We start from the raw sequence: 72,089 nt of genomic DNA on the forward strand, positions 1-72,089 counted from the left end.
TATTTTTGCAAAACTTTATGCTAAGGATGTTCAAAAGGTAAAATACTTTCTAGATATTTTCCTTGAGGAGTTGTCATGTATACCTCCGGATAGGGAGGTTGAGTTTAGCATTGAACTATTACCAGGTACCGCTCCGGTGTACATTGCTCATTATCACATGGCACTGAAGGAACTTATAGAGTTAAAAGCTCAGCTTCAGGAACTTCTCGACCGAGTATGTCCCCGTGGGAAGCACCAGTCCTATTTGTTAAGAAAAAGGACGAAATAATGAGAAAGTGTAAGGATTGTCGTCAGCTGAATACATTAACGGTAAAGAACAAGTATCCGCTTTCGAGGATCGATGACCTATTCGACCAGTTCCACGGGGCATCTGTATTTTCCAAAATCGATCTCCATTCTGGGTACCATCAGCTCAAAGTTAAAGAGACTGATGTTTATAAGACTTCTTCCATGACTCGTTATGCACAGTACGGTTTCCTGGTCATGCCTTTCAGTTTTACAAATGCTTTGGCTGCGTTTACGAATTTGATGAATATAGTATTTCAGCCGTACTTGGATTAGTTTACCGTAGTCTTTATCGACGTTGTTCTGATTTATTCTAAGACTGACAGTGTGCATGACGAGCTCCTTCGGATATTTCTGCAGATACTCCATACGAAACAGTTGTATGCTAATTTTAGCAAGTGTGAGTTCTAGTTGCAGGAGGTCACATTTCTAGGTCATGTTATGTTTGCAGAAAGAATCCGAGTTGATCCTAAGAAAATTGAAGCTGTGATCGAGTGAAAATAGCAAAGAAATGTCTAAAATTTAGAGTTTCTTGGGTTTGGCAGGCTACTAGCGGAGGTGTGTCGAGGGGTTCTCTCTTATTGCAGCTCCCCTGACTAAATTGTTGTGAAAAAACGCACCTTTTATACAGTCTGACGAGCAGCAAGTGAGCTTTGAAAAGCTCAAGTCTGTTCTGACTCAAGTATTTGTTTCTGACTTAGGCATCTAGTCTGGTGTAGCCTGGATCTAGTAGAGAATTTGTTGTCTATAGCAATGCCTCACATGGTTTAGGATGTGTTCTGACGCAGGATGGTAAGGTTGTGGCTTATGCATCTCAATAGCTTAACTCACATAAAGGCAACTATCCCACCCACGACCTTGAGTTGGCTAGAATTGTTTTTGCTCTGAAAATCTGGAGATATTATCTGTATGGTGAGAGGTGTATCATATACACCAACCATAAGAGCCTCAAGTATTTGCTAACACAGAAGGAGTTGAACCTTAGGCAACATAGATGGATTAAGATGCTTAAGGACTACGACTATATGATAGTGTATCATCTTGGTAAGGCCAATGCTGGGGCTGATGCTCTTAGCCGTAGAGCGATGACTGATCTGAGAGAAATGTTTGCTCGTTTAAGTTTGCTTGACGACGATAGTCTTCTAGCTGAGTTACAGGTTAAGCCGGCCTGGGTTGATCAGATTCAAGCTAAACAATTAAGTGATGAGTCTCTAGTTCCTCATTTTCGTCAGATTGAAGTAGGTGAAACTTCTGATTTCGGATTAAACGGTGACGGGTTTGTGTTTTTTAGGGGTCGGATCTGTATGCCCAATGATGTTGAGTTGAGGCAGTCAATTCTACTAGAAGTGCATAGTAACCCTTATGCTATAAACCCCGATAGGAATAAGATGTACAGAGATCTCCAAGAGTTTTGCTGGTGTCCTGGTTTGAAACGGGAGGTAACTATTTTTGTTTCACATTGTCTGACGTGTTAGAAGGTTATGGCTGAGCATCAACTGTCTTCAAGTCTATTACAACCGATTAAGATTCCCCTTTGGAAATGGGAGCGTGCGACCATAGACTTCATTAGTGGATTGCTTGTGACACCCACTAAAAAGGATTCAGTTTGGGTTATTGTTGATCGATTGACTAAATCTGCTCACTTTTTTCGGTCAGGATTGATTATTCGCTTCAAAAATTGGCTAAGTTGTATATCTCCAAAATCGTAGGGTTGCACGGAGTTCCATTTTCGATCATTTCTGATAGAGATCCACATTTTACTTTTTGATTCTAGAAAAAGCTTCACGAGGCTTTGGGTACGCAATTGGATTTCAGTATCACATATCATCCTCAAACCGATGGACAGTTTGAGTGGGTTATTCAGACTCTAGAGGATATGTTATTGAGTTGTGTAATGGACTTTCAAGGAAGTTGGGAGGATTACCTGTCGTCGACTGAGTTTGTGTAAAATAACAGCTTTTAAAGCTAATATTCAGATGGCACCTTACGAGGCTTTGTATAGTCGTAAGTGTTGCACCCCTTGTGCAGGACTGAGTTAGGTAAACGTCAGGTTTTGGGTCCAGAGTTAGTTTTCGAGATTGAGAATACTATTAAATTGATTTGAGAATGCTTCAAGATAGCTTTCGGTCGGCAGAAATCATATCTAGATTTAAAGAGGCAAGATATTGATTATTCTATGAGTGATTAGGTATTTTTGAAAGTTTCACCGTGGAAAAAGGAGGTTATTCTGTTTGGTTGTTATGGCAAGTTGAGCCTAAGGTTCATTGGACCTTACCGTATTTTGAAACGTATCGGACATGTTGCATACTAGCTAGAGTTACCTCGTGAGTTAGATTGGATTAACGATGTGTTCCACGTCTCGATGTTGAGACGGTATCGATCTGACCCTTCTCATATTGTCCCCATTGAGGAGATTCAAGTGAGACCAAATCTGACTTTTAAGGAGGACATGTTCAAAGTCTGGATCGAGATGTCAAGGTCCTAAAGAGAAAAATCATTCCTCTAGTTAAGGTTCTGTGACAGAACCATGGTATCGAGGAAGCAACGTAGGAACTTGAGGATTCGATTCGTCAGCAATATCGACATCTATTTGAGTCAGGTAAATTTTGAGGATCAAAATTCTTTTAGGGGGAGAGAGATGTAAAACCCTAAAATTTGAATGTTTGTCCGCTAACATCTGCCAATAATTAAGTCTCTATATCTATGGTTAAGTGTTCTACTTATATGTTCGGGGTTAAGGGTTTGAGTTTTACTGTTGAAAAGTTTCATTATTATGTTTTAAATTGACTTAATCTTTATCCTTGAACTAATGACTTAAGTTTAATTCTGTGTCAAGAATGAGCCTGCTAGTTCGATGGTTAAGTTTTGTATAGCCTTTGGTCTTGTGTTTGTGTCTCTGCGTAAGTAAAGAGAACATATTTTATGCTACTTAATAAATTTTGTATGTTTTTCTTTTAAAGTTAGTTAGTTTAGTCTTTTTAATCATCGATATTTTTTTTTTGGTTTTACTGCTATTCTTTTTCCCCTCTTTTCTTTTTTTTTCCTTTTTGCTTGCTTCCTTAAATTGTTACTGGTCGGATTAGGAGTTCTACGTTGTTCATTTTTTCGGTTGAAAGGTTATTGCGTAAGTTCTATCGTGTTCTCTTTTATTTTCGAGAAAATTCGTTGTTTTGCTTCTAGGCTAGAAATTACTTTTATTTGTTGAATTCCTATTAATTGTGTGATTGGGGTTTTGCTAAGCTATGGTATTATGGAAAACGTTCCTCCACCGTGCTAGTTCCGTAATTTTCTTTTTCGTGCGAGGTAAACGAGTGATCTTCGAGTCAGAGTTCTATATCAACTTTTTCGACTTGATTTTGAGTTTTTACGCTAATCCTAGTGTTCCGTTGCGAATAATTGCTTAGTTGGCTTTTTGATTGTCATGTTTAGGTTTTGGATTCATTGTGAGTTCTTCTACGTCGAAATCGTATAAGGTGTGTACCGAAAGCCCAATTTTTTGTAATTTTCAAACGCTGAAAAACAAGGCTGTCGTTGCCATACGACCGTATGGCAGACCGTGTAAATCACTGTTCGTTAATTAGAGGAACACAGGCTAGGGACACGGGCATGTATCTAGGCTATGTAACTCACTATTTGTGTTTTGGGTCACACGAGCTAATGACATGGGTGTGTGTCTAGGCCATGAACTCATTATTTTGGATATAGGGTCACACGAGTTAGGGATATAAGCTTGTGTCCAGGCCATGTAAGAGGCTGTGAGTTACATGGGCATGTGTTTAGTTGTGTGTCAGACCGTGTAACTCACTTTTTTGAGCCACACGGCTATGTGCTAGGCCATGTGAACCACACAAGCCAATCACCCATGCCGCGTAAACCCACACAAGCGTGTGGGACAAAATCCTGAAATTTTCTCTAGGGCCGTAAGCATTGTTTGAATAGAGTGTAGGCCTTTCGTAGGGTCCGTATGATCTAAATTATACTGTATAACTTGATTTACAATATTCTGAGGCTGAATAATCAATATTATGTGCGTATATTTGATATGATAATTGTTAAATTACTTGTATTATCTTATTATGAATTGTAATTGAATAATTGTTAAATTACTTGCAGTTTAATGATCTGTCGAATTGAGTGGCTAAGCCACAACTCGGTATTTGATTCTAGCAAATTATCGCATACTGATCTGGCTACTAGTCTGTAATCATTCTGAATTGTGTCATATTGACACTAATTGGTGTATAGGGTTGGATGGGTACTCGATACCCTATATGGTATGTTGGGATGGTTGGAGATGGTGTGTAGCGGATGGGGGTAGGAAACTGCATTTGTATTTGATTTGTTTTGCATCTGTATCTGATATGTTCTGCATCTTATATGAACTATTACGATATCATCTGTTTTTGGTTCTGTATCCGAATTTGGGCAATTACTGTTATATTTATATTATTGTTTGTCTATATATTGTTACACATGTTGAGTATTAAACTCATTTTGTCTGTGAACTACATTGCAGGTAACCCACAGACTTAGAAGGCTTAACGCCTCGGGAGCTCAGTCATCTCTCTTTGTTAGATATTTTATTGTTTGTGTAACACCCCTAACCCATATCCGTCACCAAAACAGGGTTACGGAGCATTACCAAAGTTTACAGATTTAAAAATAGTTTACACATATCATTTACTATTCAGAACCGAAATCAAACATATTCAATCATAATGTCCCTTGAATGGGACCTCAAGACCTAATATATGCTTTAGAAACAAGTCGGGACTAAATCAGGAACTTAGAGAATTTTTCGCAAAATCTCAAAATTTTTCTTAGGTGCAGGGAACACACGCCCGTGTCCCAGGCCATGTGGGCATTCGATGTGAGGCACACGACCGTGTACCAGCCCGTGTCCATGCCCATGTAACTCTCTAACTTGGGTCAAACGGCCAGCCACATGCCCGTGTGTTAGGCCGTGTGGACAATTTAATTTTCGAAAATTAGGTGCAGGGGTCACACGGTCAAGACACACGCCCATGTGCTAGGTCGTGTAACACACACAGCTGAGACACACATCCGTGTCTCTGCCCGTGTGAGCAATTCGAAGCATTCTGTTTCTCAAATTTTAAGATGCAGGTGACACAGGGTTAAACCACACGCTCGTGCGCATGGCCATGTGTTACACACGACTAAGACACACGCCTGTGTCTCTGCCCATATGGACAAAATAAGACCATTTCCTAGCCTTATTTCTCACCCAAATTGCCTTCCACTTACAAAAACACTTAAACATGTTCACCAATCAATTCAAATCATTCAAATTAAGCCAAATTAATGCATTTAGTATGACATAATATCACTTATATGCATATTGGACCTAATGTGCTAACTTAATTTAACCATCAATTTAACGATATGCTTTGCATCACTTAACTATTTCAAACACATACCAAGCCTGATAAAGCTACACACAAATATATATACTTTTACTTCAAAATAAAATGATTACAAGCCATTCCAATGGCTAGTTCCAACCAAAATATTTCTTCTTTATGCTTAACTTAGCTTATACATGCCATTATACCAAAAGTTAGTTTATTTTATATACCGGGAAGTCCAAGGGATAGTGTGATGTGTCTCCGACCAAGTTTCAACCTTTACGAGCTTCTGAGTACTATAAAATAGAGGAAGTAAAACAAAATAAGCATATTATGCTTAGTAAGTTCGTATAACAGAAAATTAACTTACCAATCATTTACATTTAAGATAAGCATACAAAATTCATCCAAAGAAATTTGGCAATTTGCCTAAACACATATAATCTCAAGAAACTTTTTAGTCATGTATTACATGTAAACATCAAGAATCAAGGCTGAGCTCATCATGTAATAACTTTCATATACATATGCTTTTTGTCGAAACCATTTTTTGAAAAACAAAAATTTTAGGTTGTCGACTTTAAAAAAAATGAAAATTGGGAGTCGCCACCAATCTTTTATTAAGGTGTGATTGGGTCACCTAAAGACGACTTTGGTCTACGAATTTAAAAAAAACGGGTTCGGAAGTCAGTTACGTATGAGGAAGGATCAGCACCCCCATTACGCCCAAAAATTGGTACCTAATTAATTAATTAATGTCTTAAGGTCGAAAATTTTAAAAATTTAATCTTTAAAAACTTAAAACATTGCAAATTAAGACCCTTTTTAATTCAGAGAAGCAAAAATGCCACACCCAATACGTTAGGGCACAACATTCTAATTTCCCCCAAAATGAATTTGGTCAGAATATAAAAATTTTAAAAGAGCATCCACTCATCCAAGATTTAAGAAACCACACCCAATACGTTAGAGCACGATCCCTTTAGAATCCCAAACTCGGAATATTTCATTTAATTTAAAAGAACATCCACTTATCCAAGATTTAAGAAATCACACCCAATACGTTAGGGCACAATTCCTTTAGAATCTCAAACTCGGAATATTTCCTTCATGATTTTTTTAAAAAAAATCTTCATTTCGAGAAATCAATGCGCCACATCCAATATGTTAGGACACAACGTGTTGAATTCCCAATAATGAGCTTTTATTTTAATTAAAAGAATATCCATTTTTGAAAAAGTTTGATTTAAAAAAAAATCGAGTGGAAAAATGTAATGTTATGCTACATTAAATATATAATGCAATAATACTACAATAGGATAAAAATAATACAAATATATGAACAAATAAATAAAATAATGGCTGCAGAATATTAAATAGATGGACAAGATAAAAATATGTAAACCTAAATTAATAAACCAATGATTGAAATAAAAACATAAGTTTAAAACAATTAAAATAACATCAAAATTAAATAAATTAAGCATGTGAATATAAAATATGTTTTTAGTAGAAATATATACATAAAACTATATATATAATAATAATTATTTATGGAAGTTAAAAAACATTATTAAAATATTGATTTTAAGGGAAATATATAAAAAGGACTAAATCGAATCGCTAGTAAAAATAAAGGGGGTAAATCCGCAAATAAATAAAGCCAGGAGGACTTAATTGAACGCGCGAATTACATAGAGGGGCTGGAAGGGTAATTTTTCCTTCTCCTCTAAAACGGTGTCGTTCAAGAAGGGTTAAATTGAAATTAAAATAAATTAAAGAGCGAATTTTAAAAAAAATAAAAAAACCTAATTATAAAGACATTTAAAGGCGGAGGGGCTAAAAGCGCAATTAGCCCCTCCATATAAAACACGCGGACCCTAAAATTGGGTCGGGTCAAATTCGGGTCGGACGCCTCAAAATGACGACGTTTTGCGTGTCTGGATGCTTTCCAAAATGGCACCGTTTAGGTACGGTATATAAGTCTCTTTCCTTCAAAAAATTTCATTTCAAAACCAGTTTCAAAAAAAAACAAAAGAACCTTTAAAACTCTCCTAACCGCTCTGCCCTCCGGCCATTGGCCGATCATCAGACGGTCATCGGACGGTCACCGGCGACCACGCCGGCCGCTGTTTCCCGGCGCCGGCGCCACCGTCCGCGGTGGCCGGAGAAGGAAAAAAACCTCATTCTAGCCTACTCAACCCTCTTTTGCCCAAATCTGGGCTTAAAACTTTCAAAAAATAAAGAAAAAACCTCCAAAACCCCAGAAAACTCTTCGGTTCCCGATCGTCTTTCCTCGGAGATGATTCCCTCGGCCTTTCACGGCGATTTGGGGCTCTAAACACAGGTGATTTCTCACCTTTTTCCTATTTATTTCAATCGTATAAAATAAAATCGAAAGACAATGATGAAAAATGTAAATAACAACCTTTAGTGCGTTTGATTCTTCTGCTTGTATTGTGAAAATAAGGTCTTTTATTGATTTCTAAAATCCGGCCCCCCCACTTTTACAGTATTTAACAATGGCTTTATATAGCCAAATAAAAATATAAGAAATAGAAACAAGAAATCTTCTTGATTTGATTTAGTTTGATTTGATTTTCTTTCCTTTCTTGTGTTTGCAGGTGAAGATCGGGGAGATTCGGTCTTGTTGCGGCGCTGGTGCTTCCTGGAAACCCTAGGGTTTCCTGGATCAATTTTGGGCCACTATTTGGTTTGGGCCACTGAATTTGGTTTTGGGCTTTGTGGCCCGTTTGTAATTTTGTTGTATTTGGGCCTTTTTACCCGGGCCAAAGTCGGGTATTACACTTTTCATATCATATTTCCATTTAACATGTGCATTTCCATGACAAATCATCTTAAGCTTAGTTTAACCATGTCAAAACTTTGCCCATTGAATTTATTTGAAATATAGATGGATACACATGTAGTACACTCGAAGTGTGCAAAACTGTAATCCGTCAACTCATATTTAGGGTTACCCATTAGGGCACATAATCAGGAAGCACTATCTCGAGCCATATTACAGAAAGCTCATATGAGCCATGTAACAGGAAGCTTATCCGGGCTGTATAACAGGAAACTCATAAGAGTTTGAAACAGAAAGCTCATGTGAGCTTAACAGGTAACTCCAAAGAGCTACTATCAGGAAGCTCCGGACAGCCATGTATCAGGATGTTCAAGTGAGCCATATCAGGAAGCTCATAAAGAGCCTATATCGGGATGCTCATAAAGAGTTGCGGTATGTCCGCATTATATGTAGGATTCATACCGATCATATAACAAAACGCTCACAAAGAGCTGCGGTATGATTGTAACACATACAGGATCAATACCGATCGGGATGCTTGCAGGAACCATGTAACGTGAAGCTTAAGAGGGCTTATAACAGGATGCTCGTAAGAGCTATGGTGTGTCTGCAACATATGCAAGACCACAACCAATACGAGAAATCCTGTATCCATCGAATTTTATTTATTCAAACGGGACTTAACGTTTATCGGGTATTATCAGATATGCGACTGATTTTCATACATAATACATTTATACAATTCACACATATACAACATTCAATTCAAACATATTAATATACATAATTTAGTTACACGAACTTACATCGATAATTGTTCGTGTTCGTAGGCTATTAATCGGATACTTTTTGTTTTCCTCGATCTAATTATGAACTAGGTCTATCTAGATCTATATAAGTAAATTTAACTCATTTTAATACAATTCACATTCAATTTCATCCAATTCACATCCTAGGAAAAATTACTATTTTACCCTTATACTTTTAATAAATGACGATTTCATTCCTAGGCTCGAAAAATGAAATTCATGCAATTTAATTCTTATTCCAAGTCTAATGGATTTTTCATATAACATGTATAGTCCATGTAATTCATAAAATTTAGAAATTTTCCATGAATTTTACATCTTTACACTTTTGTCCCTAAATCACAATTTCATCAAAATTCACTTTACAAAAGTTATTTATCTATCAACAACCTTTCATTTTCTACCATAAATTTCAAAATTTTAGAATACTCATCCATGGAAAACTTTTAATACTTTGATAACTTTACAAATTAATCCCCAAAATAGGTAGATTAGGCTTATGTATGAAATAATAGGTAGATTAGGTTACTAAAAACGGGACAAGAATGATTACCCAATTAAGCCAATTTAGCTTGCTTGAACTCCTTTCTCTTAGCTAGGGTTTCCATGAAAATAATTTGGGGAAAGATGATGAAAAAGATTATATTTTCTTATTTACTTTAATTATCATCTTTTATTTTTCCACTTTCCAATTTAGTCCTTTTCTTTTCTTAAATTTCTATGGATGAATCATCATAAATATCTACTAACTTCTCTTAATGGTCTATTTGTCTTATAAGGACCTCAAATTTTGAATTCCATAGCTATTTAATCCTTTTAGCTATTAGAATTCAACTTTTGCATTTTATGGAATTTGGTCCTTTCTATAATTAAACATGAAATCGGTAAATTTTTCTTATTGAAATTTTCATAAGTTTTTCCTATCATAATATAGACCATGAAATAATATTAAAATAAATTTTCTTTCTGACTCGGATTTATGGTCCCGAAACCACTATTCTGATTTCGCTGAAAACGGGTTGTTACAGTTTGTTTAAACTTGAATTAATGCATGTCTTATTTCAAACTAGGGTTTGTAAACTCAGATTTCCTCTTTGTTTTAACCAGTTAGGTGTTTTCTAAATGATGAATTTTAAATTACTTTAAGGTTGGTTTTCCTTAAACGTCTGATGTAGCTTCTAGGCTCGGGAATGGGGTGTTACACCAATTGTTGAAGCTTCAAAAATTGTTCCTCCTATGGTGTTCTAAGGTTTGGCCATGAGAGAAATGTGAAATGGAAAGATGATGGCTCCATTTTTCGTTTATTTGTTTTATTATTTTAATTTAATAATTAATAAAACAAAGTCAAAATTCATGTTCCCGCCGTCCACTAATATTAAAAACTGGTAAATTTCCATTTAAAACCTTAAAAAATTTCTAATTAACTATTTTAATTAATAAAATTGAATAGCGATTAAATTTTGTAATTTTTATGATTTAGTCTTTGTATCCTAATTAATCATCCAATCACTAAAATTTTTAAACCAAAATTTATTTCACTTGTATAACAAATATGTAAATATTTAAATTAAATATTTACAGGCTCAGTTTCAGGAAATGAGATCTTGAAACCTCATTTTCCAAAACCACTAACTTTAACGTCAAACCATTTGTACTTTAACTAACTGTCTAATAAGAAAATTTATCAGATCAAAATTGAATATAACTTTATGATAGACTCGTAAATATTATTAAATAATATTTACTAACTCAATCCCCGGGATACTGGATTTCGAAACCATTATTTTCGACATCACTGACTTTTGGGTCATTACATTATGAGTTTTTGGTAATATTGATTAGGCTTATCGATGCACCAATAGCCTTTATGGATTTGATGAATCGAATTTTCAGTCATGTTTCGATCATTTTGTGGTGGTGTTCATTGATGACATATTGGTCTACTTAAAAGGATGAAATAGAACATGATCAACACTTGAAAATTATTTTGCAAACATTGTGGGTACGTTAATTGTATGCCAAGTTTATCAAGTGAGAGTTTTGGCTTCGAGAAGTGTCCTTTTTGGGGCATGTAGTATTAACAAAAGGCATCCAACTAGATCCGAGTAAGATTACAACAATTCTAGAATAGAAACCACCAAAGAATGTCACCGAAGTAAGGGGATATTTTTATTTTGTATTAAAATATTATTATAATTTCTTATTAAACTATGACTCTTGTGATATTCTCTATATAAAGAGATCATTGGCTAAGTTAAAAACACACCACATGAAGCGTCGATTCTCTGCCTAAATCTAGTGAGATTTATTTCCCTAAATAAATTCTAAATTTTAAGAGAACTCATCTTTTAGTTTTTAGCCTTTGAGAGACATTGATATTCTCATTGAATATTAATAAAGTTTTTATAAGTGTCCATCAGTTTGTGATTAAAGCCCTACTCTAAGCAAGTTGTGGTTCGAGAATATCAAAGAATATTGTATTGGTCAAAAGTTGGAACCTTTCTTTACCATCTACTCCAAAACATATGTAAATGATTTATTGCTATAAACAATACAGTCGCTTGGTTTTAGAAATTTTTAATTTATTGTTGTGCAACAAAATTGATTTTTGAATCGAATTTTTTTAACTATTGGTATCAAAGTCAGGTTGTGCACGTTTTGGAATTTTTATGTGAATGTATGAATATATTTATTTTATTTTGCTATAAAATAAATTATATCAAAATTGTGGTTCTTAAAATTTTAGATCAATTGTAATTTAGGTTTGATATTTTTGAGTTTGTAATTAGATTGTGGGATATCATCTTCATATAATATTTTTTATTTTTATCTTTGTAAAATTAGAAAATCATGTGAGCCAAAAATAGACTATATTTTTGTAATCCCAAATTTTTAGGCATAATCTTGAAATTTGTGGTGGACTAACAACCCAAATCAGAATGAAAACGGAGAACGAACGAACAAACGACACAAGAGGCTCGGGCATCGCACCTCAAAAAACAAATCAATCAGGTATACACAATATCAAGTAAATAAACAAATAAAACTGAAGCATTTAAAGAATATAATAATGATAATAATGGTCACAACTTGTTATTTATATTATTATTATTATTATTATTATTATTATTCTTGATCATGCTAATTATATTTACATTATCACAATTGTTACTCCATTATATAATTTTTACCCAAATTCGTATAAAGAGAAAATTTTGAAAAATAAGGGCAATACTAGGTATTTGGAATTTTCGAGAGGATTGAGCCCTAACGTATTGGGTTCCAACTCTTTCGTTCAAACTAAATAATCGAGAATGCTCTTTAATCAAAACATAAATAAAAAGCTCATTATCAGAAATTCAATACGTTGTGTCCTAACGCATTGGATGTAACACGTTGATTTCTCGAGATGAAGATTTTTCTAAAAAATAATAAAGGCAATATTCAATGTTTAGAATATTGAGAAATTGTGCCCTAATGTATTGGGCTGCGATTTCTTCATCTGACTTAAACAATTGAATATCCTTTTAAATTTTATTGCACGAGTCTTTTAGACAAGCTCATTTTTGAGGAGGTGAAATATCATGCCCTAACTCATTGGGTGTGACATTTTCTCTCTCCGAAATGAGAGAGTCTTAATGGGTAACTTGTTTTATATAAGTTTTTACAAAGGATCGTATTTTAAATCTCTTCAAAATTTTCGATTCTCGACATTAAGACACTAATTAATCAACTAGGTACCAATTTTTGGGCGTTATGAGGGTGCTAATCCTTCCTCGTACGTAACCGACTCCCGAACCTTTTTTTTTTTGAATTTCGCAGACCGAAAGTATTGTTTTAATAAATCTAAACCGTTTATTAAAAACAATCATTTTACGAGGTGACCCGATCACACCTCATCAAAAAAGATTGGTGGCGACTCCCACATTCGTTTTCATTTTTCAAAACCCAAGTCGATCTCGTTTTATCAAAAAAATGGTTTCGACAGTCTTTATTGCCTATTTGAAAACATAGGCCCGAAATTAATAAATAGTTTATTAATGTAAATAATATAATGGCTCGATTTTTTAGAAAATTTTTATTTTACGCTATGCAAAAAAGTCGATTTGTAAATCAATTTTTTCCAGCAGTGTCCCATATCAAGTTTATTAAACTTGTGTCAATGTTTTACTAATATTCACTGTGTAGAAAAAAAAAAGCTTAGCTCATCCATGGCTACATTTATTTTTTTATCCTTATCCTAATAAATAGGTTCATTTGATTTTTTATTATATTTTTTAATATTTTGATAATTATTAATATTTTGATAATTTATAAATTTTTTATACTTTTGCATCTTACTATAATAAATTTAGACAACCATATGTTCGATTCAAATGAACTTAAACAAATAATTGTCTAGGTTCACCTAGATATGCCTTTTATTAATTTTATAAATTATTAATATTTTGTTTGAATTTTTTATATTTGAATTTTTATTATTTTTAAAAATTATAATAAATTGTATAATTTTTAAAAGTTCTATTGTTTTGTACTAATCTAGAATTATTTTGAACAAATGGTTATTTATATTCAAATGAATCTAGACAATCATTTGTCACGTCAATATTCTTCCACATGACATGCCATATGTCATCTTCTGGTGCCTACTGCCCGCCACATTAGTGCCATCAATGGTCAAACCGATTAATTGACGGTTTCCATTAATGAAAGGGCATTGCTGATTTTTTTTTTTGGCCATTTAAGGTTCAATAAGGTAATTTTTTTAAGAGTTTATTTAATTTTTTATTAAAGATTTTTTTTTTGCCCTTAAGCCTATAAATTATAACCAAATAACGATAACTCTTATATTAAAATTTTGGATTGACAAAAAAGGCTCAAATAAGAATTTGTAAAGCATAAATATCTTAATGGAAAATTGATATGTGAACTTTGTCATAACATCACTAATGATAGCAGCCTAAATTTTGGTTAAATGAAATTTAAACAATAAAATATTTTAAAAATTTGGATTGATATTATATCTAAATATAAATACCATAATATTACTTTATCATTGTTAATATTTTCATCTCTCCTAGAATTTTTGTCTTTCAAATATGATTCAATGTTTCCTATTTGCAAAACCAATACTTTAATGTTTGCTCTTTTGAGATATGTTAACTTATAAATAACAATCTCAATTCAATCTACATGTAACACCCTAAATTTTTTATTATTGAATATGTTTGTTTGCAAAAACAAATTAATATGGTGTGTTGGTTAATGCCTTGGATGTATGCTTTAGGTCCCAAGTTTGATTCCCTTGTTTTGGGATTTTGAGATAATTTTAGCTTTAAGTTAAACTTGAGCCTTAGGGCTTAAATTAATTATTTTGTTGGCTTATGATAATGATGAGTCTAGTGGTTCAATGGTTACGCATTTAGTTACTTTGTGGTCATGAGTTCAAATTTTATTATACGTAAGTTGTGGAATAAATTTTTGCTTGGACCTTTGCAGGATGTTAGAGTTTAAGTTAAATTCTATCAGATCTTTTATTATTTTGTTGTAGTTTAATTTCTATCCAAATCCCTAATTTTTCTCCTGGTTACAATCGTCCAACTTCTCCTCTCCTACACGTTTTTGGTTATTTGTGTTTCTACTTTCCCAAGTCTGTCAAATTATCCTTTTTTTTTTTTGCTATTGTGCTATTCTTGCTTGCTTCCAGGATTGCCTCTACTCCTTCCTTTTTGCTTTCTTTGATCTTTTCTTTATTTTCTTCTTTGTGGGGGTACTTTTGTTACGTTAATAAATTGCTGTTGAATTCGTGTGGTTTGTGCTAGGACGATTATTAGCTTAAGTTCGTTGTTATTCTACTGCAACTATTCATTTCAACTCGTTTCTGTCTAATGGAACTTTAAAGATTACTTTCACTCTATGTTTTTAATAAGTGTTCAATTGACTTCTTTATTTATAGACAAAACGGGTGGAAATCAAGATCCTTGGGAGGCGCAATCGTCATTTTTGTTTGTTGATTTCTAAAGAGTAAGTATTTGACATTAGTGTGGGGTCTAAAATTTTAGTTTATGAATGCGCTCTTAAATAGGTTTTATAATGATTAATGAGTATAATTTGGTGAACGATTGTAGGTTTCATGAGTTCCAAGAGTGTGGTTAATCGTATTCACGATCATGTATGTGAAAATGACCCAAAAACTCATTCAAAATTAAATAAAATTATGGAAATAAGGGTTATTTTGAAACTACCCAGTGACCACACGGCTGTGTGGAGCACACGGTCATGTGAATTCATGCAGCCCGTGTGGCTTGGCAGTGTAGAGAACATGACGGTGTGAAACTGTGTAGACCGTGTGGGCCACACGAGCTAGGTTATTGGGCCGTGTGGGCCACATGATTGTGTGAGCCTTTTTGCCCTATTATATCGATTAGGGGTTGTTTGAGGGACTTAGAACTTGGGTCTATAGGCATCGTATGGGGGCAGAGAGACCCAAATTTTGGTACGTAAAAGTATACGAACAAGCTTAGAAGGCATGTTTAGTCGGAAATGTTACCATTAAATCATGTGCTATGTTATGATCTGTATGAAAATATGTAAGTATGCATGCCACATGATTTGTGATATATGTAAGTATGATGTACGATTATGATTTCTTTGTGTATGGAGGTGGAGGTGTGTTATGATATGATGGAGGAAATGCTATATGGAAGTTTATACTGCAATTATGGCGGCTGGACCCCAAATTTATGTATGGCAGCTCAACTGCAAATATAAGAGTGGCACACCGCCACATATGGTGTGATTGGATGGATGGACTCTTGTAGTCTTATATGGTGTGGTTGGTTGGATGGAGATGGTGTATAGCGGATGGGGGTAGGATTTGTTATGTTATGCCATGATCTGATTTGATATTATATGCTATGGTCTAATCTGATATAATATACTACGATTCGACATAACATGAGATATTATGATATGATAATATATGATCCGTATAAATTTTGATACATTATGAAAAGTTTGGAAAGATATGCTATAAAATGTTCTATTACACGTTTATTTATGTATTAAAATTATGGGTCATATCGCACACTGGGCTTAAAGCCCACGATTTGAATGCTTTGTTTCAAGTAATCCTCCGACCAAGGAATGGACGGTGTCTCCGGAGCTTAGGTTTCACGATTTTAGATTATTTATTACGGACTTTTTATTTTCTTCATTATGGACATTTTGGATTGTTTTGGGTTTGATTTTTATTTTGGACATTTTTGTTTTTGGTTAGTTCGTTAGAATTACTTTAAGATTACTACGCAAAAGTTTTGGACATCTAAAAGTGTTTAACTCATAATAATTAAAAATGAAACATGGTTTTATATACAAAAGGTTATAAGGTTTTTCGCTAAAAGACTAAATGAGATTCTTCCAAAATGTTTTAGTACACAAATGTTTCAAGAAAATTGGTTTTGACTTCAAAAATCACTATGTTTTTCAAAAGACTTGTTCATTTAGGTTTCTGTCCGTTGAATTTAGTTTTCTTCAAAGCTAAACATTTGTTATTTTTTCTTGTACAATGGAATCTCCCTGATATGATCATATCGTCTAGGCCGAGTATAGGTTATTACATTTTGTGGTATTAAAGCTAGGTTACAAAACTCAGTTGTGTAGTTTTAGGTCCAAAATGTCTTAAGAAATAATTTTTTATTTTGAATTAGAATTTTATTAAAATGATTTGTGAATTTTTTGATAAGTGAAATCGAGACTCCAGTGCTGATCCAAGTTAGAATTCTAAAACTTTAGTTATGCTTTAGAGATGTTTTATATGTGATACTTTAGTGTAAGAAACGACCTTTAGAGACTGTAGTGTAAGAAAATACTCTCTATACACTAATAAGTATTTTGATAAAATATTAAGATTATAGTTTAAAACTTAAACTAATTTCATAAAATTTTAACATTTATAGATAAGACAATGAGCACTTGTGGTTCTCGTGGACATGGTACCTATAGGCACGGTGGTCGCAGTTGGGGGGCTCGAGTTGAGCCTCTTTGATGGTAATATCCCCCAATTAGATACGAGTGAGATTATCGAAACTCTGACTACTGAGATTGAGTCTACGGCTCAGACTGTCGGGGACGATGCATTGTTTTAGGCAATATTGAGGGATTTAGAGAGGGTCATTGGGACCCATATGGGATCTGGATCTAGGAGTCGAGGGTTGATAACTGAATGACTCCTGTCCAATAGAACTGAGTACTATTTAGAAACCACAGAAAGGATAATGAATGACTTAAATTGTACCCCCAAGTAGAAATTGAAGGGTACAGTATCCTTGCTTCGCGATGAAGCATACCAATGGTGGTTGGCAATGGAAGAAGGCACTCACCCTGAGCAGCTGACATGGGATTATTTTCGGGGTGCCTTCCAGGGTAAGTAAGTTGGAGCAAGTTATATTCAGGCCTACAAACGCTTGTTTGTGGGGCTAACTCAAGGGGACAAATCGGTGGCCAAGTATAAGGCTGAATTTTTATGATTGAGTAGGTATGCTAGAGGATTGGTTAGTTATGACTATGAAAAGAGAATAAATTTTGAGGAGGGCTTGAGGTGTGATCTTAAGGTATTGATAGCTCTTCAGAAGGAGCGGGTTTTTGCAGCCTTGGTGGGTAAGGCCAAAATGGTTGAAGAGGTTAAGCACGAGAGAAAAATTAGAATAAAAATAAATATGATTCGAGTCCTAGTTCATCTCAGCGGCCCATGAAACGAGCCAGATTTGATAGACTTTTGTAGATAGAGCCAGCTACTAGAGTTTAGCCACTGCTAGAGCTAAACAGGTTATGATATGTTGGTACTGTAACAGGCGCCATTCAGACAAGTGTTAGAGGAGGACTAGGCATGCTTTAGGTGTGAGACGGTGGGACAAAGGATTAGTGAGTGTCCCCTTATGGTTGAGTTTGGGCAAACTCTAATTTAGGGTCAGATTTTGCTTCAGAGGGTTGGTCAGCAACCTGATAGGGGCCGTGGTTAGATACGATGGGGTAATGGTAGTGGTCATAGTCACAAAACACCGGGCAGAGGTGCGGGTCAGGTTGAGGCTAGGCAGCCAGCTTTGGTTTATGCGGTGAGGTGCCGTGAGGACAGAGATGCGGCGGATGTGATTGCTAGTACGTTCGTTATCTATACTTTTCCTTATTTTGCTAATTGATTGTGGTTCTACGCATTCCTATGTATCTAGAACTGTAATGAGAATTTTTGGGATTGTGGCAGAGGACACTAGTTGTGAAATTTCTGTGATTAGTCCTCTGGGACAATCTGTTCAAGTTAGTAAAGTATATAAGAGGTGTTCACTTGAGTTTCAGGGGTATGTATTCCTTGCTAACTTGATGTAGTTACCATTTGGGGAGTTTGACTTGATTTTGGGTATGGATTGGTTGGTGAAGCATCGAGTAGGGTTAGACTATGAGACTAAAAGAATAGCCTTTAAGGTTGGTGATGATGAGGAGGTTGTGATGGTTGGGGAGCGTCAAGATTATTTATCCACTGTGATCTCTGCTTTAGTAGCTGAAAAGCTAATCCATAAAGGTTGTGAAGCATATTTGGCTTGTGTACATGACGTGAGTAGTGTGAGTTTGGTTGTAGGGGAAATTCACACTATGAAGGATTTTCTGGACATCTTCCTTGAGGAGTTACTAGGATTACCTCCGGATAAAGAGGTTGAGTTCGGGATTAAATTACTATCAGGTACAGCTCTAGTCTCTATCGCCCTATACCGAATAACACCTAAAGAGTTAAAGGAACTTAAGCTACACCTTCAGGAACTGTTGGACAAAGGTTCATTCGACCTAGTGTGTCCCCGTGGGGAGCACCGATTCTTTTTGTTAAGAAAAAGAACGGTTCTATGAGGATATGTATGGATTATTGTTAGTTGAAAAAATTGACGATAAAGAAGAAATATCCACTTCCGAGGATTGATGATCTATTCAATCAGTTTTGTAGAGCCTTAGTTTTCTCAAAAATTGATCTTCGATTTAGGTACCGTCAGTTGAAGGTTAAGGAATCCAGTGTGCATAAAACTTTCTTTAGGACTAATTATGGACATTACGAGTTTCTTATCATACCTTTTGGTTTGACTAATGCTCCTACAGTGTTCATGGATCTCATGAATTGGGTTTTTTTCCTTATCTGGATCAGTTTGTCATGGTGTTTATCGACGACATTTTGGTATATTCTAAGATTGAGGGATGAGCATGATAGGCATCTTTGAACGGTTCTTCAAATTCTTCGTGAAAAGGAATTGTGTGCTAAGTTAAGTAAATGCGAGTTTTGCTTGGGTAAGGTGATGTTTTTAAGGCATGTGGTTTCTTCTGAGGGTATCCAAGTGGATCCTAAAAAAATAGAGGTTATTCTATATTAGAAACAACGAAGAAATGTGACCGAGTTTCGAAGTTTTCTAGGTTTGGCGGGTTACTACCAAAGATTTATTGAAGGGTTCTCTTTGATAGCAGCACCTTTGACTAATCTGCTACGTAACAATGCTCTATTTTGTTTGGGTTGATGAGCAGCAATCAAGATTTGAGAAGCTCAAATCAATTTTGACTCATGCACCTTTTTTTATTCAGCTTGAGCTTGGGAAGGAGTTTGTAGTGTATAGTGACGCTTCGCATACGGGCTTGGGTTGTGTATTGATGCAAGATGGTAAAGTGGTTGCATATGAATCTAGGCAACTTAAGCAGCACGAGGGTAATTATCCAACTTATGAACTTGAGCTTGCTGCGGTTATTTTTGCACTTAAGATTTAGAGGCACTATTTGTATGGTAAGAGATGCATCATCTACACCAATCATCAGAGTCTTAAGTATCTCCTCACTCAAAAGGAGTTTAATCTCAAGCAACATCATTGGATCAAGTTACTTAAGGATTATGATTGATTAATTAAGTATCATCATGGTAAGGCCAATGTGGTGGCCGATATACTTAGTCGAAGATTTATGACTGATTTGAGGGTAATGTTTGCTTGCCTAAGTTTGTTCGATGATGGTGGAATTCTGGCTGAGTTACAAGTTAAGCCAACTTGGTTAGATGAAATTAATAGTAAACAGCTTTTGGATGAGTCTTTGATTAGTCTAGTTCAACAGATGGATGTGGGTAAGACTTGGGATTTTGGGTATAATGATAATGGGATTTTATGTTTCCAGGGTCGTATCTGTGTGCCTAAAGATATGGATTTGAGGCAGTCTATTCTGCAGGAAGAGCATAGTAGCTCTTATGATATGCATCCCGGAGGTAATAAGATGTACCGGGATCTACGTGATTTGTATTGGTGGCCTAGGTTAAAACGTGAGGTGACCGAGTTTGTGTTTCATTGTTTGACGTGCCAAAAAGTTAAGGCTGAGCACCAACTTCTTTTTGGGCTACTTCAACAAGTTAAGTTCCAATATGGAAGTGGGAATAGGTAACTATGGATTTCGTTAGTGGGTTGCCTTTGACACTCACTAAGAAGGATTCGATTTGAGTTCTTGTGGATCGGTTAACTAAGTCAACTTACTTCATTTCAATTAGGACCGATTACTCTTTGCAAAAGTTGGCAATGCTATTAGTTTCCGAGATTTTCAGACTTCATAGGGTCCCTCTATCTATCATTTCAGATCGGGATCCTCGTTTTACTTCTCGATTCTGGAAAAAGTTGCATGAGGCTTTAGGTACTCATCTTGACTTTAGTATCGAATTTAATCCTCAGACTGATGGTCAATTGGAGAGGGTAATTTAGATTTTGGAGGATATGCTTCGGAGTTACGTGATTGATTTTTGAAGTAATTGGGAGGAGTTTTTACCTCTGGCTGAATTCACTTATAATAATAGCTTTTAGTCTAGCATTTAGATGGCACCTTATGAGGCTTTATATGGTAGAAATGTCGCACTCTTTATTGTTGGACTGAGTTAAGAGAGGAAAGTTTTGGGTCCTGAGTTAGTGGTTGAGATAAAGGACAAGGTTCGTTTGATTCGATATCGACTTAAGGCTGCTTCTGATAGACAAAAGTCTTATACGGACCTTAAGAGGTGTAAGGTTGAGTATAAGGTAGGGGACTATGTTTTCCTTAAGGTGTCTCCTTGAAAAAAGGTTCTCAGGTTTGGTCGTAAGGGCAAGTTGAGCCCTAGATTTATTGAGTCGTATCTGGTGTTGAGGCGTGTTGGGCCAGTTGCTTATCAGCTTGAGTTACCTCCAAACTTGGATCGCAACCATGACATTTTTCATTTATCTATGTTGAGACGTTATCGATCTGATCCATCGCATGTAGTTCCAGTGGAGGGGATTGAGTTGTGGCCAAAATTTTCTTTTGAGGAGGAGCTGATACAGATTTTGGATCATGAGATTGAAGTATTGAGAAGAAAGACCATTCCTCTGGTTAAGGTACTTTGGCAGAATCGTGGTTCCAAGTAAGCCAGTTGGGATCTTGAGGGTCTGATGCGTCAACAGTATCCTTATCTTTTCGAGTTAGGTAAATTTCAAGGCCAAAATTTTTTTAGGGGGAAAGTTGCAACGCCATAAATTTTTTATTTTTGAATACATTTGTTTGCAAAAATAAATTGATATGGTGTGTTGGTTAGTGCCTTGAATGTATGCTTTAGGTCTCAAGTTTAATTCTCTTGTTTTGGGATTTTGAGTTAATTTTGGTTTTAAGTTAAACTTGAGCCTTAGGGATTAAATTAATTATTTTGATGGGTTGTGACAACAGTAAGCCTAGTAGTCCAATGGTTACGCATTTGGTTACTTCATGGTCTTGAGTTTGAATCATGTAATACACAAGTTGTGGAATAAATTTTTGCTTGGACCTTTGTGGGATATTAGATTTTTAGTTAAATTCTATCAAATCTTTTATTATTTCGTTGTAGTTTAATTTCTATCCAAATCCCTAATTTTTCTCCTGGTTACAACCATCCAACTTTTCCTCTCTTGTACGTTTTTGGTTCTTTGTGTTTCTATTTTCCCAAGTCTGTCAAATTTTCCTCTTTTTCTTTTGTTTTTTTTTTGCTATTGTGCTCTTCTTGCTTGCTTTCACGATTGCCTCTACTCCTTCCTTTGCGCTTTCTTTAATTTATTCTTTATTTTCTTCTTTGTGAGGGGTACTTTTGTTACGTTAATAAATTGTTGTTGAATTCGTGTGGTTTGTGCTAGGACAATTATTAGCGTAAGTTCGTTGTTATTCTACTGCCACTGTTCGTTTCAACCCATTTCTATCTAATGGAACTTTAAAGATTACTTTCACTCTATGTTTTTAATAAGTGTTCAATTGACTTCTTTATTTCTAGACAAAACGGGTGGAAATCAAGATCCTTCGGAGGCGCAATCGTCGTTTTTGTTTGTTGACTTCTAAAGAGTAAGTATTTGACATTAGTGTGGGGTCTGAAATTTCGATTTATGAATGCGTTCTTGGATGGGTTTTATTATGATTAATGAGTACAATTTGGTGAACGATTGTAGGTTTCGTAAGTTCCAGGAGCGTGGTAAATCATATTCAAGATCAGGTGTGAAATACGACCCAAAAACTCATTCAAATTTTGATGAAATTATGAAAACAGGGGTTGTTTTGAAACTACCCAATGACCATACGATCGTGTGTCAAGCCGTGTGGTGGACCATATGTGCCACACAGTCGTGTGAGAGGATGTGTGGAGCACACGGCCGTGTGAAATCTTACAGCCGATGTGGTTGGCCGTGTGAAACTGTGTAGATTATGTGGGTAGATTGTGTGGACCATACGTGCTAGGTTTTTGGGCCATGTGGGCCTTTTGCCCTATATTAGGACCCAGTTAAGGGCTATTTGAGGGACTCAAAATTTGGGTCTATAAGCATCGTATGGGGACAGATAGACCTAAATTTCGATACATAAAAGTATACAGACAAGCTTAGGAGGTATGTTAAGTAGGAAATGTTACCATTAAATCATGTGCTATGTTATGATTTGTATGAAAATATGTAAGTATGCATGCCATATGATGTATGATATATGTAAGTATGACATATGATTATGATTTGTTTGTGTTTAGGGATGGGGGTAGGGGTGGGTTATGATATGATGGAGTGCTATATGGTAGTTTATATTGCAATTATGGTGGCTGGACCGCAACTTTATGTATGGTAACTCAGCTGCAAATATACGAGGGGCACACCGACACATGTGGTGTGATTGGATGGATGGACTCTTGTAGACCTACACACTGTGATTGGTTGGACGGAGATCATGTGTAGCGGATGGGGGTAGGATTTGTTATGTTATGCCATGATTTGATTTGATATGATATGATATGGTCTGATCTGATATGATATACTATGATTCGACATAACATGAGATATTATGATATGATAAGATATGATCCGTATAAATTTTGATACGTTATGAAAAGTTTGGAAAGATATGCTATGAAATGTTCTGTTACACATTTATTTATGTATTAAAATTATGGATCATATCGCACACTGGGCTTAAAGTTCACAATTTGAGTGCTTTGGGTAATCCTCTGACCTAGAAATGGATTGTGTCTCTGGAGCTCAGGTTTCACGATTTTAGATTATGCATTACGAACTTTTTATTTTGTTTATTATGGATATTTTGGACTGTTTTGGGTTTGATTTTTGTTTTGGACATTTTTATTTTTGGTTAGTTCATTAGGATTATTTTGATATTACTACGCAAAAGTTTTGGACATCTAAAAGTGTTTAACTCATAATAATTAAAAATGAACGGCGATTTTATATAAAAAAAAAGTTATAAGGTTTTCCGCTGCAAGACTAAATGAGATTCTTCCAAAATGTTTTAGTACACAAATATTTCAAGAAAATTGCTTTTGATTTTAGAAATACAATTAAGTTATGACTTAGAAAAATCGTTGTGTTTTTCAGAAAACTTGTTCATTTAGGTTTCCGTCCATTGAAATTGGTTTTCTTCCAAGCTAAACGTTTGCACTACAATAATATAAATAATTATTAGTCGATAAATATGATATTTAAAAAAGTAAAAAAAATCAACAATCATGTAAGTGAATTTTAATTTTGGTATAATCATAAGTATCCTTATTCGATCTAAGCCTAATTCTATTCGAGCTAAGGATGATATTTAAGAAAAACTCTCTCAATAATATCGACTCCAGTAAGTAAATCTTATTAATATTAAATAATAATAATAATACTAAATATCATATAATAATAAACATTGAACATATCAAATGTTAAATGAGAATCAAACATTTTATGGTGACGGAAGTAAAACCTATAAAATAATACTAAAAATGATTTTTTTGAGTGATTTTCTTTAAATGTTACTGTATGAAAATGTGAGAGTGTTTGTGGATAATGTGACTATTTATGACTATTTTATCTATAAAGGCTCATTTCCAACTTTATTTACAGAAATGAGTCAATTTTTTTATTATTTATCGGAAAGAGCCGAAAATGACAAAACGCGTCCATATTAATTGGTGACACCTTTAAAAAAATAGTATTGCCACTTTGGGTCTTTATAAAGGCTTATTCTCGTAAATTTTTAAAAATATTGGTCTATTTTTATAATTTTTAAAAAAAAAAACTTTTTTGAAAATCTAATCTAAGAGGGCAAAAGTGTGCCCGCGTCAGTGCGTTTTTTTTGACACGGGCTAAAACGCTTCCACGTCAGCACGTTTTGTGCTGACATGGCAAAATCGCTCCCCCAAGGGCGCGTTTTGCTGAAATTTTACCCAAAAACGCTCCTTCGTGAACGTATTTTGTCGTTTTCGGCCCTTTCTGGTAAAAAATTGGCCCATTTTCATAAATAAAGTTGGAAAAGGGCCTTTATAGGTAAAATAGTCACTATTTATAATGCTAAATATGCAATTGTAACATTAATTAAGAATTAATCTAAAATAATAAGGCTAAATTTATATGAATTCAAAGTCTATTTTAATATTATACTATGATTTTATCTAATTAATATTACTTTGTTAATATAGTAAAATATTGTTTTTGGAATAAAATTTTAGTAATACAGTGGATGATAAATGATATTTTCATTCGTTAAAAGTTTCTCAACAACTTATGCTGTTAGATAAATTATTGATTATAGATTTAGATAGATATATATAATTTTTAGAAAAATAAAACCAACCTAATATTTTTAATATTAAGGTAGTGTTTGGAAAGCCACATTGTAATTAGATTTGAGTGTAATTACTTATAATTACACAATAATAGTATATTTAAGTAACCATTGTAATTGGTGGGTCTCATTGAATTGGGTGTAATTAGAGCTCCTAATTACACTTTCTTATTCTTATGGGAGGTGAGAATTGAAGTAATTATTTGGTAATTACATCCAAATCGTATACCTTATGGCTTTCCAAACACTCATACATGTTTTAGCTTTAAAAATCATTTTATACAAGTTTAAGTTATAAAACTTATATTATGACCATGAATATGTATGAAAGTTTGAGATTGTTATAGCTAAAATTTTTAAAATTGTATTGTAAATCTTAAAAATTATATTATAAAATAATTTGTGTATTTTACAAAGTGATAAGAAAAATTATATTATTTAAATCATAATTTTTTAAAATAATTATGGCAAGAAAGTATATTATAAAAATAATTTACATGTTATAAAAGTGTTGGAATATATTTACATATCCATGTTATATATTATAAAAATAATATACTTATTTATAAAAAAGTCTTATAATTTTTGCCATAACTTATTTATAAAATATAATTTTCTAAAGTTATGACAAAAATTATATTATTTATAAGAAGCGTTAAAAATTATTCCATATTTTATAAGACATATTTATAAAGATTATATATTATATATTTTTATTTTAACTTAATTTTCATATTATAAAAAAAGTATAACCTAGCATAAGTCTTTTTCCAAATTAAATTTATATAAGTGTTTATAATCAAAGCTATAGACTATTTGCATCATGAACCCAAATATTATGTGGTACATGCTAGTTATAAAAATACAAAAAAATTTCTTGCAATATATCATGAGGTATGATATTGTTTGAGAGAATAAAGCCAAACACAAACACCAAGGACAATTGCAAACCTTTTAATTTGGCACATTCAAAGCTTTGAAATGTGATTAAAAAGACATTTGTTATTCTAAAAAATATTTCTCATATTAACAACATCACCTCAATATAGTATAAAAGACAATGTTAGGTCATACTAGCATCTTGCATATTTCATATGTAACAACCCGTGTTTAGTTATGTCAGAAATAGTGGTTTTAGGACCACAATTTTGGTTTCAGGACTACAATTCTGATGAGTAAGTTATTATTATTTTAATATCTACGAAATTATATTAAGGTCGTATTAAAATTTTGTTAAGAAATTTTGAGGTTTACTTAGTTAATTAAGTGAAAAGGACTAAATCGTAAAAGTGTAAAAGTTGAGTTTTATTAGTTAAAGGGATCCAATGGCTATGAAATTTTAAATTAAAGGACTTGAATGGTAAATATACCATTTAATGAGTTAGTGGATGTTTATGTATTAGGTTTTATTGTAATTTTGATAGTTTTTAAAAGTTAAAATGGTAATTGAATATTTAAAACCTAAATTAAATAAAACAAATTGGTCCATCTTTTTTAGTCTTCTTCTCCACCAATTTTTGAAGATAAAAATAGCCATTTGTGTGCTTTGAAGGTTTGTTCAAGCTTGTTTCTTGCATGTAAGTGATTCTGAGTCCCGTTTTTAATATTTTTATGTTTTTGAATTCGTTTTAGCTTAATCTAGCTAGCCCGGGGATTAATTTGCAAAACTATTAAAGTTTGAGGGACTTTTAATGAATTATTTTGAATGCTTTTTTATGTTAATTGATAGATTATGAATCTTTGTTGAAAAATAAAGAAGTTTTCTTAAGTGATTTTTTATGAATATTGGAATTAGCGATTAAATTGTTAAAGGTGTAAATCTATAGGTTTTATTTTGAAGTGATGGTAAATATGGGTTGTTTCAAGGTCCCTTGCATCTATGGTTAACATAGATTTAGGTTAAAATGGTTAGATTTTATGTTATGAGTTTAAGGACTAAATTGTGAAAAGTTAAAATATTAGGGGTAAATTGGTAATTTTTCATAAATATGAACTGTGGATTAAATTGAATTCTATAAGTACTTAATTGATTGAAATTATCTATTTAGATCAAGATAAACCACATTCGGACTTAGATCGAGGAAAGGCTAAGGCTTCGGATTAGTTCGACTATATTACTACGACCTAGTTATCGAGGTAAGTTCGTATGAATTGTAATTGTTTTAGTGTTAGCTAAAATTGAATGTTATTATATTGTTATGAAATAAATTAAATTGAGTATAAATGAATTTATGCCATGATGTATTGATGAATATCAAGTCCCAGTTAAACCTTAAGAATTCTTAAGATTCAAATGACATGTCATTAGGGATTTCATGTTTTGAGTGTTGGTCTTGAATGTCCTATCGATGTCTGAGGTCATGTATTTGTTGCGGATTCTCTACAGCTTGTGTAAGCAACAACGTGTAGCTTACATTTTGACCCATAGCTTGTGTGAGTAGGCCTATTTTACAGCTCGTGTGAGCATTGATGTAAAGGAAATGTTACAGTTAAATGTAAAAGCACACTATGTGTGAGCTCTCCTGAGTATCTGATGTAATTCTAGATGGTTCAATGGGTAAGAAAAGGAATGGATCAGTAAGTAAGTTAATGGAAATATTCATGGTTTATGAAAAGGTTGATGCATATGTAATATATCTTGTGAACTCTATTTATGGTACAAATGAGCTTATATGTAATGTTGATGAACCTACTAACATGTGAGACTGATGATGTCAATAAACTTATTCTAAGCTCATGGCATTGGTAATGGTTTATGCTTATTCTATGAATTGCGTTATTGAGGTGGTAAGTTATGTTTAAGTTTATACGAGCTTACTAAGCACTCATTGCTTACATAGTAGTTTTCCTTTGTTTTATAGATCATTGGAAGCTCGATTTGGTTAGAAGCTCATCGGAGACCTATCACACTATCCAGCAAACATTTTGGTAGTTTTTGAGTATTTTGGCCAAGGTTATTAATGACATGTATAGGTCATTTTGTAATGGTATTTAGTGAATGTGTAAATGGTAGTTTGGTATGCTTGTGCATTGTTGTTTATGTATGGTTGATGGACTTGTAATGCTTGTTAAGTTAAGTCATTTTGATCACTTATAAGTGTTTGTATATAAGGCTCATTTTTGGTATGTTTATAATAGCTTGACTATGGTCAATTGAGACATGATTTGGTAGATGTTTAAACTAGGTTCTTATGCTTGAAATAAGGTTATATTGACATGTTTAGGTAAATGATGTTTGGATGCAATTGTGGTGCCTTTGAATGGCATATTGGTTAGGTGAATTAAGTTGTTTGAATTGGCATGACTATGTGTATTTGAATGATGCTTTAGTCCTTTGAAAGTGTACACAAATGGATTGGGTAGTCATGCATGATTTGGTTAGGAAATGGCTTGATTTTAGGTAAAATTTTGGGTCCACATGACCTGAGACATGGGCTATCACACAGCTATGTGAGACACACGGCCTGGCGACACGGTCGTGTGTCACTTGTGAGTTTCTTAGTGTTCAAGTCAGTGAGTTACACGACCTAGCACACGTCTTGGAACACAAACGTGTGTGGCAACTCAGAGAGTTGCATGGCTTAGCACACGGCCTAGCATACGGGCGTGTGGGGCTACTCAATGAGTTACACAGGTGAGGACACAGGCTGGAACGCAGCCGTGTGACCTCTATTTTATAATTTTTGCATCTTTTTCTTAAACTTTCTATTTTGTTTCAAATTAGTCTCGAATTGCTTCTATGATATTTTTAAGGCCACGAAGGCTCGATTTAGGGACAAAGTGCATGTGATTGGATGAATTATGATATGTTTAATTTATTTGAATATTATGATGTTAAATGTTTTCGATTGTACGGTAATGCTCCGTAACCCTAATCCGGTGACAGAGATGAGTTAGGGGTGTTACATCATAACTTCATTCGTAAGTAAAATTAGGATGATTCATACTTTCAAAAGTACACATAAAAAAAAGATATTGATAACCTTAATGATACATATTCAGATTTAGATGATGAAGAACTCGGTTAAAGACCAACAAGTGATGCTAAGGACTATATGTTAAATGTTAAAAAGGGGAATAGCCCAACAAACAATAGAGCAATTAGATATAATTGCATATGATGTTTATTTTTCTTGTTGTTTTTATTAGTAATTATATTATTGACTACTTTATTGGAGTAACATGTTACATACGATGATTTGATTTTAATTTTATTACTCATTTAGAAACTTTTTATCGTCTTGATACTTTTTATAGTAATTAATAATTTTAAAAAATATAAATTATGTAACGTGTATTACAAATTGTACCAAACATGATATAAGAAATTACGATGTAATCACACTTTATAGCCAAACTGTCTAGGAATTGAATTCTTTTGTAATTACACTTTCAATCAATTACTTTATGTTGTACAAACAGACCTTAAGTGGTAAGTAGCTATCCACCTACTTATTATATTAAACCTTATTTTTGTTAAAAATTTAATGTCATTATCAAACACATAATTTATTTTTCAATAAATGAAAATTTTCAAAAATATATCAAACACATTCTAACAAGGCTTTAATAAAATGAATGGAATCGAATTCGGAGTTGATGGTTTGATTTTTATCAAAATATCTCCCTTTTAAATTTATAATCGAATTTATTATCTTATTTTAATTTTAAAACTTCAAAATATTACAATATAAACATTATTTTATAATCAACATAAACTAGAGTCAACATTTTTTTAATTTTGGGTTCAAATATTAAAATTTGAAATTTAAATTTGACACTTTTCTTAATTTCGTACTTAAGTGTTTTCTTTTTGCTCAATTTGGTACTTAAAATTTTTGTCCAATTCGATACTTGAATTTGTCAATTGTCATACAAATTACCCTAAAACACTAATGTGTTAGTATTTTCTATGAGGGAACATAAATAGTTAATGTATGACTGATGATATGAAATCTAATGGTAAGAATAGTTACATTTATATGGAGTTTCTTTTGTTTCGCTAAATAATATTTTCAAATTTTATTTTCCATTAGGGCTATGATTACTATGGCCTGGTATTCATAAAGCCCTTAGTTCCACAAAAATATTATCAGTATTAAAGGAAATTCGTGTTAAAAAATTATGTTTTGAGCTATGTTTAATGAATTGGTATTGAAGAAAAAAAATAAAGGTTTTAAAAACCCAAAATAAAATAAATTCATTATGTTAAATTAAAAAGGCATAATGATTTATTTGGCTTTTCAACTTTACAAAAAGTCATTTTAGTCGTCTATTTAATTTTTCGCCTCTTTTAGCCCTTAAACTTGCTTTGTTCGTTAAATCACCCAAATGAATGGAAAAGTTAATATTTGTTAACTTTGTTGACATGACATCGTCGTAGTAGTCCACGTGGATGCTACATTAGCAATTAATTAATTTTTTAAAATTAAAAATATTTTATACTTTAAATACATTTAATAAATTTTGATTTTTTCATTTTAAAATAATTAATTATTGACATAGCATCCACATAAATGTTACGTCAATAAAGTTAATAGAAATTAACTTTTTCATCTATTTTGGGGTGATTTTACAAACAATATAAGTTTAAAAACTAAAAAAACACTAAAAACTAAAAAGAAGACTAAAATGATATTTTTTGTAAAATTAGAAAATCAAAATCGAATTAACCAGAAATGGATAATATTACGATTCCATTACCAATACTATTTTTAAAACATTGACCCTAGTTGTAGATCCTAGTCATTCTTGGGAAAGTATGGAGAAAAACGTGCGTTTTAACTGGCCGAGAAATTGAGAAAATAAAATGCAAAAAGAAAAAAAAAAGAGAGAATGGATTGGGTCGGGGTTCAAGTAAAATTAAAAGTAGCTATTGGGATATTTGAAGCCTAAGACATTTCTGGGCCCAAAAGGCAAAGCGCATTTGAAACAGAAATAAAACCCTAGCCCTAATCTCTCTCACCTCTACTCTCAAACGCCGCTGCCTTCTTTGTTTCTGCGCCGCTGCTCTACACCTTCCTTCGGTTCGCCCAATGGTACCTCTCTTTCTCTGAATTTCATCGTTCGGTTCTTCCATTTTTCCTCTTTTGTGTTTTATGCATGTTTCATTAACCTTTTTCCTTATGTTATGTAACTATGAAAAGGCATCGGAAAAGAAGCTGTCGAACCCAATGAGGGAGATTAAAGTTCAAAAACTTGTCCTCAACATCTCTGTCGGTGAAAGCGGTGATCGTCTCACCCGTGCCGCTAAGGTAACCCACAAAAACCCATTCATTTTCTTTTTTCATATGTTTTTCTTAATACTAGTTTAATCCATTTTGCTCCTATTTAGGTCTTGGAACAACTCAGTGGTCAAACCCCTGTCTTCTCCAAGGGTAAAATCCCGACACGCAATGTTGTCCTTTAGTTTCTATTTTTGGTTGGATGTTGTTGTTAATGAAAATAAAAATGTGGGGTTGATGTGAGCAGCTAGGTACACTGTGAGATCTTTTGGAATCAGGCGTAATGAAAAGATTGCTTGCTATGTGACGGTGAGGGGAGAGAAGGCTATGCAACTTCTCGAGAGCGGTTTGAAGGTTAAGGAGTATGAACTTTTGAGGAGAAACTTCAGTGATACTGGATGCTTCGGATTTGGCATCCAGGAGCACATTGATCTTGGCATCAAGTAAGTTTATTATTTTTGGTCCCTCTATTAATTTTTAATGTTTTAATTCGTGTTGTTACGTTTATAATGTCTTATGGAAACATCGAGTTGAAGCTTTATGATTAAAATAGAATGGACACAGTAGAGCTAGGTTTGGGTTCTTTCATGGGTTTGGGTCTTCTTTTGTTGTTGGAACTTTATGATTGCAAAACTGTACTACCTAGTGGCCAAACAAAAATATACTATACTTCTTGAATGGCAATGCATTTGTGTCTCCTGTAATGCTTTATAAGTTAGGATGTTATAATGGAGCTGCATTGCTGTTAGCTTCCTCTAGGATGCAATTATGAAATAGCAATGCTACTTTTAACTGGGTTAAGTTGTTTAAAGGTTTGCAAGAAGAGTGTGGCTCGAAAACTATAACTCCAATTCAGTTTTAGTGTTAGTTTAACACTGGCAGCCATTAAAGGAATCTTGTGGATATCTGTTCTTTTATTCCTGTTAATAAGTTAATTAAAAGCAGTTCTTGGCAGCATATTCTATTGCTAGTTGCATTCAGTATTGATGCTATATATTACATGAAGGTATAAAATTGCAACCCTTGTCCTCTTTCTAGGTACGACCCTTCAACTGGTATCTACGGTATGGACTTTTATGTTGTCCTGGAACGAGCTGGGTACCGCGTTGGTCGTCGTCGCAGGTGCAAGTCACGTGTTGGTATCCAGCACAGAGTAACAAAGGAGGATGCCATGAAATGGTTCCAGGTCAAATATGAAGGTGTCATCCTTAATAAGTCTCAAAACATTGGAGCTTAGGGGTAGCATTTCAAGTTCAGTTGAGTTGTTTGAAGTTTTGGTTATTTGATTTTGACTATTTACTGTATCTGGTTTTTTGTTTTACCGGAGAGATATATGATTGACTTGAAATTCCAAAGTACCTTCCTTGTTGGTTTATTACATTATCAACATTATCAATATTTATACAATTGGAGAATGCCTTTCTCTGTTCAAGTTTTTTGAATTGGAGCTGTGGAAATAAGAGTAAAGCTTAGCATTTGCTATTACAGAAAAAGGGTAGGGGGTTCTGTCTCCTTATGACATCAACAATTGAAGAAGTTCAGTCTTCCTCAATCTGGAGTAACCCTTGATTCCTCTGGCTTTTGCTAGTTCTTTCAACTCAGAAAGTTTTAGTTTCTCCATGTTTGCCAACTCTGAGCCCTTCCCGTCGGTGGACACCACTTCATTGTTCCTCTCAGGGGTCTTTGTTCTGTGTGCTGTTGGGTGTGGTATTGGCGACCTCTTTATAAAATTAGATGGTGGCCTTGATAAATTGAACTCCTCGGTTTCTGCAGTAGCTTTCTTCTCCACTTTACTTTTCTTAGAGATGCTACTTCTCCATCTCAATGCCTTGGTACCCTTTTTTGATCTAGTGTCTGCCAAAATTGTAAAATATGTAAATTTTGGCGGTGACCATTTTGACACATCAAGGAATTAAAGCTTCAATTTCTTTGTCCGTTTTGAGGTCTGGTAAGGATGGTCTGGCAGTCTATGCCAATCCTAAGATGCCTGTCTGACTCTTGTTTCCCTTTCTTGCAGGCATTCCAATCACTAGAACAGTGACTATCCTTACCAGACCTCAACACAGTGCATGTGTGTTGGTAACAATTATGTTTGAAAAAACTGGAATGCTTTAAAACTGTATGGAATTGGATGCCAAAGCACGTTACCTTTTACATTCATTCCTGATTCGCGAATAACATCCATAACTGATTCAGCTGTGGACTTATCCTCGGATGAGCTGAAACTTTCAGTCTCAGCCCTTCCAGGCTTACCCTTGGAGATTGAAGATTGTATCCTTCTAAACAGAGCAATCATCTCTTCCTTACTGGACGATTTAGGTGCTTTAATGCCACTAGATGATATCTCATTTTCATCAATCTCCTTACTTCCTGGGGCATTATTAGAACTTTTCTTTGGACCGCTTCCTTTTGTGTTGCCATCAGATGTTATGCTTGAAAGAGTTGGCTTAAGTGAGCTAAAGGGCGCAGACTTATCTGCAATCTCTGCCAAATTTAATAAGCTGCATCAACAAATGATCCCTCAGTTTCTAGTCTATGAAATTTCAGACGGATCAGGAGCAACAGATTCATGTGTTTATAATCGTAATTCCAGGTGGAAACTGAACCACGACATATATGTCATGTCACCGAATTTAACAAAGGAAGTATTGAAACAATATGCAAATCTACATTGCAAAGTTGAAGAGACAGGCCAACACAGAGACAGGCCAACACAGTGAAGTATTTGCATGCTGAAATGCCGTAATGTTAGAAATCTCAAATCGATCAAATTCATGCAAAGATGATTCAAACAGAAAACAAGTACTTCGGAGACAAAATACCCAGATCTCTTCCAAATGGCAAGCTTCAAATACAGGGAGTTATTAGCAGGTCCCTTAACACACAAGGTACAACAAAAATATTGCAACGAATAGATGGGATTTATGAGAAATATGAAATGATAAAAGGCCATGGCGAAAACTTATTACCTGTGAGAGATAAAACAGGCTTTCTCAGCTTAAGTTGCTTGTTGAAAGGGAAAGAAGGAGCGAAACGAGATAGAGACTGAAAGGAAAGAATAGCAGCAGCCATGTTTTGCTTGCAAAAATTCCAGATTCCAAATGCAATTGGATCCACAAGCTATATCCTATACGCTGTAAGTTCTAATAATTTTATTAATTCCTGAATTTGCTGGTCCACAATTTTATTTATTTATTTTTATGTGAGCGTGCACATCACGTGCCAAACGAATCATCTAACTGTTAGCTTTTATGCTTGAAACCTTCCCCTTTTTCCATGGCTAATACTCCCCCAAACTTGTCTTTCTCGCTTCTAAATCAAAACCCAAAACCTTAATTAAAACTTTTAAAATCTTCTTCAAAAACCCAATCTTTTTTTCAGTTTTTGAGGTCATGTTGGAAAAATCCACCGATTACCAATTTAAAGATTATTTCTAACGATGCTGTTGCCTTTAAATCCTATGCTCAATGATATGCAACTTGTGGGACTTAAAGGAAGCGTGGAGGGGTTTTCTTCAACTGTGGAGAGTTGTAAGTCTTGCATGTTTAATCTTTTGATATGATTTCTTAGACAGATAAAGTCTCATGGACATTGATAGTTGTTGGACATGGCATGCCTGTGTTTGCAAATGAAGGCATTGCTGCTACCTTCAACGAGATAAGGGATGCGGCATGGAGTCTAATGAAGGATCCTTCATTTCATTTCTATATTGCATGCTAGGAGTCATTCTGGATTACTTTAGGAAGATTGGGGATTCTTCTACATAGTGAGAAATGATTGCAACATTCATGTGTGGTAAACTTTCAAACGCATACGAATTAATTGAAAAGAATATCTATTAGAATTCAGACCAGATGCCACAATTTGGGGAGCGCTTCTATGTAGTTGCAGGATTTACGTACCATGGTGTTAAACTAGCTGAGAAAGTTGCAAACCCGAAACTACTAGATACTATTAATATGCACTTTTAGCTAATATCTATGCAGCGGTAAAAATGTTTAAGTGGAGAAAATGAGAGAGAAAATCGGCAGGAAGGGTTTAAGAAACGGACACAAGCTGCACCCTAGTCGGATGGTAATAATAGTCAAAGTCGTAATACTAAAAGTAAATCACGTTTTATACAGATTAATATTAAGGATGCCAATGGAACGATGCTGGGCTGAATGTTACTAAATTTATTATGGATTTATGATACTAAAAAATCATTATTATCAAAGTCTTGCTACAAGATCACAACCATGCCAGAATAAAGAGTATACAACTCAAACAAGGCTATTAACAAATAATCTCAAGCAAACTTTAAGAGAAAAGTTGAGAATATCACTAAAAAGGGGTTAACTTTGACAAACGAAAACCTGAAGCTATAATACCTGTATGGAAAATCCTAGTGAACATAATTGAGATCATTGAGTCTATAAACCACAACCCAAAAATCATCATAAACTTACATTTGATAGAACCTCAATTGAAGAGTTGATCAAAACCGTAGTTGTTGAACAAAGCTGTCTTTTTTTTGTTTCTCCTTTCCTTTTTGATTTGTTGGCGCACACTTTTTTCACACAAAAAATGTTGTTGCCCTCTTTAAAAAGAATAGGTCACAAAATTATGGTCTTCCTACACATAGTGGAGCACATGGGGCCCCACACCTAACAAATCTCTCCTTCCCACTATGTGGAGGTGTTCGCCATACTGACGATCGAGCAACAAGCTTCAAACTTCCCTTTGGTAAAGTCTTGGTCAACATATCTACACCATTTATCATCAATGTGAATTTTCTCAAGCTTTATCAACTTAGCATCGAGAACTTCTTGTATCCAATGATACCTCACATTGATATGTCTAGACCGAGCATGAAAAGTCAAATTCTTACCAAGATGAATAGCGCATTGGCTATCACAAAACAAAACATATCTCTTTTTAGCAAAGCTTAGTTCTTGCACAAATGTCTCCATCCAAAGCAACTCATTGCATGTTTCTGTAGCTACAATAAATCAGACTCGTTAGTGGATAAAGCAACACATTTTTGGAATCTAGATTGCCAAGTCACAACTTCCGCTACAAAAGTGATCAATTAACCTAAAGTAGATCATCTCAAGTCAATATCTCTAATCATCTCTGAATCTGTATATCCAACTAGAATGGGCTTCTCATTGTCGAAACAAAGTTTCAAGTTGAAAGTGCTTCAAAGATATCTCTTAATCCACTTTACTGCATTCTAGTGCTCTTTGCCTCGATTAGAAATAAATCGAAAAATAGTACCAATCACATAGGCTAAGTTAAGTCTCGTACACTCCATTGTATACATCAAACTACCCATTGAAAAAAAGTAAGGAACTTTTCACATGTCTTCCTTCTCTCTCTATTGATGGACTTTGCTTGACACTCAACTCGAACTACATAGTAAGGGGAGTGCTCACCATCTTAGCTTTATCCATATTAAACCTTTGAAGTCCTTTCTCAATGTACCTCTCCTATGATAACCATAACTCTTGGCCTCTTTATCACATGTCAATTTAATGCTAAGAACTTGCTTTGTTGGCCTCAGATCCTTTATCGCAAAGGACTTACTGAACTCTTGCTTCAACATGGCAATTCTAGAAGCATTATAACCAACAATAAGCATATCATCAACATAAAGCAATAGGGTAATGAAATCATCACCAGAGAATCTTTGAACGTAAACACAATAATTAGAAGTAGTCTTCTTGTAGCCATGTTCCCCATAATAGACTTAAATCTTCTTGTACCATTAACTTGGAACTTGCTTCATTCAATACAACCTCTTCCTCAATCTGTACATGCAATCCTGTTTCCCTTGTACAAAAAAATCCTTTGGTTGTTCCATATAAAGCTCTTCCTTCAAATCATCATGAAAGAAAGCATTTTGCACACTCATCTGTTCAACCTCTAAGTCATAATAAGTTCACAAACTTAATATAGTTTTGATAGAGAACATCTTCACAACCAGAGAAAATATTTCCTCAGAGTCAATCCTATTTTTCTAACTGTAACCTTTGACGACCAATCTAGCTTTGTATTGTGGAGTGGAATTCTCTTTTTGCTTCAACTTGTAAACCTACTAATTTTTCAAAGATTTCTTACCCTTAGGCAATTTTACCAACTCAAAGGTATGATTGTCATGCAAGGATTGAAGTTTATCTTTCTTAGTCCCAATCCATCTACCTTTGAATTAACTTTTCATAGCCTCCTCATAGCATTCAAGTACCCTCATGTCAGTTAAAAAAACATACTTATTAGTAGAATACCTTAGAAAAGATCGTTAATCTTTAGTTGATCTTTAAGGTGGAATTGTTGGTGGAGCTATAGGTGCTTGGTGTTGATCATTCTCAACCTCATTTATGGTATCATCAAAATTAACTATACCCTTTTGATCATCAATGTTATCTTCTTACTTGTCATCATGAATAGGATTTGACGAAGGAGTTAGAGGAAGTGGATCCCTGTTGATCAAGTTACCACTACTTTATGGATTCCTCTTCTCCGTCTTATCAATGTCTTTGATGGTTTGATCCTTAAAGAAAACCAAATCTCTAATTCTCACAAGTTTCTTTTTAATCGAATCATAAAATTTGTACCAAAACTCGTTATGATTGTAAACAATGAAGATATATTACCGAGTCTTGGCATCCAACTTAGATTTATCATTGTTTGGAACATGAAATAATGATTTACAATTGAACACACACAAGTGATCATATGACACATCCTTAGCAAACCAAACCCTATCTGGGACATCACCTTGCAAAGGAACAGTAGGAGACAAAATAATCATATGTGCAACCGTATACAAAGTTTTAGCCCAAAAAGATCTAGGTAACTTTGCATTTAAAAGCAAAATCTAACTCTCACAATTAATGTTTGGTTCATTCTCTTAGCCAAAACCATTCAACTGTGGAGTCTTTGGCAATGTCTTTTAATGTCTGATTCCTTATAACTAACAATAATTATCAAATGATCCTTTGTACTTGCCACCATTATTAGTACAGATGCACTTCAAAATTTTCATAATCTCTTTCTTAACTGAAACTTAAAATTGCTTGAACACATCAAGTCCATGGTCCTTTCTTTTCAAAGCATAGACCCAAAGCTTCCTCAAACAGTCATAAATGAAAGTTACGAAGTAAAGTGCACTACCATGTGACCTAACCTTTAATGGACCATAACCTTCAACAGACCATAAAATTAAAATGAACTAACTCTAGCAAATCTGACTTTCTTGAAGGAGGATGGCATTTAGACGAAACTCTTCTTTGCTTTCCAACTAGACAATGAACACAATTCTTTAGTGTAGCATTCTTCAAATCCGAAAGTTGATTATTCTTAACCAAATAATAAAGCCCCTTCTCACTCATATGACTAAGTCACCTATGTGACAACTCTGTTGAGTCATCATTTTCTGTCACATTTAACATGCATCGAGAAGTCGAAGCCTACATCAAATAAAAGTTTGGATTTCTCTTCCCTTAAGCTACAATTGATTTGCCATAATTTGATACGTCAAATTAGGCTCTCCATTACACTCGAGGAGCTTATTCTCAAGTAATTTAAGTGTCATACCTAGTTTTCTTTAAGTCTAGAATTTAGGAATAATTGGGGGTTAAATTGAAAAAAGTCGTAAGTTGGCAAATTCTACTAAAAAATTAGGAAAAATTTAGTAGCTGATTTGGACATCGTTAAGTTCCAATTCTGGTTAGGTTGGATTAAAACCAACTGGTTCCTTAGTAGGAGACAAAATGATTACCAATGGACGGTTTTTATAGAGGTGATAACTAGGTGTGAAGGGCTATAAATAGTAGGGAAATGAATTCCTGGGGGAATTCTTCTCAACCCTATTTTGTTCTTTCTATTATCTTCTTCAGTTATTCTAAAGAAGAAGAAGATAAGAGAGAAGAAGAAGATAAGAGAGCTCTACATAGAGTAATATTCGTGAAGGTTGAGTCAAGAGGATAGATAAGCAAGGGGACTGGTAAACTTCTAAGTCTTTTAGTTTTCGTAAATTTGAGAAAATAGAGTTAATAATTTTCAAAACCTTTGAGGGGGTTCTGCATGTTTATGGAAGCGGAGTTTTTCAGTTAGAATGCTGAGTTTAACTTATGACTTTGGTTGCATGCTTAGATGCTAGGAGAATGGAAGCTCTATCGTTCCGAAGAGCTAAGTTAAGGAGGAAAAGAAGAATCAAATGAGTTTCTATACTCTACTCCTGGGATGTTGTATAGTGTGTGCTGAGTTCAGAGAGAGTTTTGTAATGATGTATAATCTTTGCTGATTAAGAATGCTATGCATGTATAAGATTGTGTAGGTATATGAGTACCCGCAAATGTATTCCGATATGTATTAAATGATTATGATTCAATGCCTAAAAAGTAGCATACTCCATGATAATATATTTATAAAATGCATGTATTGCATGTTTATAACGGTGTAATTGACGTGTTAGATGACGTGTTAGATGATGTGGAGGATTGGGCAGTTGGTTTGAAAAATGGAATTTTTGTTTACCGTAATTCAGAGTTGTTGGATGCAAATCATGATGTGTGAAGCTCCAAGCCTTGCAAAGGGGATACTATGGTGTTCGAGCATCAAGGTTACAAGTGAGGTGGAATAGATGGGTTGTAATAGGGTATAATGTGTAAGACTATAGCTCACCTATGACAACATAGGGAGTCCGCTAGGACATTAAACATGGGGTATGATGTGTAAGACCATAGCTCGACTATGGAAACATGGAGAGTCTATCGGGACAATAAATGCGGGGTAGTTTGTCGAGATAATAAAAGTAAGGTAGTCCACCGGGACAATAAAAACGGGGTAGTCCGCTAGCATGATAATCATGGAAAATTATGCCAATAAAGAAAAAGGGGTATAAGAAAAATGCAAGTGTTGGAAAGCAATAGCTAGCTAGCGGGTTCAAGGAATTTGCCGAAAAAGGAAAAAAGAAATAGAAATGGGAAAAGTCTACCAAAATGGTAAATATGGAAGCTGATAGGGCATATGGTGGTAACCCAAGAAGAATCAAATATTAGAATGATGTGACAGTAATGCCTTGTATATTCGCAAATGAAAGAGGATTTATCTGAGGATTACGGATAAGGATCCACCATTAAGAATCGTCAGAAAGTGCTCAAAGAAACTCTGTATGTTGGAGGTGTTGGGTTGCTAGGACGTCCCGTGACACAGCGGAAAAAATATTCTGGCAATCCAAACCAAGAATCCATGCACGAGGAACGAATCGAGAAGGAAATGTTTAAAAATATACCTTTTGAAATCTAAAAAATATGAAGGAACCACTGCTAGTTTAACCCCTTTGCATGCTGCAGATTCAAAGCTACAACAGAATTGTCCCGGCCTCTAAGTAGTCCACCCAGTTACGAACGAACGAACAAAAACTCTCTCTGAACGTTTCAGAGAGTTTTTCCCAAAAAAATGCAGTTGCTAGACCTAGGTTTATTTTCTTTTTCGTGGTTAATGTTAGTCACACTTTGTCACTTTAGGGTTTTTATGATTCCCTTTTATTTTAATATCCATATTAAAATCTAAATCACTCTTTTTTGGTGTCAAAAAATATATGAAAAATATCATAATGTAATATATTTTCCAAAAAGATATTAATTTTCATATATTTTGTGTTTGACCTAAATTATTATAACACTTTACTTTAATAATTTGGTAAACAATACATAATTAATATTTTATATTAATCAAATTCATACATTTATTTTAACCATGTTCTCTATTCTTGCACAACGAATTTGTACATATATTGTGTTTACTATTTAACTGTCAAATTAAATTAATTCAATAATTAATATAATTCTCGTGATAGTTAAATTTAATACTAACTGTGTTTAGATTTCATTCGTTTCAACCATAGGGTATGACCCTGTAGGCTCTTGTAACATTGGTAGTAATATTAGAACACTTCTAACGTTACAGGCAATGAGTGACATCTAGTAATGCATCATCGCTACCTAGGTTGTAAGAAGTTGTGGTTTGACATAACCTTTCTATGATAAATTTTTATGTATTATATATCCTTTTGTCCTTTATATCTCGATTGGACACAAGCCATGAAATAGTCACACTTGCAAAGTCCATTCTCATGTTTTTTGATACTCGAAGTGGACTACAATAAACAAATAAATTTAATATCTCATATTAACTTATTTGAGCATGGCTATGCATTTCTAGTCTCACTTCATCAAGTGGCCTAAGATATTGCTCCCATTATGTAGGAGGGAAAAATCCTATCTTGATCAATCATATTCCACTGCATATATTGTGGCATACCCAACATCAGTCTTTATAGTACAACCTGTTACAGTAGACGTTTGACTGTATCAAAATATACGACTCACTATATTGGACAATGATGATCTCAAGTCTAAGGATCGTATACATAGTGATCACTATGAGTAATGTTGTAACTATTATATAATAATCCAAGAAACATACTTATAGCCGGTTAGTCCAATATGTCGTTCTCTAACGTATACTCATGTATTAATTTTGACATCCCTATGTCAATGACAACACTTTGTCATCAATCAACTACATATTAATCTTAATGCATTATTGTTGTCCAAGCCCACAACAGTACTTGACTAAAGACCTTTTCAGAATAATCATATTATTCATGAGACATTATTATAAACCAGTTTATTTTACACACACAAAAAGTGAAACTGAAATAACAATGACAATGCCTTTTATTAATAAACAAGGTAGAATGAATATGTGATTACAATCATCTCATGATTGGTCTTTGGGCATACTCTAATAATCTCCCACTAGCACTAAGACCAATCACTCATATATCTAATACCAAGTGACTTAGTGTGATGGTCATGCTTCTGCTATGTCAAAGGCTTCATCAGTGGATCAGTAATGTTATCATCTATTAGTACTCTGCAAATTTTCACATCTCCTCGATCAATGATTCCTTGAATGAGATGAAAGTTCCTAGGTATATGTTTGGATCGCTAGTGAGATCTAGGTTCCTTTGCCTGTGCAATGGCTTTGTTGTTGTTAAAATGAAGTTCTATGGCATACAATACATTTGGATGAGTACATAGCATGACATACATGATAGACCCAATAGCCGAAGCATATGGAATCTTACTCATTCAATCTCTCTCTCTCTTGTGGAGTTGAATGACATATTTCCTTCGAAAGTGAGATACCATGTCTCATAGGTAAGAATCCTTTCTTAGATTCTTCTATACTGATCATTTTCAATACTTTATCTATTTATGTACTTTGGCTTAGACGTATGAGTTTCCCTAATCTATCTCTATAGATTTTGACTCTTAAAATGTATGTGGTCTCACCCAAGTCCTTCATAGAAAAAAAAATCCTAACCAAGTCTTAACAGATTGTAGGGTAGATATGTCATTTTCTATGATAAGCATGTCATCAACATACAGTACTAAGAATACAATAGTGTTCCCACTAACTTTCTTGTAAACACAAGGTTCATCTTCATTTTTGATAAAACCAAACTCTTTGATTGCATCATTAAAATGAAGATTCCAACTTCGAGAAGCTTGCTTCAATCCATAAATGGATCTTTGTAGCTTGCATATTTTTCCAGCATTTTTTGGATCGACAAAACCTTCAGGTTGTGTCATGTAACATCCTCTTCTAGTTTCCCATTAAGGAAAGCTATTTTGATGTCCATCTGCCAGATTTCATAACCATGAAATACAACTATTACGAGAAAAATCCAAATGGATTGAAACATAGCAATAGGAGAAAATGTTTCATCATAGTTGACACCATAAACTTGGTGAAAACCTTTAGTGACCAATCGCCCTTTGTATGTTTGTACATTACCATCTATATTGGTTTTCTTTTTGAAAACCCACTTTCACCCTATGGGTTTAACCCCTTTAGGTGGGTCAACCAAGATCCATACTTGGTTTTTTGACATGGAATCCATCTTAGACCTCATGGTGTCTAACCATTTCTTAGAGTTTGGGTTCGCCATCACTTCGTGATAAGTCCTAGGCTTATCTTGATCCATAAGTAGAACATCACCATGTGTTGTAATGAGAAATCCATATCTCTCAGGTACATGATGTTCTCTTAAAGATCTTCGTGGTGGTTATGTTTCCACAATAGTTAATTGTTTCGCAACAACTTGTGGAACCTGTTTTTGTTCAATCTCTGGTTCAGTGATCTGTTACTGTTCTTGAATTTGTCTGAGTTGAATCTTTCTATCACTTACTTTTGTAGGGACAAATTCTCTTTCTAGGAAGACTCATGTCCGAGCAACAAACACTTTGTTCTCAGTAGGATTGGAGAAATAATATCCTTTAGTTTCCTTAGGATATCGCACAAAGATGCATTTTTCAGATTTGGGTTCGAGCTTTGTAGATGTCTGATGTTTAACATAAGCTTCACAACCCCAAATATTCATAAAATTCATATTAGGAGGCTTTCTAGTCCACATCTCATATAGTGTCTTCTAAACTGATTTAGATGGAACACGATTTAGTGTGAAGGCAGCTGTCTCAAGTGCATTCTCCAAAAGAAAGTAGGAAGATTGATCGAACCATGTCTAAAAATGTTTGATTTCTCCTCTAAAAAAATCCATTCCATTGTGGAGTAATGGGAGGTGTAAGTTGTGAGACAATCCTACACTTTTTCAAAAGCTCATCAAACTCTAAGCTTAAGTATTCTCCTTCTGGTCTGATCAAAGTGCCTTAATACTTTTGTCTAGTTGGTGTTGTACTTCATTATTAAATTCCTTGAACTTTGCAAGGGCTTCAGATTTATGGCGCATAAGATAAATATACCCATATCTACTGAAGTCGTCAGTGAAAGTAATGAAGTATTGAAAACACCCTCTAGCTTGTGTATTCATTGGCCCACACACATCACTATGTATTGAGCCCAATAAATCACTAGCTCGCTCACTTTTACTATTAAAAGGAGCTTTAGTCATTTTTCCCAACAAGCAAGACTCACATATATCAAATTTTTCGAAAGTAAAAGAATCTAAAAATCCATCTTTATGGAGGTTTGATATGAGGTTTTCACTTATATGGCCCAAACAACAATGCCAAAGATAAGTTTGATTAGAGTCATTTATTTTTGATCATTTAGTATTTACGTTATAAATGGGCATAGCTTGATCTAAAATGTAGAGGCCATCATCTAATTGGGTTGAACGATAGAAAACATTATCGAGATAAAATGAACAATAATTAAGAATAATTATTATCTCAAAACCAATTCTGTCTAAACAAGAAATTGAAATAATGTTTTTAGTCATATTGGGCACAAAATAACAATCCTCCAAGCATAAATCAAGTTCACTAGGCAAGGATAAAATACGTGTTCCTACAGCTAATACAACAACTCTTGTTCCATTTCCAACTCGCCATCAAGTTTAATTCCCATACTAAGTAGTTAAGTAAAAAAACATTGAAACTCATTCAAGTGGTTGGCTGTAGAAGTCTCATCCTTGTAACTCAAAGTCATCATTCTCTTAAGCATGAGAAACTTGTTATTGCTAGACTTCGAAGAACACAAGATTTCAAGCTTATTCCATAATGTGCTCGCATCTCTCTCTTGATCAATGTGGTTATAGACATTCCTTTGAATAAATTACCGAATAAAGCTATACACCTGCCGATGCTCAAATTCCCACTCTTCATTAGTTTTCAACTCTGGTTTTTGAGTAGCAAAAACAAGAAGATGTAATGCCTTCACAAATAGAAGATCTTTCATTTTTCCACCAAAGTTGATAATTTGTTCCATTCAACATAATCATCTTGCTAGTGCTAATTTCCATGGTTATCGAACAGAGAACCAAACTCTGATAACAGTTTGTTGAGATGAAATCAAACCCGATGAAAGACTACGAAAACACAATTCATACTCTTTCACTCTTAAAAAATCAATTTGATAATTATGGCAAGCCCAATAACTCAATATACCAACAATCAAGCCAAAAAACCATAACATCGTAAGCAAAATTAGTAAAATCGAGACACTATTTTACATGGAAAACCCTTTTAATGTAAAGGGTCCACGAGACTTGAAAGTCCACAAAAAAATTCCACTATAATCAAAGTCTTGCTACAAGATCACAACCAAGCCACATTAAAGAGTATACAACTTAAACAAGACTATAAACAAATAATCTCAAGCAAATTTTAAGAGAAAAGTTGATAATATCACCAAAAAAGGGATGCCTTTGAAAAATCCCCGAAAACTATAGTATTCGTATGAAAAATCCCTACTGTACACAATTGAGATCCTTAAGTCTACTAAACACAACTAAAAAATCAGCTAAAACAAACATCAAATAGACCCCCGATCAAATAGTTGATCAAAACTACAATTGGTGAACAATTTTTTTTCTCTTTTTCTCTCATTTTATTTTTGATTTGTCAGCACAAAGTTTTTATACACAAAAAAATTTGTTGTTGCCCTCTTCAAAAATAATAAGGCACAGAGTTATGGGTCTTCCCACACATAGTGCGACATATGGGTGCCCATGCCCAACAAAGGTTTACCTTATTTCTTTTAATTTTGTAAATTACTTAATTCCTTACATAATTCCTTAAGAGATTATGTAAATAATATAATTTCATACAGGTTTCAGTTGTTGGTTAAATTTTTGGTAATCTTATAAGTGATTCAAGATTTTTTTAGTGATTTAGTAAGTTTATTAGATATTATGTAACCTTATAAGAAATTTTGTAATCTTGAAAGAGGTTTAATAATATTTTAAGCAATTAATTAATATTGTAAAAATTCATTTACATATTAAGAAATTATTTAGTTTTAAGAAATAATGTAATGTTCTAAGTGATTAAGGAAGTTACAAAATTTTTAGATATTAGTTCTTCTGACGTTGTAATAAAATCGGTAATTTGGTAAGGCTTTCAATAACTTTCAAGAAATTCATTCAATTTTAAGAGTTCTCGTCATAATTTTAGAATGTCATTAATGTTATAAGAGATTCAGTAATATCTAAGAAGTTCAATAATATTTTAAGAAATTTAGTAACTTTTAAAGAATTATAGTGTGAGTTACATAAATTATTCAATTTGTTACAATATTATAATATTTTAATAAATTATTGAATTCCTTAGCACATAAATTACTAAAATTCTCACAAAATTACTCAAATTCTTTGTAATGTTTACCTAATTTCTTATAACTATAAATTACTAAAATCTTATGAAAAGGTAATTATTTGATACAAAACTTCGGATTTTTTATCTTCACAAATAGAGTTGAAAAAGTAACAAGTCTCTCATTTCTTATATATATATATATATATATTTAATTGCTTAATTTATTGTATTTTACCGTATAAGATGCATTGCTATCTTTAACACCCTTGTGGTGTCTAAAACTCCACAACCTATGTATATGATAATTTTCCTTGTGAAATTACTGAATTATATTTGTAATGATTTTTGAGAAATACCTAATTTCTTACAACATTGTAACTTTTCTTACAAAATTACTAAATTTTATAAATTTGTGATGTTTTTTAGTAAAAAACAAAATCCCTTACAATGTAAATTATTGTATCTCTTACAACATGTAACACCCTATACCCAGTCTGGTCGCCAAGCCCAAATATGAGATGTCATACTTGTAACACCCCTAACCCGTATCCTTCTTCAGAATAGGGTTATAGAGCATTACTGGAGTTTACAAATTAATTTTCAGACATTTCATCACGCATTCATATTTATGACCAATTAAAATCAAAACATTTATGAGCTAACATTAACCAATTTAACTTATACAAGTCATTATAACCAGAATCAAATCATCCAAAATTACCAATAGAACCAATGGATAATGTGATATATCTCCAACAAGCTTCCAACCCAATCGAGCTTCCAATAATCATTTAAATGCATCAAATAATTATACATATTACCAATAATAATTCGATTCCAATAATAAAACAAACACATATATATAATATTCATGGCCAAATAGCATTCACTTCAATTAAAATTATATAGAATATAGCTCATACGAGCTCACCGGACTAAATTGCAGAAATACCAAAATTCAGGGACATTTTGGAAATTTTCTATTTTTCTCATATTTCCACCCAATATTGTTCTAAATTTCATTAAATTTTGTAATTTAGATAAATAACCAACCCATTTCATGCAATTTGGTCACTTTTTGACATTTTTACAAATTTACCCTTAAAGTTTCACATTTATTCAATTTAGTCCCTGGACCTAAAACATGTAAATTGATCATTTTTAATGAAAACTCATGCTAGTTAAATAATTATATATTTTCCTCCTCCTCCTCTCCATTCCACATCCTTAATGTATATAACATGCTTATAGGTAACATTATCTATAATTTCACCATTTACTTATATAAATTCATTCAAAGCTGTCCACTTGAGTCGTAGTCACTAAATTATTTATATATTGAGATATAGAACTCCAAATTAAGATCCGTAAATTTTATCTGAAACTAGACTCACGTATGTTCTTACCATAAAATTTTCAGAATTTTTGGCTTAGCCAATAAGTACAGTTTATTCTTTAAAGTCATCCCTATTCTGCTGTCTAACAGTTCCGACCCTTCTTCACTAAAAATTAATTATCTCCTCGTACAGAATTCTAATGATGTTTCCGTTTGTTTCTATTGAAAATAGAATCATTAAGGATTTAAAAATATAAATTTAAGCCTCTAATTATTTTTCTCCAATTTATTATTTTCTAAAGTCAGTACAGGGGAACCCAAAATCATTCTGACCTTGTCTCACACAATTTATTATATCTCATGATTTACAATTCTATTGCTTACACCGTTTCTTCTATAAGAAACTAGACTCAATAAAATTTAATTTCATATGTTATTCATCCTCTAATTTGATTTCCACAATTTATGGTGATTTTTCAAAGTTAACCTACTGCTACTGTCCAAAACTGTTTTAGTGCAAAATATTGATTACTAAGTTTATAACACTCTTATTTTCTTTCTCTACACTATTTCTCATCACTTTCTCTTATTTTCTCTTCACTAACATATCAAGAACATAAAACCTTATCTAATAAAGCCCTACATTAACATCAATTTCATACTTTTTCAATAATATCAAACTCAAAAATATATTGAAATCTTGATGCTCTTACCTTGCTCAATTGATTTCAATCTTTAACTTGATTTTCTCTCTCCTCCAGCCTCTATTTCTTGAATCTAACTTGATATTATAGCTCCCCATAGTCTCCTTGTTATCTTTCTCTCTTGATGGATATGAAAATTCTTTTGATTTTTAGGTGAAAATGATAATTTTTTTTGAAGGAGGGACCAAATTGTAAAGAAAGCAAAACTTTCTTTCTTTCTCTCTTCTCCTCACGTTGGATGCATGGAAGATGATGGGTTGGTTGGTTTTTTTTTCATCTTTCTTTCCACATATATATACTAAACAATAAAATAATAAAATAATAAAATATCATTTAAAAATCAAATTAAAATATTAATAAATTAATATTTATTTATTTATTTAATCTAAAATATCTCCAACATCATCATTATCTTCTAGATTTCTCTCTTCTAAATGACCATTTTGCCCTTTATGATCTTTTAAAATTCCATCCTTGAGTCATCACTTAATTTGATAAAATTATGATTTAGTCCTCAAAATTCTTCACCTTTTTGAATTTGGTCCTAATCCATCCATTTTTCTTAGTTTCTAGATCATTCCACCCTTAAAATATTTACACCTTTGGTCCTTAAATTTTTTTGTATTTACACTTTAACCCTCAAATTTTGAATATTTACTCTTGACCCATAAAACTTTTCTCACTTTTGCGATTTAATCCTTTCTTGAATTAATATGTCATAATATACTTCCCAATGTTGACATAACTCAATATTACCCTTTTATCACTTTATTTCCTTATTTTACTATACCAAGGATAATATCTTACTGTAGAAAATTTCAAAATATTACATTTGTGGTCCTAAAACCACTGTTCCGACTAGGCCCAATTTCAGGCTGTTACAATATCACTGTCTTATGTCATATACAACAAGCAAAAGCTCATTTGAACAAATCATCTATTGTTCCATTATTCGCGAAGGTTTTAAACCACTCAACTTGATAGTTGTCATTGTTTCATGCAATTTTCACAATAATTAGTCTTATAAACAATTTAAACATGCTTAGGGTCCATTTAGCAAAATTTTCAAAACATGTTCGTAGGTACCTCTACTGGCACTAGGGTATCGATATTTTCTTTAAGTGGTATTGATACCACCTGGAAAAATGATACCAAACTTGTATTCTGTTTCTCAATTAGAAACCCAAAACTCAAAAACTATCGGTACTTGTTATGAAATACCGATAATTTAACCTCGAGTTTCGATACTCGACCAAAGGTAGCGACACCAAATCCCTATTTTGACTTCTTGCACGTTTCAAGCACGTAGATATCGATTTTTAAAACCCGATTTATCAATACATCTGCTCCAAACCTAAAAAATGCAGCACACATATGCAATAAATTCATTCCAAATATGTGTCTAATCATCATGCATCTACTACTAAAACAAATAACCATCCAAACAACTCAACCAATAGTTCAAATTACCAAAAACTGTGTCGGAGTAAGTACCATCATGCCGTTATCAATGTTCATAAATCGAAGCAAATATATATACTCATAAACCTCTAAGTAAACAAAAGCAAAGCCGATAAATAGTCCAAACACATCACGACATTAAACAAGTCTATCACATTGCATTTTTCCGAAAACGTAAATAAAGAACACCTATGAAATAACATAGAATTGGCTTGGGTCACCTCTTGGAAAGCCTCACCGCTCACACCAACACACAACTAATCTGCAATGCATGTAAAGGTATTATATCATCATGCATCTACAAGACAACCATGTATAAGTACGATTACAGAAGTCTTACGTCTAGTGACATATAGTACCTTTACATGCATTGCCTATTAGTTCATTTACACAGGGTTTACTTACTTATACAAACATGTATTTTAAAACACATATTCATTCAAGCATTTATCACATTTCACACAAGTCACATACGACGATAAATTGGCACTTAAGCTATGAAACATAAAGTGAGCTCTATCATTACTTCATTACTCATCAGATACATGGATCTTTAGCACACGAAATAGACTCATAGAGTCAAACATGTCCCAAAAGTGAAGCATAGAGCTAACACTCTCCTTATTTTCCCTCACACGTCACTTTGAATGGAGCTTAGCTCCCATTCCCTTATCCCTCCAACATGTCCCAGGTAACGCCCCAAAAATTTAGGTCTTTAATTACTTTGCATGATATGACACAAATTGCCTGTTTGCTTTAATGGGTAAGCGATTTGGGTGTGTATGAGAGTGTTTGAGAAGCCTGGGTTCAAGTTTTAGCTTCTGTAGAATTTTTAGTATTGCTCTTAAATGAATCTGGACACTGGCATATAGGCCTTATAAATAATAGTGCTTGTTTTATGACACAAAAAGAGCTTGTGGTCTAGTGGCAAAGTGGCATGTTGTGTAACTGTGAGGTTTGAGGTTCAAGTCTTGGGTTGCGCAATGAAGTATTTATTTTGCTGCTTGAGTTGTGTAGGTAGTGGAGTTGGACTGAAACACAACTAAGGGGAGTTTGAATAGAATTTGAATGGAGTTGTTGGGGGAGTTGAGGAGAAATTGGTGGAGTAAATCAAGGGGGATAAAGGGAGAGATATTAGGAGAAAATCAAGGGAAGTGAGGGTTGAGGAGATGTGTGCCGAAAGTGGATGTTGGCATTCAGGAAATTCGGCCAGAATGGAGACTGCTCATTATGGTATACTTTTCTTTTTAGTTCTGTGTAGTTTTCTCTCTTTTTGCTTTTAGGTGCTGAATTTTTGCTAAGATTTGGGGTACCTCTCGGGTTTTTCTTTTGGCTGCTCTTCCCTTTTACCTATTTTCTTTTTGGCGAATAGCTTTTTGGGGTTCCGTCTCTACTGAATTCTCTTCACTTCTCCCTTTTCTCTTGGTCACTCTTTTTCTCTCCTCCACTTTTCCAAACCTTGACCGAATAGTGTTGAAGTAGTTTCGTGTTGCATCTTTCGTCCAAATTGCTCTTCTCCCTCTACTCTTTTTGATCAACTGTTTGTTGAATATTTGCCTTCTCTTCCTTTTCATCTCTTCAAGTTTGTTTTTGGTTTGACAACAATTCTCTAGCGGTTCAATTTTCTTGAAGAGTGAAGGAGTATCAAGTAGTATTAAAGTTGTCGAAACCTTTCTTCCATCTCTCGATCAAAGGTAAGTATATAGTCTAGCTTTCTAAAGTGAAGGCCGAGTTCTTTTTGTGGTTCCGTAAGTTACCATGTTTGGATTTAAACCACATGAATATACAATCCTGTTTAATAAAATCTAATTGTGGTGCAGATATCTGTCAAAAAGATTGTAGTCAACCTTTACCAGTGGTATAAGTGGGCTAAGCCACATTTGATAATCAAGGCAAGTGTTTTGATTTAGGGTATAAAGGAGAGATTAACCCTATTGTTCAGAGACTAATGGGAAGTTTTGTATGAATGTAGGTTTTGGTGCTCGTGGATCTTAGTGCATCTTCACAATCAGGTGTGTAAACACCCAATTGCAATCGTAGAACGAAAAAAAGATGAAAATACGGCGTTTGAGACCACACAGGCGTGCGATTGCTCGTGTGGTAAGCACAACCCACGAAACATGGGCGATAGACTGTAGAGGCCTCCATGAGCATTTTGATGGGCTTAGGCCGTAATGGGTACGTTAGGCCGAAATGGGCCGTGTTGGCTCAATGGGCTCATGGGCTCCACACGGATGAAATCTACGAATTGTGGCAAATACTGGACTGGGTGATATAGATCCCATAGTCATGGAGAATTTTGGGTTGAATGGGCCGTACGAATGTATGGGCCCACTTGGGCCGAGTAATGGGCCTTGAGCCTATTTACACTATTTTGACCATTTAGGTTACCTGAGTCGCTCGAGGCGACTACGGACCTTTTGAGAGGTCAATAAATGACCGAAATACCCCCATAGAGTAAAATGATCGAAATACCCCCATAGGATAAAATGACTGTTATACCCCTAGGAGATGAAATGACTGACATGGCCTTATGTTATGTATAACTGATTGACTCTATGATAAGTATGACATTCTGCATACACGTAAGATTTATGACATGACATACTACATGGGGTTGGGGCATTGTTATAGAGGAAGTATACTGTTACTGGCAGCTTTGCTGCAATATTGGTGTGTTGGCTGGGTGGGTCGATTTTATCCCCGCATGGTGTGTTGGTGGTACGAAGAGGTGTGTTGGCTGGATTGGGAAGGGTTGTATTATTGCACTATACTGATATTGTATTAGGCTAAGGCCCACATTATTCATCATGTCGGGCTAAGGCCCACACTGTCATCATTCTTGAATAGGGCTTAGGCCTGCATCATTCTTGCATGTTGTATCTTGTTGTTTGGTAGGGGATTAAACGCTAAGTTTTCGTAAACTCACCCTCTCCTTTTTACTGTACATGTAATCCTCAGCCATAGGCGGTTTGGCGCTGCGAGGGACTCGGAGGTGGCCACACAACTGCAGCTGATCTACATTGTTTTTAAACAAATTTAAAGTTTATGTTGGGTTCTGTTTTTGTAATAAGACCTTTTTATGTTTGTTTAAAATTTTTAATTGGGCTTTTTCTTACTTATTTTAAACTGTTAGTTTAGTAGAAGACGAATTTTCAAAATAATAACTGTTTGCAAAGCCATGAAACTTAAACATTAGAGTTTTCAAAAGCTTTCGTGATTTAAGATCAACCTTTTATAACAATAGCAGATAACAAGGCACACCTTTTTGACTAGATGTTTGTTAAACACTAACAAAGGGGTTCTTAAATTTGGGAACGAATTTTGCCAATGAGTTCTAGTTTTGAAAGACACTTCAATGTGACACATCCCAAGGCCTCAATGCCTTAAATCAATATACATATAAGTGAGTACACACAATCCTATAACATGCCAACTATATCCAATGGTTTCCAGATCACGAGGCCAAAATATTCGAAAACAATCACATATCAGTTATTCGTGCACTATCGCGATATGTTAGTATCTTTTGAGAAACACTATCATTGTCATCTAACAAATATATCATGTATACATTTTAACTTTCCACAACCGTTACAATATCAACATATCACATATATGTGAACGAGTTAATTACAGATACATAATTTCATAATTTCATATTCATAAAAGCACAAAATCACAAGTTAATTACAAATACAAGAAAAAATACAATCAGAAGCTAGAGTAGGGGTTTAGGCTACTTACTAAATTCCCAAATAACACATGACTCATGTGAACAAGTAGTGATTCCAAACACCCACCATTATGCTTTCACCGAGAAGTCAAAAGCTTAAACTAGATATTTCTGTAACTTGTAGAAGGCTCCAATGAATCTGAGGCTTTACACACAATTACCATAAAAAATTTACAATCAGATAGTAGCTAAGGTGTAACACCTCAAACCTGGCCTAGAAGTTATGGCTGAATCTGAGAATGTTACGAAGAATGGTTTCGAATCTAATCTTGTCATGTTAAAAAAACCTCGCATAATTTATTACTAAAAGAGTTTACATTTTAGGAAAACATATTATTATACTCTTTAATGAAACCATTAATTGTTTGTCCTTTTAAGTAAAACAAAAATTTGAAGTGGAAGTTTCAAAGTTGTTATATTTTGAAAATTGAGTTTGTGATCTCAAAAGTGTTTGTTTACGTAAAACTGTTGTTTTCGTAAATTGCTTTGTCAAATGTCGCAAGACAAAAATAAAACACATCCAACCCCAAAAATCAACAATAAAACCAAAAGAAAACCTAAAGTCCAAAGAGTCCTATATTTACAAAAATCTCAGGAAAAACAAGAAAGTTCAATAAACTATTAAGTAAAAATAGTTCACGGACTAGTGGTCACCATTGAGCCTCTGTCGCACCGACCAACTTATGCCTGAGGATTCCCTGAACAGAACAGACAAACAGATGTGAATTTTCAAAAACTCTTTTATAACTCAACGGAAACATACATACATAAATACTCAGATTTCTCACATAACAGAACACATACGGACATAAGTCCTTAATAGAATCAGATTATCTCAGAATCATGCAAATAGGCAAAGTCCTACCCCATCCTTTACGCACCAACTTTGATCATCCTAACACACCACGTGGGGTATAAAACATCCACTCAGCCCTACACACCACATAGTATCCGTACGACACCTATCAGAATAAGTTGCAGCTATGCTGCTAGTATATTGGCGATATGTCACCTTATAGGATACTTTCTCCACATATACATATCCCACCCCATACACAGATGTAGATAACAGAATAACACATGTTAGAAGTAACATGTCTCGCATGCTCATATACAACTATTACATATGTTTATACATAATAATCAAATCATACATATTGTACTTCATCATACTCAAACCAATCTAACAGAGTAACCGACCTTACGAAGTCGGTTGGAATGACCTGTGCGACCCTACAAAAAAATTCTAAATTTTGGGCCTACATGCCGGTGTGGGCCCACACCCCCATGTGGCTCACAAGCCCAAATAAGCCCAGGCCGTGTGACCCAAATGACCAGACACAACCTTCACCGGCCGTGTGTTGCACATGGCTTACCACACGACCGGGCACATACCCGTGTTGCGTTGATAGGCTAGTTTTTCGGCTTTCGTCGATCGGCATTTTCTCACTTTTTCGTTACACACCTGGTTTAATTTTGAAGCCACAGCAATCTCGGGACCTTCGAAACCTAAAAACAGTATCCCAAACATCATTTTAGCAATAAATTTATGAATTCAAACAAGGATTTGATCTCGATTAAAGCCTCTCAAAACTGAACTACGCGCAATACACTTTCGACCAACGAACAGAAACCACTCAACACTCAATTCATTGGAGGACCATCAGCCGCTTCTTGTCTTTCCCCTAAACAAGAAATAACAAAGCACCATCAATGGATTCCATTAAACATAATTAAAATCCCCCAATAGAATATTGAAAAAAACCGACAACAACACGAATGACGAACATAATTGAAGAAGGGAGCAATAGAAATTTTTACAAAGAAAGGTAGGAAGAGAGAAACGTTAGAAAAGAAAGATTTTTGGGAAAAGAAAAAAATGTCAAAAGATGAGAGGAATTTTGAAAAAATTAAGAAAAAATAAAATAATAAAAATAAAAATTAAAAAAACCAAACTCCCAACTCCCAACTCCCCACTATCCAACCTATCCCACTAAAACTGACATCAGATTCTCATCCAACAACCCCTGAGTTTCAGTTCCACCGAACCTTTATCACACAACCGAAGCAAAAATTATCATCCACACTCACACGAGAATCCGAACATGAGACCTTATGATAAATTAATACCTTACCACTTGAACCAGCAGGCTCATTCTAATGTAAGTTGACCGAAGGAGACTATAAGCCAACCCACCAAAGATAAGGCTAGGATAAACAATAGCAAAAATTTCCAAAAGTAGGACTTGAAACCAAGACTTCAAACACACTCTCAAATCACTTAACTAGTGAAGCAGATACATATTTGTGATAGAATTCAAAGAAACAAAGTTAAATAAATCAGGGTGTTACAACTCTACCCCTAAAAGAAATTTCAGCCTTAAAAATTACCTGATCCAAATAGATGAGGATACTGCTGTCGTATTTAGTTCTATGTTTCCCACGTGGCTCCTCAGTGTCATGATTCTGCCACGGAACCTTAACTAACGTAATAGACTTCCTCAGAATTTTTACATCTTGATCCAGAATCTGAATCGACTCCTCCTCAAATTTCAAATCCGGTCTAACTTCAATCTCCTCAATTGAAACAACGTGAGATGGGTCAGACTGATATCACCTCAACATAGAAACATGAAATACGTCATGGATGCGGTCTGACTCTGGAGGTAACTCCAACTGATAAGCAATCGGTCCCACACGCTTTAGAATGCAATACGGCCTAATGAACCTAGGGCTCAACTTACCCTTACGTTCGGACCGCAGAACCTTCTTCCACAGAGACACCGTAAGGAAAATAAAATCACCCACAGAGTACTCGATATCCCTCCTTTTCAGATATACATAAGACTTCTGTATATCAGAAGCTGCTTTAAGACGATCTCGAATTAATCTAACTTTGTCTTCAGTCTCAGAAACCAATTTAGGACCCAAAACCTGTCGTTCACCCAACTTAGTCCAACACAATGAAGTACGACACTTACGACAATATAGAGCCTCGTAAGGTGCCATCTGGATGCTAGACTGAACATTTTTATTGTAGGCAAACTTAGCTAAAGGCAGGAAATCCTCCGAACTTCTCTGAAAATCAATTACATAACTCTGAAGCATATCATCTAATATTCAAATCACCCTCTCAGATTGACCGTCGGTCTGGGGATGGAACAAAGTACTTAAGTCTAATCTTGAACCCAAAGCCTCATGAAGCTTTTTTAAAATCGAAAAGTGAAACGATGATCTCTATCAGAAATTATCAAAACTGAAACCTCGTGAAGTCTCACAATCTTAGAAATGTAGAGCTTCGTCAAATTTTGTAGTGAATAATCTGTCCGAACTGGATTGAAATAGGTGGACTTAGTCAACCGATCAACGATGACCCATACAGAATCTTTTTTAGTAGGTGTTAAAGGCAACCCACTAACAAAGTCCACAACTACACGTTCTCATTTCCATAAGAGAATCTTAATAGGTTAGAGCAAACCAGAAGGCAACTGATGCTCAGCCTTAACTTGCTGACATGTCAGACAACGAGAAACATAATCTGTTACCTTTCGTTTCAAACTCAGCCACCAATACAATTTACGGAGATCCCAATACATCTTATTTCCACTAGGATGCATAGCATAAGGACAACTATAGGCTTCACTCAGAATCGACTATTTCAAATCGGAGTCATTCGGCACACAAACCTGTCCTCAAAAATACATAACCCCATCCCTATTCTGTCTAAAATCAGACGTACTACCACTCTCTACCTGACGAAAACGCAGAACTAGAGAATCATCCTTCAACTATTTATCCCGAATTTGATTAATCCAAGTCAACTTAACTTGCAACTCAGTTAACAGACTCCCATCCTCAAACAGAATTAGGCGAGCAAACATTACCCTCAGATCAGTCATTGCTCTACGACTAAGAGCACCGGCCACCACATTGGCCTTACCGGGATGATACTCTATCGTGCAGTCATAATCCTTGAGCAGCTCAATCCATCTATGCTTCCTAAGGTTCAACTCCTTTTGAGTAAGGAGGTACTTAAGGCTTTTGTGATCGGTGTAGATGATACACCCCTCACCGTACAAGTAGTGCCTCTAAATCTTTAAGGCAAAAACCACGGTAGCCAACTCGAGATCATGCATCAGATAATTTCCTTCATGTGACTTAAGTTGTCAGGACGCATAAGCCACAATCGTACCATTTTGCATCAGAACACATCCCAAACTGGCATGCGACACATCACTAGAAACCACGAACTCCTTACTAGACTCAGGCTATATTAGAATAAGAGTCTGAGTCAAACAGAATTGAGCTTCTCAAAGCTTGACTATTGCTTGTCAGTCCAGATAAAAGGAACATTCTTGCGTAAAAGCTTAGTTAGAGGAGATACAATCAACGAGAACCCCTCAACAAACCTCCTATAATAACCCATAAGATCCAAAAAATATGGATATTCGAAACATTCTTAAGCTGTTTCCAATCAAGTATAGCCTCAATCTTTCTAAGATCAACCCGAATCCCTTCAACAGAAACCACATGCCCCAGAAATGTCACTTCCTGTAACCAGAATTCACACTTGCTCAACTTAGTGTAGAGCTGTTTCTCTCGAAGTAACTAAATGACTACTCTAAGATGCTCATTATGATCATTCTTGGTTTTAGAGTATACTAGAATGTCGTCAATGAAGACTACAATGAACTGATCCAAATATGGCTGAAAAATCGGGTTCATCAAATCCATAAATGTAGTTGGAGCATTCGTCAAACCAAAGGACATGACTAGGAACTTGTAGTGCCCATAATGAGTCCTAAAAGCCGTCTTATGAACATTAACTTCCTTAACCTTAAGCTAATGATACCCAAAACAGAGATCTATCTTAGAGAATATTGAAGCCCCACAAAATTGATCAAACAGATCGTCGATCCTTGGAAGTGGGTACTTATTCTTCACTGTTAACTTATTCAACCATTGGTAGTCGATGCACATCCTCATGGTACCATTCTTTTTCTTCACGAACAAAATCGGTGGCCCCCATGGAGACACACTAGGACGGATGAATCCATGATCCAAAAGCTCCTAAAGTTGGGCCTTTGGCTCTATAAGCTCCTTCAGTGCCATACGATAAGGAGCGATGGACACCGGAGCTATACCCGGTAGAAGCTCAATGCCAAACTCAACTTCTCAATTTGGAGGTAAACTTGGTAACTCCTTGGGAAAACATTCAGAAATTCCCTCATTGTTCTGATGTACTCAACAGAAGAGTCCCCAGAAGTTGAAATAGTTACGTAAGATAGATATGCTTCACACCCTTTCCGAACTAGTTTTTCAGCCACTAGAGCGGAGATTATGTTAGACAGGTAATCTTGATGCTCGCTAATCACAACAACTTCCACATCATCCTCGGTTCTTAGAACTACTCTTTAGTTGAACAATCCAAACTGACTCGGTGCTCTACAAGCCAGTCATACCCAAAATCAAATTAAATTATCTAAACGGTAGCTACATCAGATTTGCCAGAAACACAACCCCCTGAACTTCTAGCGGTACATTCCTATACAGTTTATTTACTCGAACAGATTGACCCAACAGACTCAGTACAAAAATTTCACCAAAAGTGCTCTCAATAGTAATCCCCCAGTTTTCAGAGACAGAACTAGCTACATACGAGTGTGTTGACCTTATGTCTATAAGAGAAATATAAGGAACATCATGAATAAGGAATGTACCCGTAATCACGTCAGAGGCGTCTCTGTCCTCACGATGTCAAGTAGCATATACCAGCGTAGGCTGCCTCACCTATATTTGATTAGCACCTCTGCTCAATGCTCTCTGTCCTCTACCCAAACCATTACCGCTGTAATGGCCCAATTATTGCCCGGCCCGTAAATAAAACCAATATAAAACCATAATAACAAATTAAATGTCCAGTCCAGATTACAAACCAAAGTAACCTAAACCCTAGCCCGATTACAAAAGCTTAGAAACCCTAGCCTGTTTCAGCAGCCGTTGCTGCCCCAGCCACGCACGCCTCTGTACGGCCACCTCCGTACCTCCACATCGGTCTCCGTATGCAGTACCTGCAAACAAGAATAAAAACAACGCAGCAGAAAAAAGAAAAGATTGTATTTTATTATTTTTTTCAGATGTTCATTTTTTTAATGCGGGCTATAAAGAAATAGAAAGCCCTTTGTATTTTTTTTTACACAGATAGAATGAATAGAAAAAGAGATTCAGAGAAATCAAAAAAGAAAAAAGTTCAAAAGGTGATTTTGAATCTTTCTTCTTTCTGATTTTTGTTTCTTTTTTCTTGCGTTCCTTTGTTCATTGAATAACGTTGAAATAAAAGAGAAAGTGAGGGGCTTACCCAGTCTCCGTTCGCTCCGTTACAATCGAGGCCGGACGAGGTGGAAGGTCCCCTGAGCAGATGGTTTACAGAGCGACGCCGATGACTCGTCTTCTTTAGTGTTTTTGTTTCAGAAATGTGATTAGTCTATTATAAGTTAGGGTTTATTTAGGCTTTTATATTGAAATATAAACGGCATTGTTTAAGGCCGATTACAATGGCCACAAAAGGACGTCGTATGAAGTTGGTACCCGCACGATGACCCGACCCGAGGGAAGGATCCACGCGTTTTGTATTGTTTGGGAAAATTTCAAAAATAGTCCTTTCAATTTTGCAGACTATTTCAAACTGCCCCTTTGTTTTTTTTTAATTTTTACCCCACATTTTGATGTTGCCACACTCTAGTCCGTAACACTGCGCTGCATTTTGGGGAAACGGGATATTTCCCAATCGGCCCCCATGTAATTCGCGTATTGCAGTATGGACCTCAACTTTAGTTTAATTTTATTTGTTTCTCGTTAATTTGATTTTGATTGTGATTTAATCCTTTTTGTTATTTAGTTTTTTTATTAAGAAATTTATTGTTATTATTATTATTATTATTATTATTATTATCAGTATTATCATACTTAACCTTATTATTATATTATTATATTTTATATATATTCGTTTATTTTTCTATATACATTACTTTATTTTATATACATCGTTGTTTAAGTTTCTTTTAAAATCTTATATGTATTTACCTTTTATGATATACTATTATTAATATTACTTGAATTTATTTTATTCTACAACATGCTTTCTCCAAAATCCACTTATTGCATATTTTTAGATTTGTATAAATATGCATTTTTACCTAATACAATTATGTAATAATATTACATATGTATACATATCTCATGTTAAATTGTTTTCATTATATATATACATACATAATCTATTGTTAATTTCATATTATCATATAGATATTTTATTTCTTTCAAATATTTTAACATCTTCAATTTATTTCAACTTATTTCAATATTGTTAATTTATTCCAATTTATTTTAACTTTTTAATTTATAGATATCATATTTATTTCTTAAATTATTTTTAAATCTATATGTTTCATTAGTGCTATGTGAATTTGCTTGAGTTTTAAGTAGTTCCTCTTATTAGCTAATGTGGATATTTACATAATGTATTTTTGAAATTATTATTGTCATGCTTGTTTGTATTTGTTTATGAATTGCTTATTGTTCATTGGCGTACATTTTATTTTCAAATTGTCCTTTTCACGTTGTACGAAAACATTCAACCATATTACATTGTTTAAAAGATTGCATTTTATTAAAATATCGAAATAGTTTTAAGTTTCCAAAATACCCGACATCCAATGATTCTCGAGAAAATAGTGCCCTAACTTACTGGGCTTCAATTTTCTTCGTTGAATTTGGGTGGCCAAGTATCTTTTAAATAAAATCGCACGAATATCAAAGAAAGTTCTTCGGGATTTCAAAATGTTGGACCCTAACTTACTGGATCTGATAATTTTGCTACCTCGAATTGAGGATTTTTAAAATAAAGGCAATATTCGGTGTTCAGGAATTTTGGGAAATTGAACCCTAACTTACTGGGTTCTAATTTGCCGTTTGACCCAAATAACCAAGTATCCTTCTCAAAATACACGAGAGGTCAAAAGATACGCTTAATTTCGAAGATTGAACTATTGCACCTTAACTTACTGAGTGTGATAATTTATTTCTTTAAAATAGGCGCGTCTTGTTACTCAATTTGATTTATTCAAATTTTCTTTTAAAATCTGTTCGAATTCTCGACACTAAGACATTAAACAATCGATTCGGTACCAATTTTGGGCGTCACAAGGGTGCTAACCCTTCCTCGTGCGTAACCGACTCTCGAATCTATTTTTTCAAAATTCGTAGACCTAAAACTATTTTCAAGGTGATTTGATCACACCTTAATAAAAGATCGGTGACGACTCCAATTTGCATTTTTACTAAGTCGACAACTAAACTTTTGTGTTAAAAAAAAGGTGGTTTCGACAACCACCATTGGACAGACCACAACCCCTACGTGGTTGCTATACTGCCATCTTTTGGCTAGACAAAACCCGAAACTGAAGCTAGCATTTGATTAGAACACTGTGGGCACTATCTAATACGATGCTCCATCGACCGACAATGTAAAAATTTCCCCAAGCTCTTCCAGCACTCGCCCGGATGGCGCCTACCACAATCGCTGCATGGCTGAACCCCAGTAGGAGCAACTAAAACTCCCACTCTAGAAGGCCCATCAAGTCTGGCCCATTTCTTAGGCCTCTGAGTAGAACTAGAGGGCTCCAAATTCCTCTTATTCTTACTTTTCTCTCAATCTCTATTCTTGCGCTCAACGCGTTTAACCTCTTCAGCGATCATAGCGTTGTCCACCAGAACGAAAAACTCTCGCTCCTTCTGTGGAGCTATCAGAACCCTTAGACTGTCCCTCAGAACATCTTCAAACACACATTTTTTGTATTCAGACACCACAATCCCTAAAGCATAACAACTCAATCTCAGAAATTAGGCCTCATACTCGGCCATTGTCTTATCTTCTTGACTGAGATTCATGAACTCACGCCTAAGAGCATCCACATAACTCACTCCCACATACTTTCCCTAGAAGGGGTTCTTCAAATACTCCCAACTAATCCGATTCGGCTGAGCACCCTCCTCAACCGATAACCACCACTGGTATGCCTCGTTGTGAAGCAAAGAAATTTCATCCTTCAGTTTTTGCTCAAGAGTGTAGTCAATATTATTCATTATCCTTTTTATAGCCTCCAACTAGCATTCGGCCACAGTCGGGGGGATTCTAGTGATGCCCCTAAATAGTTCAACATCATTAGATTGGAGTCATTCAATTATCGGCCCACGGCCTCTAGATCCAGAATGGGGTCCATCAACCCTCTCCAACACCCTCAGCATGGCTTGGGATAGTCCGTCGTCCCAAGCCGAACGGCTTTTAGACCCTATCTCTATAGTAGGTGTAGCCGGTGTCTCACTCGTATCCAAATTAGGCATACTACCCAATGAAAAAGACTCAGCTCAAGTCCCTCTACAGTGCCCACCGTGCCTACGAGTACCACGGCCACGCATTCCATGCGCGCTTATCGTTTTCAAAGTTTTATCTACATTACAAAACTTTTATGCATCGATTTTGTATAGTTTCAGAAAGTTTCCAAAAGTTTTTTTCCCTGACTAACTCAGTATAGTTTCAGACAATTCAGAGTTTTCTAACTACAATATTTCTAAGTTTAGAAGTACTTACAGGATTGGTGCGAGAGACTCGGTATACTACATACTTTACTAAAAAAGAAACAAAATTTGTTTAAAAACTAGTTATTTTACGAATACCCTTTTGAACCCAAAATCCACAGCATGAGTTTTGCAACCTGGCTTTGATACCACTAAATGTAACACCCCAAACCTGACCTAGACATTATGGTCGAATCTGGAAAAGTTACGAAAAATGGTTTCGAATCCAATATTATAATGTTAAAAAAATCTCGTATAATTTATTACTAAAACATTCCACATTTTAGGAAAACACATTATTATACTCTTTAATGAAACCATCAATTTTTTATCCTTTTAAGTAAAACGAAAATTTACAACTAAAGTTTAAAAGTCGTTATATTTTGAAAACTGAGTTTGTGATCTCAAAAGTGTTTGTTTGTGTAAAACCGTTGTTTTCTTAAATTTTTTGTCAAACATCGCAGGGCAAAAATCAAAACACATCCAAACCCAAAAATCAACAACAAAACCAAAAGAAAATTAAAATTCCAAAGAGTCCCATATTTACAAAACTCTCAAGAAAAACTAGAAAATTTAATAAACTATTAAGTAAAAATAGTTCACGGACTAGTGGTCACCATTAAGCCTCCGTCGTACTGACCCGCTTATGCTTGAGGATTACCTAAACAGAATAGACAAACAAATGTGAGTTTTCAAAAACTCAGTATATAACTCAACGAAAACATACATACATATATACTCAAATTTTTCACATAACAAAACACATACGAAAAACACATATGGACATAAGTCCTTAACAGAATGAGATTATCTCAGAATCATGCAAATATGCAAAGTCTTACCCCATCCTCTCCATACCAACTTTGACCAATCCAACATACCGCGTGGGGTATAAAACACCCACCCAACCCTACACACCACATAGTGTCCGTACGACACATATCAGAATAATTTATAGCCATGCTGCCAGTATATTGGCGATATGTCGCCTCACAAAATACTTCCTCCACATATACCTATCTAACCCTATGCACAGATGCATATAACAAAATATCAGATATGTCAGAACTAACATGTCCCACATGCTCATATACAGATATTACACATGTTTATACATAACAATCAGATCATACATATTGTATTTCATTATACTCAAACCAATCTAATAGAGAAGAAGATTTCATGCTTTAGGGTTCGTTTTGCCCTTACTAACCTTACGGAAGGCCCACAATCAATCAGAACGATGTGTGCGACCCTAGGGAAAAATTTTGAATTTTAGGCCCACATGCCGGTGTGGGCCTACACGCCCAAATTGGCCTTGTCCATGTGGCCCACACAGCCAAATCGGCCTAGGCCATGTAACCCACACGGCCACACACACCCGTCACAGGAACATGTGTCACACACGACCTACCACATGGTCGGGCACACGCCCGTGTGGCATCGATAGGCCAGTTTTTTGGCTTTCACCTATTGACGTTTTCTCGCTTTTTTGTTACACACCTGATTTGATTTTGATGCCACAAAAATCCTGAGACCTGCGAAACCTAAGAACAGTATCCCAAACACCGTTTTAGCAATACATTTATGAATTTAAACAAGGATATGATCCCGATTAAAGCCTATCAAAATCAAACTACGCGCAATACACTTACCACCAACGAGTAGAAACCACTCAACACTTACTTTGTTAGAGGAGCACTAGTCCCTTCTTGTCTTTCCCCTAAACGAGAAATAAGGAAACACCATTTATGGATTTCGTTGGACATAATTAAAATCCTCTAACGCAATATTGAAAAAAACTTGCAACGCCCCCAAAAGTTCTAATTTTGTTATTGTGAAAATATGACACAAACATCTGCAAGATTTAGTGGTTATGTGTTTTGAGAGTGTTTGGGAGGTCCCAAGTTCAAGCCTTCGCTTGGGAAAATTTTGGTATTTTGAATGAATTAGGCATTACTCTTGTTTAGTAGGCTTTTATTTGGTTGTTGGGTAAATTACATCAGAATGGGCCTGCTGGTCTGGTGGTTAAATGGTGTGTTATTATGGGGGGAGGTCTTGTGTTCGAATCCCTATGTAGGCAAGGGTATCGTTATTTTTTGCTTAGATTTCAGGATAGAGTTGTGTAATAGGGGGATTAGTTGATGTGTAGTGGGAATTAGATGAGAAGATTAATGGATTTTGGGGGTTATCGGGATTTTATTTTATTTTATTCCAATAATTGAATTTTGACTCTCTTTTCTAAAAAAATTCTGCCGTCTATTCTTCTCCCTCTCCTCTTGCCGAAATTCTTTGAGTTTTTCCATCTTTCTTTTCTTCTTGATTTTTACCTAATCTATTTATTTTCCTTCGTTTTCACAAGCGGTTAGTGCTCGCTTAGTTTCGGTAAGTGTTTCTCTCAATTTCTATCATGAATCTCTTAATGACTGAAGTGGTAATGTTTTTTCTCTGCGATTTGGGCATAGGGGAGGCTCGGACTGGTGAATTCAGTATTCTCGTTTTAACAATAGTTAAACAAAGGGTTATCGTTGGTGGTAAGTTGGGTTTCTATTCGTTCTTGGTTGTCAATTCACTTGTAAATCCATTAAATTAATGTTGAGTATCTTGATTATAGGCTTTGGAGTGCTCGAGGACTATTTTAGCATCAAACAAAACCAGGTGTGTACCCGAAACGGAAAAAAAAGGGATTAGGCGAAAAGCCGAAATTGCTTGCTGTTTGGATAGCAGCAGTAGGCTAACTTTGAAAAATCTCCGTAAATTGTGGAAATCGAATTAGAGGATGAAAAAAAATATGGAATTAAAGCTTGTCGAAACCACTTTTTGAAAACAAAAATTTAGTGTCGACTAAAAAAATGTAAATTGGAGTCGCCACCGATCTTTTATTGATGTGTGATCGGATCACCTTAAAAAATTGATTTTGGTCTACGAGTTTTAGAAAAACGAGTTCGGGAGTCAGTTACGTATGAGGAAGGATTAGCACCCCCGTAACGCCCAAAATCGGTACGTAATTGATTATTTAATGTCTTAAGGTCAAATATCAAAAAAATATTTAAAAGCGACTCCCCTTTTATTGAAACTTTGTGTATTTTAAAAAAAATTGACCATCTTGATTCAATAAGGAAATCGAAACCCCGTAAGTTAGGGAACAATTCCTCGAAGTTTCAACGACGATATATAAGTTTACCTTTATTGAAAAAACCTCATCTCGAGATATAGAAAGTTCATATCTAATGAGTTAGGACACAACGTTTCGAATTCCCGAGACAAGCTTTGATTTGAAATTTTTACAATTTTATTGAAAAAGGGATACTCGGTTATTTGAATTTAACGAGAAAAATTGAAGCCCAGCAAGTTAGGGCACAATCTTCTCGAAAATTTTGGATACCGAGTCTTGTTTCATAAACTTTTGAATAAGAATGTGATGTGATGATTGAATGACAACATACGATGCAAAAAGGATAATTTGTAAATAAATCGTACATTAATCAAATAAACAATAGATGAATACAAGCGAATAATACACATAGCAATAATAGTCTCAATCATATATTATGCAAATGCTAACAATATCAACATCAAGAAAATTGAATGAATTATCAATCTATTTTAAAAGATATAAAAAAAAGAAAAAATAATCAACAAATTATATACAAGAGTTCTAAAATGAACGATAATGAGTTTGAAATAGATTCAAAATAGAATTAGAAAAACATACACTAATAGTATTTATATGAATTTTAAAGCAAGTATTATACAAGAAGGAAATTAAAATATATCAAATAATGTACATATATTAATTTAAAATAAGTATACATAAGGTGTAAAGGAAACTTCATGCAAACAATAATATATAATAATATGCACAAAGTGAAATAAATTAAATATATGAGGATATTTAAAAGAAGTAAAATATCTATATATAGAAATAGGTAAAAATATATATAGTTTAAAATTAAATAATATATATTACGTATGTACATATATGTATAATAAAAATAGTTTAAAAATAATAGTAAATAATAAGGTAATATATATAAATAGGTAAATAGAAATATAATTAAATATAATAATATCAATAACAATAATAAATAGTAATAATAATAAATTAATTAATAGCACAAATATCAATCAGGACTAAATTGGAATGAAAACAGAAATTCTAGGGAAAATCTGAAATAAATAAAAATGAAAAGGGCCAAATTGAGTGTGCGGATAACAAGGAAGGACTAAAGCGGAAAATATCCCCACCCTCCAAAATGCAGCACCTTACATGGGGCAAATATGAAATCAAAGCAAAATTTAGGACAAAATTAGGAATAAAAGAGAACTTAATTACAAAACCATTGAAAGGCGGAAGGACCAGGGTCGTAAATAACCCATTTAATGAAAACACGCGGATCCCCCATAGAGCAGGTCGGGTCGCGCATGGGTCGCCCTATACGGCGTCGTTTTGGCACTGAAGGCACTAACCCAAAATGGCGCCGTTTTCAATTGCTATTTAAATAAAAAAAACCGTTTTAAAAACATTTTCAGAAGGAATTTTTTTTTTAAGAAAAAAATAGGCTCTTCTCTGCTAGGGTTTTTCTTAGCAATGCGCCGCCACGAACAAGGTTTTCCGCCATGGCTCCGCCACTGACAACCACCGCACACGGCAGTCTAAGCCTCGGAAATCCCCTTTCTCCGGTGAATCAAAGGATGTATCCTCTTCCTCTCATTTTATTTTTCTATATATATGTGTATAAATGGCTAAAAGAAAAAAAAATTCAGAAAAAAAATCACCTTTTTTTCGATTTATTTCTTTGCTCCGTTTTTTGTTTACAATCCCTTTTCCTTTTTTCTTTTTTCTCATTTAGAGATTCAAGTCTGCCTTTTATAGCAGATAAGAAAAATCTAATTTAAAATACATTATTTGCTTGCTGATTTTTCTGATTTTCTACCTATACTGTTTGTTGCCATCTTTGTTGTGCAGGTACAGGCTTGGAGGGAGCGCACGCGTGGAGACTCGGCACGTGCAGAGGGGCTTGGCTACAGCGGCTGAAGTTTTCTCTAGAAACCCTAGGGGTTTCTGAAAACTGCTTTGGGCTTCAATGTAATTGGGCTGCGGTTTTGGGTTAAGGAACTTTAGGTTAAAACGATTTGGGTCATGTATTTCAGGCCTGGTTTTTTATAATTTTGGCCGGTTGAATTTAGTAAATGGACTTTTATTTCATTGGACTTTTATTTTTTTGATTTGGTTTATTAGTTTAATTTGGCTTTAATGGGCCCGAGCAAAATTTGGGTTTTACAAAGCTTATTGAGTCTAGTTTCTTATAAAAGAAACGGTGTAAGTAATGGAATTGTAAATCGTGAGGTATAAAAACTTTGTGAGACAAGGTCAGTTTGAATTCGGGTTCCCCTGTTCTAACTTTGGAAAATCATCAAAAATTGGAGAAAAATAATTAGGGGTTAAAGTTTACATTTTTAAATTATTAATGAGACTATTTTCAATAGAAACAAATGGAAACATCATCCAAATTTTGTACTAAGAGATAATTAATTTTTAGCAAATAAGGGACGAAGCTGTCAGATAGCAGAACAAGGGTAAGTTTGAAGATTTTACTGTACTTATTGTCTGAACTAAAAATTCTAAAAATTTTATGGTAGAAAGGTATTTGAGTCTAGTTTCAAGGACATCAAGCGGATCTTAATTTGAAATTCTGTATCTCAAGATATAAATAATTTAGTAACAGTGACTCAAGTAGACAGCTTTGCAGTAACATATAAGTAAATAGTGAAAACATATATAAATAATTAACTAGCACGGGTTGCATTAAAAATGGATCACGTGGCCAAGGCCAATTTGGGCCGAGTGGGCCACATGGGCTTGTGAGCCCAGTTTTCTGAAAAGTTCTGTAAGGTTGCACTGGTCGCCCAAGTCGACTATAGACTTACTGTAGGTCGGTAAGCTTTACTTAGACCCCTATACGTGTGATCTGTCTGTTTGATTTCTCTACCGAGCATGACTTATGGTATCTGAATGTATGTACCATTAATTGCATAATGGAATGACGTATTTTGTATGTTGCATTGTATCGGGGTGGGTTGATGATATTTGGAGGAAGTGTCTAGAAGGCTATTAAGCCTGTTACCTGGTAGCTCAACTACAACCTTTTGATTATGTGCTGCATTTTGGTACAACATGGTGTGTAGGGATGGGTGGGTTGATTCAATCCCCACATGGTGTGTAGGGTTGGACGGAGATGGTGTGTAGAGGTTGGTGGGTAGGATTCTGATTTACTGTATCTGCATTCTGTATCTGCATCCTAATGTATTTCTGAGACTGTATCTGAATGGGCTAAGGCCCAAACTGATTCTGTGATGGGTACGGGCCCCAGACTGTATCTAACTGAATTCTGTTGATTATCTGTATGCATGTTTTCTGTGGGGATTACACATTGAGTTTGCGAAAAATCACCCTTTCTCTGTTTAATCATTATAGGTAATCCCCAGACTTGACGGGTCGGTGTAGTGGAGGACACTAAAGTGGCCACACGTAAATTTTAGACTGTTTTTCATTAATGCCTAGAATTTATTAGTTATTTTGGGTTTTTGATGTATCTTCTGGACTATGGATTGGTTGGCTTTAAATTTGGGACTTTATACTGTTTTTTATGGATTTTTTTTAAAACAGCAACTCCACAAAACACGGTTTTTTTTCTAAAAAATAAGGCTTTTCGTAAATAGAAACGATTTTCCCTAAATTAACTGGTTACAAAATCTTCCGCTAAGAGACAAGTTTTAAAGCAAATCAACTAGTTTTTTCGAATTAAATAAAAACTAACTTACTGTAACGGTTTTTAAACTCGAAAATCTTGTCTTCAAATCCCTTTCCATGTGACATCGCCAGATTCAGCCATAACGTCTAGGTCGGGTTTGGGGTGTTACAAAACTACTCAGTAGCTTACCTATTTGGAACAAATTGAAGAACCTAAAAGCACAACGAAAACAACACGAATGATGAGCAGAATTGAAGAAGGGAGCAATAGAAATTTTTACAAGAAGGGGAGGAAAAGAGAAACGTCAGAAAAGAAAAAATTTTGGGAAAAGAAAAAAGAGTCAAAAAATGAGAGGAATTTTGAAAAAAATTAAGAAACATTAAAATAATAAAAATTAAAATTAAAATAACCAAAATCCCAACTCCCCACTAGCCCACTAACCAACCCATCCCACTAAAACCGACATCAGATTCTTATCCAACAACCATAGAGTTTTAGTTCCACCGAACCTCTATCACATAACCAAAACAAAAATTATCATCCACACTCACATGAGAATTCGAACATGAGACCTTAAGATAAGCTAACACCTTACCACTTGAACCAGCAGGGTCATTTTAATATGAGTTGACCGAAAATAGACTATAAGACAACCCACCAAAGATAAGGCTAGGATCAAAAATAGCAAAAGTTTCCAAAAGTAGGACTTGAACCCAAAACTTCAAACACACCCTCAAATCACTTAACCACTGAAGCAGATACATATTTGTAACATAATTCACAGAAGCAAAGTTAAATAAATCAGAGCGTTACACAAGGACTCACTTAAACCAACTAAAACATCAACCTATTCTAAGTTCTCATGAAACCAAAACCTTTAACATAACAAACTTAGAATTCTCATAACTCAGTCTACGCTTAACTTTTTCACCTAAAACAAATTTTTTTCATCTAATTATTCATCTATGCCTAATCCTCAACCTTCAAACTACACGAAAATGCTCAGTTCATGGTATCCAAATTTTTTGACATTTTTTTGGTAATTTTCACAAAATTCATTAAAACATGAGAAATCATTAATGAAACTTCAATGCAAGTTTAAAAACGTCTTAATCACATTTAAACTAATGCAAAAACACTTTGAAATCACATTTTTACTTCAAAATCTGAAATCCACCATTAACGACCCAAATTTTAGCTTTTATCTAAAACATGCGATTTGAGGACTAATAATTCATCTTTAAGGACTAGATATTATGAAATACTCATAAGAATTCAAAATATTACCTTTAATGGAAGATTAAAAGAGTTTTGACACAAATCTAAAAAACCCACGTTTGGAGAAGATGATGAAATGAGTGAGATTTTTGCGTGTTTTCTTGGAGGTTTAGGAAGGTAATTGACTTGGGAATGATAGGAAATTAAAGTATTATGGTTTGAGAATAAAAAATCAATTGAAATAGCAAGGAAAAAGCAAGGGATGACAAGCTTGGTGTTTGGAGAAAACTTATCGTTTTTCATTTCAATTTTAAAAACTAGTAAAATTGTAGCATAAATGTTTACTATTTCGACTCTGTTGCAATTCAATCATTTTTTCTAAAATTAAGGGTTTCTAGAACACTTTTTCTAAAATTTATTTAACAGTTATAATGCCATAGTCGAATATAACTCCGGTTACCATGCTACGAAATTCTGAGCACTTTAGAGCTAAATTCTTAAAATACCCCTAAAACTCC

The 72,089-nt window shown here is 34.5% G+C and overlaps 3 protein-coding genes and 1 long non-coding RNA gene across 4 annotated transcripts; 3 read left to right on the forward strand and 1 right to left on the reverse strand.

The window, feature by feature from the left end:
* Window positions 1-20,249: 20,249 nt before the first annotated feature.
* LOC128041743 (uncharacterized) lies at window positions 20,250-21,700 on the forward strand. The gene is made up of 3 exons (XM_052632052.1): window positions 20,250-20,713; window positions 20,821-21,019; window positions 21,380-21,700. Exons 1-3 carry the CDS (start codon window positions 20,250-20,252, stop codon window positions 21,698-21,700), a joined length of 984 nt encoding a protein of 327 aa, XP_052488012.1.
* A 9,560-nt stretch (window positions 21,701-31,260) lies between these two features.
* Window positions 31,261-33,044, forward strand: LOC105773613 (60S ribosomal protein L11). The gene is made up of 5 exons (XM_012595640.2): window positions 31,261-31,426; window positions 31,535-31,642; window positions 31,723-31,765; window positions 31,860-32,055; window positions 32,651-33,044. The coding sequence occupies exons 1-5, from the start codon at window positions 31,424-31,426 to the stop codon at window positions 32,847-32,849; spliced, it is 549 nt and encodes a 182-aa protein (XP_012451094.1). The 5' UTR covers window positions 31,261-31,423; the 3' UTR covers window positions 32,850-33,044.
* On the reverse strand, window positions 32,950-34,751 carry LOC105773612 (uncharacterized). Its single transcript, XM_012595639.2, has 3 exons — window positions 34,582-34,751; window positions 33,761-34,096; window positions 32,950-33,466 (listed from the first exon to the last, which is right to left on the reverse strand). The coding sequence occupies exons 1-3, from the start codon at window positions 34,682-34,684 to the stop codon at window positions 33,126-33,128; spliced, it is 780 nt and encodes a 259-aa protein (XP_012451093.1). The 5' UTR covers window positions 34,685-34,751; the 3' UTR covers window positions 32,950-33,125.
* Window positions 34,600-35,460, forward strand: LOC128041899 (uncharacterized). The gene is made up of 2 exons (XR_008196914.1): window positions 34,600-34,748; window positions 35,107-35,460. It is a non-coding gene; the product is annotated as an uncharacterized LOC128041899 (long non-coding RNA).
* Window positions 35,461-72,089: the final 36,629 nt, after the last annotated feature.

This window comes from Gossypium raimondii, chromosome 6, assembly GCF_025698545.1.
Source record: "Gossypium raimondii isolate GPD5lz chromosome 6, ASM2569854v1, whole genome shotgun sequence".
Lineage (NCBI taxonomy): Eukaryota > Viridiplantae > Streptophyta > Magnoliopsida > Malvales > Malvaceae > Gossypium > Gossypium raimondii.

What these genes read in the sequence shown, in the direction of transcription:
- LOC128041743 (XM_052632052.1), top strand. Translation starts at nt 20,250, where the DNA reads ATGACTGATTTGAGGGTAATGTTTGCTTGCCTAAGTTTGTTCGATGAT. An exon ending in CAATATGGAAGTGGGAATAG is followed by an intron (nt 20,714 to 20,820) that starts GTAACTATGGAT and finishes CATTTCAATTAG; the next exon opens with GACCGATTACTCTTTGCAAA. An exon ending in CTGATGGTCAATTGGAGAGG is followed by an intron (nt 21,020 to 21,379) that starts GTAATTTAGATT and finishes CCTTGAAAAAAG; the next exon opens with GTTCTCAGGTTTGGTCGTAA.
- LOC105773613 (XM_012595640.2), top strand. An exon ending in GTCTCACCCGTGCCGCTAAG is followed by an intron (nt 31,643 to 31,722) that starts GTAACCCACAAA and finishes GCTCCTATTTAG; the next exon opens with GTCTTGGAACAACTCAGTGG. An exon ending in CACATTGATCTTGGCATCAA is followed by an intron (nt 32,056 to 32,650) that starts GTAAGTTTATTA and finishes TCCTCTTTCTAG; the next exon opens with GTACGACCCTTCAACTGGTA.
- LOC105773612 (XM_012595639.2), bottom strand. Translation starts at nt 34,684, where the DNA reads ATGGCTGCTGCTATTCTTTCCTTTCAGTCTCTATCTCGTTTCGCTCCT. An exon ending in GCCTGTTTTATCTCTCACAG is followed by an intron (nt 34,097 to 34,581) that starts GTAATAAGTTTT and finishes TAAATTTGGCAG; the next exon opens with AGATTGCAGATAAGTCTGCG. An exon ending in ATCAGGAATGAATGTAAAAG is followed by an intron (nt 33,467 to 33,760) that starts GTAACGTGCTTT and finishes CAATTTTGGCAG; the next exon opens with ACACTAGATCAAAAAAGGGT.